Source organism: Spermophilus citellus, assembly GCF_964194105.1.
Source record: "Spermophilus citellus genome assembly, chromosome: X".
Lineage (NCBI taxonomy): Eukaryota > Metazoa > Chordata > Mammalia > Rodentia > Sciuridae > Spermophilus > Spermophilus citellus.
Window position 1 is genome coordinate 71,229,978 of NC_138190.1, and position 72,089 is coordinate 71,302,066.

General features: G+C 42.9%; 1 protein-coding gene across 1 annotated transcript; it reads right to left on the reverse strand.

Annotated features, from left to right (window-relative positions):
• Positions 1-3,414: 3,414 nt before the first annotated feature.
• Positions 3,415-30,856, reverse strand: NALF2 (NALCN channel auxiliary factor 2). Its single transcript, XM_081276776.1, has 3 exons — positions 29,995-30,856; positions 6,767-6,938; positions 3,415-6,345 (listed from the first exon to the last, which is right to left on the reverse strand). Exons 1-3 carry the CDS (start codon positions 30,853-30,855, stop codon positions 5,960-5,962), a joined length of 1,419 nt encoding a protein of 472 aa, XP_081132902.1. The 5' UTR covers position 30,856; the 3' UTR covers positions 3,415-5,959.
• Between the last annotated feature and the right edge of the window lie 41,233 nt (positions 30,857-72,089).

Consider the following 72,089-nt stretch of genomic DNA (forward strand, 5'->3'; position numbering starts at 1 on the left):
AAATGTTTGGGAGAGAAGGAAGAGCAGGAGTTATGGAGTTGCTCTTCTGTGCTAGCAATTGGGCTCAGTGCCTTCGCATATATTTACTTCATTTGAGTTAACTATTTAATCTTTATAACAACATCTAATCCTCTCCCTTTCTTTCAGAGATAAGAAGATTAAACACCCAAAAAGAAAAAAAGGGACTTTATGAAGTTGAGTAGAAAGCAAAAGTTGTCATAACATATTCACTATTTGGAGTCTCACATAAGCCCCTCCTCCCACTTTAATACCCCAATACTGTTTATCCACAATCAAGGTCTCTTTTTGTCTCCTGTTAATTGATTTGCACAATGCAAATCAATCTCAGAGTAAAACTGCAAATCTTGAAAAAGATTCAAGATTTCATGAAGTCAATGAAAGTGATGTTGGAGATCATCTCAAATGTCATATAAAGTCCTTGATAAATGGGGATTTGGCAAAGACAGACCAGTTACCACTGCAGAAGAGAAAATTGACCTGGGTAATGACAGGATCAAGACTTCAAAGAGAATGATTCAACTCTCAAAGGATTACAAGAGGTCCTTGGGATAATTGAAGAAGTGCTCTAATTTTGGAAAAACAAAACAAAAACTCTGCTTATGACTGTGCTGCAAAAAGTCAATATTATGCTCTCATGCACTTTGGTTAGGAAAATTACATTATCCTCCAATATTTGATTCACTCTTTGTTCATTCTAAGAATTAGTCCATATTTGCAATTATTTAACATTATAAATGGAAACTAAAATATTTTACATATTTCCAATTTTATTTCTCAAGATAAAGTCTTATGCAAAGCTTTTCCCTCACTCTACTGTGAAACATTTGTCCCCATTTCAAGTGGATTCGTTGTGAGTGGCCTTTTTTCTAGCATCACTTATCCTGAAATAACAAGGACTTCATGTAGCCCCAGCTTTCTCTTTACCTTGTGGTTGCCAACCTGCCTGCATACTAGAATTACTTGTGAACTTCATTAAACAATATCGAAGCTGGGACCCTCTCCCCAGACTACTTAAATCAGAGTCTGTGCTGGTAGGGCCCTGAGCTAAAACTTTCCAGGTGATACTGAGGCACTACCAGGACTGTAAGCCACTGCAGTCCTCTTCATTCATGTTGGGCTGGAAGAGACTGAGGCTGGCTGCAGGTTGACCAGTGAAAGTGCCAGGTATGGAAAGTGCCAGGGCCTAGGCCTGGTTAGAGGGGGAGCTCAGACAGGCAGCTTTGGGATGATACTAGCTCAGCTCAAGAGTCAAAGGGACTGTAAGGCTGGTGGAGCTACTTCTGTGTCACAACCACTATGCCCTTTACTCCCTTAATACTGTGGAATGTGTAGCCCCCTCTGCTTTTGTGTGTAGTAGAGAGACCTTCAATCCCTCATGTCTTTCCCATACCCAAGGTGAAGAGAGCCTGGCCCCCTCGTCATGGACATGCAGTGAAATAAAAATGTTTGACTACATTTTAATTTTTATGTATTACTTACATAAATTCTATATAATTTTATATTTTATTTTAAAATAATTATTTTAGAATTATTTTATATTTTATTTCAATGTTATTGTGAATATATTTTGGTTGTCTGACGCATAAGTTCCTGCTATCTTGTGGATCTGTAATGTGTCTGTGCCTTGCTGTATTCCAGCACTTGGCACAGTGCTTGACATATTGTAGTTGCTCAATAGGTATATTTTGAATAAATTAATAAGTTGAAATCACAAAGGATGTCAGAAGTACCATGATTAAGTACTTTCAAAGTATCAAATTAGAGGAGAGATTGTTTCCAGTTCAGGAGAAGGGAGGCTGTGGAATTCTTCAGAGCAGTGCAGGTTTTTGTGCTAGACTTTGAAAACTGGGTAAGCCAGTGATGGGCAGAGCTGAGGTGAGGGCATTTCAGTCAGAAGAAACCATTTGAGCAAAGAGCAGGAAATGAGAAGGTACAGAGCTCATTCAGTCAACAGTTGGGAAATGGCTGAGAGGTGAGTGCATGAGGGACTATGGTGGATGATCAGATTTGTAGGACAGGGTTAGTAAATAAACAGCCTTGAGTGTCATGCTTAGAAGTTCCCACATGATTCTACAGGCAATGTGGAGCCATCTGATTTGCTGTGTGTGTGTGTGTTTGGTGTTTTTGCTGAGTGCAATATGTTTGCTATAGGAAGATTGGTGTGTTCTTTAGGAAACTCAACCACAGGGGGAGTTCTTTCACAAAATATCTATGAAGTGCCTCTAAAGTGTCTGACACTTTGATAGGTGGAGGATGGATTGGAGCCAGAGTAATTGGACAAGAGATCAGTTGGACAATAGGCTATTGTCATAGTCCAGGCAAAATATACTGAAGGCCTGCAGTGGTTTAGTGGGAGTCAGGGTGGAAAGGAGGGGAAGGATTTGACACACAGTGGGAGAATGACAGAATTTGGTGACCGTTTCAGATGGGGATGAAGGAAGAAGATTGAATGACTAATGATAATAATAATTATTGGCATTTGAGTGGCTCTTTTGTGCCAGCTGTTGTGCCAAGTGCTTTATGTACATCATCTGATTCTCACAATAACCCTTTTGATAGATGAGGACACCAAGGATCAAAGAAGTAAAGGAACTTGTCCAAAGTCATACAAGTAGGAGATGATGGTGACTATGCTTTAAAGTCAGAGTCTGGCTCCAGAGACCTGCCCTAGCCTTCATGTTATGCTGCTTTTTGGGGAGCTTAGAGAACTTATGTTTTCTTGGCAAAGCATGCCCTTGCTCATGGTTTCATTTCCCCCATTTATGTGAAAGAGGAATAGCGGTGGAAGGCCCTTTCTGCTGCCCCTCCAGCAGTTCTTCCTGAGTGTCCCTCACTCATATGGTGGGATGCTGGGCCTAGTGTAGTGGTGTGGAGAGATGTGACCAGAATCAGAGGCTACAACAAAGGTGGGGAACTGGTGATCCCCAGGCTAGGCAGGGCCTGCAGGTGTTTAGCCCACATGGAGGTAGGTTGGTTTGTCAGCTGGTTTTTAGACTTGAGCCATCAACATTCAGGAATTAGGGAGCTTCACAATAAAACCCTGAGTCCTGGCTTTCCTTGAAGATTAAGATCTGGCAACACTGGGCCCACTTTTCCATGTGACAGCCCTGGGCTTGAGCTATCCCTCTGCATGTCCTGCAGCTCTTACCACTCCCAAGTCTGCACTTTTCCCAAGATCAGCCGACTTCATACTTTAAAGTTATCTGCCTGATCCCTGCAGGTGGTTGGCTTTATGACTCCTTGTCTAGAAAAGCCTACTGCAGAGTGAATGATTTTTTTCTGATATTTGAGCTGAGGGGTACCTGGCACAGGGTCAGCATCCTCTAGATCCGCCCCCTCCCCAGGTCCTGCACTATTTCCTAGGACACCATACAACAAGCCATGAAGGGAGGGTTATCATCAAGTCTTACCATTTATTTATGGGGTTAAACAAGGGCAGAGAGGCCTCTGCCCCACAATGCAACAAAACAAAAAGCAGTACACATACAGAGACTCTCACTGAAACACAGAGGCAGGGGCACGAGGAAGGGCAGAGACAACTGAATCATAGCCAGGTAAGGGAGGAAGGGAGGAGGGACTACTAGGAAACCAGCTTGGAGACTCAGTCATAGGAACTAGTGCAAGAAAGTCCTACTGATGAAGCACAGTGTAGAAAATGGCATAAGAAAGCTGCCCAGCTCTGCTGCCTGTGATAGACAGCAGGGGCAGCCCAAGAGGTGGTGGAAGATTGGGTTGGTGGGGTGAATGGGGACAGTCAAATGACTTTGAGGTGGAGCGTGGTGCCCCTTTCCCCTGCCACTGGGCAAGGCCTTGGGCTGGTCTGAGCCAGGGGTCTCCTGGGCACTTGGTGAGGGGAAAGAGAGGATGGGAGTCTCCAAGGGTCCATTCCCTGGGGCCATATGGCCCCCTTTACTGCCCAGTCCCGTTTCCCCTCCTGAGGATGCAGGTGTTAGAAGGCAGTACCTGGGGTCTCTCTGGAGCCCAAGCACCTGCCCCTTCACTTATACATAAGCACGTCTGGAAAGATGCCAGCACCTCTTCCCCTCCCCAGCTGAAAAGAGCACTGTAGGGATGGGGTATGTGGCCAGGCCCAAAGTGCTGAGGGCCAAAAAGGGGTGTATGTGGGTAGGGCATGGGGCAAGGGGGAACGGGCTGTGAGAAATGAGAAAACTGTCAGGGAAGGATTTCTCAGGCTCCCCTGAATGATTCCTTCTCTAGTAGGGAGGCCTTCCATTCATCCCTAAGCCAACAAAGTTCAACTCTCCCTCCATACCCCATCTTCTTGGCTGCAGCTTCTTCTGCTGCAGCTCCAGGGCTACCCCTCTCCTCCACTCACTAGCCTCACATCATACGATGCAGCCTTTTCTGGCACTGGAAGGCCCTGGCCTGGCCCACAGAGTTCTGGCTCTGGCTTTTGTCAGCTTTGACTGGCTTTGAGATGCCCTAGGCAATGTGGCCTCCCCTCTCAGCTGACCAATATAAGGCTAATAGCGCCCACAGGGAACCCAATATCTCTTTTCTCATTCAACCCTCTAGCCTGACTAAACATTCAAGTCTTATAGCCAAGGGAAAACAGCACATTATCTTTAGTCAAAAGGTCTTCTTCCCCTACTCTGGACTTTCTCCAGCAAGGGACAGGGGTGACTGGAGTAAGGGACCCACTATAGGGTGAGGAGGAGTTTGGTTGTTCCACAATTGGGATAATAACCCATGGGGGCAGGGATGGGAAGGGATGAATACTCTTTGGTAGGCTGGGGAAGGGGACAGGGTGGGGACAGGGAAGGCTCATCTCTGGAGAGTTCTGGGGCAAGGCCTCCAGGTTCTCCTTCATGGAGGCCTGGGCTAGGACAGGATGGGGGAGTATGAGGACCCAGGCCAGGCCTGACCCACTTGGGTTCAAGTCCCTCCTCCCTGTGGAGATCGGAAATGAAAGGTCTTTGGCCCCAAGGCCAAGATCTCCAGGGCAAGAGTGGCCCTTGGGAGTATGTGCACCTTCTGTAAGATATGGCCCTTCAGACAGCGGCAGTCCTACCACATGCCCTCAGCCTTCTGATTTTTGGCCCAACAACTCAGTTCCTATGCTCTTTCTCCAGAGGGCTCCTTCTGCAATTCTCTCTGATTTGGGGATCAGTTCTGTATCTGCCTCGTCATTAATCACTCACCTCCCCAAAGCCACATGGCAGTAGCCCATTTGGCCATCTCTCTAGGCCCTCTGTAAGTGTCTCTCCTCTCCTCTCCTCTCCTCTCCTCTCCTCTCCTGCTTCCCTATCTTCATTCTCTTTTACCACTTATTCCATACCCCATTCCTACCCCTCATTGCCTAGGGTGGTGGGGCACAGCTTAACTGGGGCCCCAACCTAGCTGCAACTGTGTGCACCTCATGTCCCAGCCTGGTATTTCACCTGTGGTGGCCCCATGTGGGGCGAGGTGCACTGTAGTGGCAGGAGGGCCAATGCACTGTCTGCCGTTGCCTGTAGGGATATGGGCAGGAGGGAATTAAGGATCTTGGCAACAAAAGGAATGTGGAGGGGGGGAAAAGAGCTTTTCCCCTCTGTGCCCCCCAACATTCCCTGCAGGGCCAAGGCTGGGTGAGCAGCCTCCTTCCCTGGGGTCAGGGCTCTCAGCAGGGGTGGCCAATTCCGGCCCCTATTCCCCCCCCCCCATTTTTTGCTAAGCCTCACAGATGGGGCTTGGGAGGGGGCACCTGCTGCTCCTATCTTTTTCTCCCGGATGAGATTTGCAGCTCCCTGGGGCCCTCTGGCCATTCTGTTGGAGCTGCTTTTGGGGTGGGGGTAGGTTGGGGGGATGTGTGGTCCCCCATTTCCCCCCCGCCCCCCACCTGGTTCTATACCTCCCATGGGAGGAGCTCCCTCCCCCTCAGTGGGGGAGCTGGAGCTGCTGTCAGTATGTGATGGAGGTCTGTCCTCCCTCCCTGCTTTCACTCTTCCCGTGTCAGGCCCTCCTCTAGGGCAGGCAGTGTCTCCAGCCCCAGTACTCCACCACCCTGATTGCTGGAGAAGGACACCATGGTATGGAGGAGCATGAGAACAAGGACACAGAGCCGGATCCTGCTGGGGCTGAGGCGGGATCCCCCAGAGACCGGCAGCAGGGAGGGCTTGTGGCTAACGCGGCCTGGGGGATCGTGGCGGGGGTGGTAGTGGTGATACTGTTGGTGGTAGTGGTGGAAATAGGAGTGGTGGAATTGCTGGTGGTGGGTTTTGGGGGCCTCAGACTCCTTGAACTTCTTCTTCTCCGACTCACAGGAGACCCACTGCACGTCACAGCACTTGATTTCCGGCCGCTTTGGTGAAGTGTCCAGCAACCCTGCCAATGGATAAGGAAGGCATGGTGGGATGCTCAGGGGGGGCTGATGTCTCTCTGCCTTACCTGGAGAGGATGTTTCCTAAGCCAGGACTTCTCAAGTAGTCCTAGCCAAGACTTCTTCCTCTTTGGCCCTCAGCACCTTCCCTTTCCAAGCCCTTCTTTCCCAGGGACCCCACCCAGTTTCTCTGAGATGAATCCTTGGCTGGATATATTCTGGGTAGAGATGGCTACTCTGGTCTCTCTTTTTTCCCCTATTCATTTGACTGTATCTCAGCCTGGGAACCTTGTTGCCCACTCCTCCAACCATTGGGGCTTTTCTAGCTTGATTCTCCTGTTGTCCATTCTGCTTCCACTCTTGACGTGCGTAGTACCTGCCTTGGGCCCCCAGCCTCCTCCCTCTTCCCCAGTGCCCTACCTTTACCTGTACAGATAAAGCCAGGGAGCCCTCCGTACACCATTTCCTCATTGTCGGGGAGGATAAAGGGGCACCGGGTCTGCACCTCCAGGCAGTATTGCTTGCAGGGCACCCAGCGCTGGCATTCCTGCTGGGTCACGCTGAAGTATTCTGAGCACAGCCAGGCCTTGTAGACAGCCTGTGGGGAGAGGAAAGAGCATCAGACCATGCACCAGCCCCTTCCCACCTCAGAGTAGAGGAATGGGGAAGGCCAACATGTGATCTCTCAAAGGAGCCTCGACAACCTAACCCCAGCACTTCAGAGATAGAGAGAAAGAAGGGTTTGGGTCATGGCCATTATATCCTACCCTAAGATCTCCCGTCTCATAGAGCCAGGGCACCCAAATTTCCCAATCTACAGTTATCCAAGACTTAGAATCTGTTTGCTGGCAGAAATAAAAATTACTCCTGTCAGAGTGGAAGGAATCTTACCAATCATCCTATCCGACCCTATCATTTTATACTTGGTTCAAATAAGTGTCTTGACTTGTACAAGGTTGCCTATATATAATGAGGCAAATTTCAGTTCTATTCCATTTGGCAAACATTTTCTTGGCTGATGGTGTCGAGTATCTAAATTCAAGAAAGGGATGGGGAAAATAATCCTTGTTCTACCTCATTAGGGTATGGTGTGAATCAAATAATATGGCATATATGAAAATGTTTTTAAGCTCCAAAGGTCAATACGAATGTGAGGTTTTTTTTTTTTTTTTTTTTTTTTTTTTTTAATAAAAACAGGAATCTGTCTTACCAAGCACCACATGTGCCTTTGAGCTCTACTCAATCCATGCTATGTCCTGTTGGCTTCAGCCTTGGTACGCAGCACAAATCACAGACAGTGCTACACTTCTTTTGAAATTTTTTTTGAAGTTTCACTTCATGGGCATACTTTCTGTCCCTCATCTAGCCCACCATTACTAGGCAGCAAGTCCTAGCTAGAAAGGTCCCCTGCTCAAAACTCTTTGGCTCTCATTAAGCCAAGGGGTCCTCAACAGCAGCACTACTGACATTTTGGGCCAGATAACTCTTTGTTGTGGAGGTTGTGCTGTGTATGCAATGTAGGATACTGAACAACATCTCTGGCCCCTCTACCCACTAGATGCTAGCAGCATTCTTCCTCCCTTCCCCTATTATGACAACCAAAAAATGTCTCCAGCCATTGGCAAATGCTCCCTGGGGAGTTCCATGGCTACAACTTTGTGCATGCCATCATCACCTCTCACCTAGGTGACAATCTGTTATCTGGCCTCCCCACCTACATTCTTGTTCTTTCCAATGCACTGTCTGCACAAGAGGAAAACAGGCCTCAAGTGGCAATGGGATTATGTTATTCCCTTGCTTTTTAGCTTATAATGCTTCACAAGAACTGCTGTACTGAAAATCACTGATCTAGACCCTTGCTGCTCAAAGTGTAGACCTGGATCATTAGCATCACTATCACCGAGGAGCTGGTAAGAAATGCAGAATCTTAGATCCTGCCCTGCTCTGCTAGGTCAGCATCTGTTTTTAACAGGATGTTCGGGGGTGCTCACACATGGAATCTGAGTCCTTCCCATACCCAGCCTGGGTATCTTCAGCAGCACTTTCTAGGTTCACTGTTGCTCCTCATAGCAATGGTTCTCAGACTTCAGTGTGCCTCAGAATCCCCAGGGGCACTTGTTAAATATGCAGATGCCTCCTCCCAATTCAGTTTCAAGAAGACTGAGGTGGGCTCAAGGATCTGAATTTTTGAACAAAGATCCAGGTCATCCTATAGCAGGAGTCCTTTCAACCATACTGAGCAACATGGTCTTGGAAACACTTGGTCACAGTTTCTTACACTTATTTTAAACATTTTCACTAAATTACAAATGACTCCACTGCAAACATGGGCTTTGGCAATAATATCTCACATTGGCCTTAACCAAAGCAGGGGCAGGGATGGCAGGGAGTTGTGATGCAAATCAGGAACAAAGCATTGCTTGGGACTTTGGTATCTCATAGGCATCTCAAATTTAAAATGCAGTACTTACTTTTTTTTAAAATCCAAGTACACAAATCTTGACCAGCTCAGCAAGTGCTATGATACCTAAGTGTCAGCTTCCATTCCTCTTTTTCCCTGCACCCCCCATCCAGTCCCTCTGAAAGCCATGTCAATTCTAGCTCCATGGCCACAGCTCTGTATAGGACACCATCATTTCTTATCTGAAAGGCAGTCTCCTATCTGGCCTCTCCATCTCCACTCTTGCTCTTTCCAATTCACTGTTCACCCAGCAATAAGAGAGGTCTTAAACTGTAATTGGATGTGTTACTCCTTTGCTTCAAACCCTTCAATACATTTAGACTAAAGCTCAAACTTCTGAACAGACTTCAAACTTCTACATACTTTGTCCCCGTCTCTCTCCAACCTCATTTTTCATTTTCTTCTCTCCCATCAAGCTCATCATACTCCACAAACAGGGGTTTTCTTTCTTTTGATTGAATGTTCCCTACTTCTTCCCAGCTTAGAGCCTTGGCAAATGCTGTTTTCTTGGACTAGAATGTTCTTTCCCCCACTTTTGGCATAGATGGGTCCTTTTCATCTGATCTTCCAGGTCTCAGTTTAAATGTCAGCTCCTCAGAAAGGGTCTTTGCAGTAGGCTGACCACTCTCAGCAGAGGATGATGTCCTCATTATTCTATCCTTTCCTTACTTGTTTCTTCACCACAATTATTGCTTTGTCTGCATTCTTGTTTTGTTTCACTATCAACCCTACTAACATGAGTTACATGAAGGAAAACATGAGTTTGTCTTATTAACCATCGTGAACTCAGCACAATATACATAAAATATCCATTGACTGAGTGAACAGGATGAGAAAATGACAACTGGTTCCTACTTTCACAGACATTCCAGTTTCACAGATAGATAAATCTAACTTGAATCTGTGGTATATGACCTAAAGTACAGGAGAAGTCAAACTATGGGATTGTTGGAGTGAAGCAAGTAGACAAGTTGAGAAAGATTCCAATAAGGGAATTTGAGTTGAGCTTGGACTTCATGGATAGGATGGGTAGAGATGAGGCAAAAGGACATTCTAGGATGAGGCAACGGCTTAAGCAAAGGCACAGGAGTGAGTGAATACAAGATGCACTAAGAGGACAGAGAAAATTTCATGTGAGTGGAATGGAATGGGTACCAGTCCCTTGCTCATGGACATTTGTTTCCACATGGTCACTAGTTACTATGCTAAATGATGCTCCATTGAATATTTTTTGTACACACATCTCTTATACATCGTCTTCAGTTTCATTTATGTAAATTCCAAAAAAAATGAAATTATGAGGATAAAAGGTATGTGCAAAGGAATGAGAAAGGAATGCAAGGAAAGTGAAAAAGAACAGGTGAAAGTAAGGGGCTAGGTAAAAAAGTGCTAGAGTGGTAAAAGAAGACAGTAAAAGAGAACTTAAAGGGTAAGAGAGGGTGGCAGCAGAGTAAGGAGTTTAAAGAGAGGACAGTGTAAGAAAGAGAGAGTAAGAAAAGTGGGGGGTTTGGAGGGTAAGCAATGGTGGTGATCATGGGGGTAAGGAAAAGCAAGGCTGGGGAGAAAGAGTAGGGGAATAAGAGGTAGAAGGTGGAAGGGGTAAGAGAATGGAGTTGGGTGAAGGTGGGAAAAGACAAGAGTAAGAAAGAGTAGGGAGATAAGAGCTATAGTTGGATCTAGAGTGTCCCACAAGGGCTCATGTGTTAAAGGTTTGGTCACCAGCCTGTGGTGCTACTGGGTAGTGGAACCTTTAGGAGGTGGGGCCTGGTGGGAGGACCTTAGGTCATTGGAGGTGTGCCCTTGAAGGGGATATTAGAAATCTGCCCACTCTTTCCTCTCTCTCTGCTTCTATGCCACCATGAGATGAACCATGCACTTCTACCACGATGAACTGTACCATCACAGGCCCAAAGCACAGGGCCTAAAGCAAGAGTGCTTTTGGTCCATGACTATGAACCAAAACCTCTGAAACTATAAGCCAAAATAAATATTTCTTCTTTATAAGTCTATTATTTCAGGCATTTTGTCACAATGATGGAAAGCTGACTAACATGGAGTGAGTGGGGAGCATAAGAGTGGAAAGATGCAGGTAAGAGAAGGCTACTGAGAGGAGGAGTAAGAGAGAGGAAGAAAGGGGAAGGAGTGAACAGGTGGTGGACAAGAAGAAATAAGGGGAAAAGAAGGGAATTTTAAGAAAGCTGGGGTAAAAAAAAGTAAGAGAGAAGAAAAAAGTAGGAGAAAGAAACAGAAGTAAGACATGAAAGAAAGTGAAATCACAAGAGGGAAGGGAAACAGAACCTTGTAGTACCCTCTCCATATTTTTGGCCCCAAGTGCCAAGATTTGTGTCTCTGTCCATAGCCTCTGTCCCATCTCTGCAATCTGGACCTAGAGTCTACCTCACCCTCACCCCAAACCATACAGAATCACCACCACTCCACTGCTGGTGGAACTGGGGCTCAGAGGCCCCTGTAAGATCTCTGTGGGGTCTTCCAGTTCAATGTTTCTGCTCCTAGGTGAGAAAGCCTGAGTGGTGATCCTTTCCTCCTCCTCCCAGTAACAGGAGATGGTAATTGGGCACTCCCCTTGTCTGCTCCTAGAAGGAGGGAGAGAATGAGGGAGGGGAAATGGAGGAGGGGAGAGGGGTGGCCTGACAGTGGGAGTGTGGCCTTTCTCCTTAATTAGACGACCCCCCTCAGTCCCTACACCCCCAACCAGAGTCACCATGGCAACAAGTGGGTGAGCAGATTGCCTGGGGAGGACACCAGGCCTGTGGGTGGTGAGGTAGGAACAGGCAAGGAGCTAATGAGGGGAATGAGGAAGAGCCACACAGGGCTCAGGGGTAATCCAATTCCTTGGCCACATAGTCAGTCAGCTGAACCACTGTTGGCCCACGTTTCAGTGGTGGCCTGGATTCTTCACAAGTGAAAAGTCTGGTTCTCAGGCTACCACCTAGGCCACAAACCTGGCTTAGACTCTGCAGTTTCATTCCTGAGGCAACTCTTGGTAGTTTTCTCTACCTCATCAGTGTGAGACCTGAGCCAGTGGGGCTGAGTTGCATGGGTAGTCTTAGGAGGTCTGAGCACTCATCCAAGAGGATAGAGAAGGGCCAGGAGGGCCAGGCTGAGGAGAATTGTGGGGTTTGCTGGAGGTGGGATGAGCAGGGGAAAAGAAAAAATGTCTCAGAACCAGATGAAAGTCAATTAGGAGAACTGTGGAGATCTTTTGCTCTCTAGTTTCTCAACTTTGCCTGCATATTAAACCACTTTGAGATCTTTTTAAAAAAGATTCCTACCTGGCCCATATCAAACCCCAGACCTACAAGTAAGAATCCTTGTTGGTGAGGCCAACACATCTGTAGTTTTACAAAACATCTCAGGCAATTTTAATATGCAGGCAGGCTTAAAAGAACTAACAGTTTAGTCTCACTTCATCATTTCATAGATGGGAAAACTGAGGTCCAGAACGAGGTAAGGACTTGTCTTCAGCCACATCAAATAGTGGTAGAGGGAAGAACTCAAAAGGCTGATTTCCAGGGTTCTTCCTACTGAACAATCAATCCTACCAGTAAACTAAGGGGAGCAGGACATTCGTAGGGGAGGAGGGCTGAGGAGAACCAAGGTCTGTCCTGGGGTTTCAGACTCTTTAAACTCCAACCTGGCAGAAAAGGCTTCTCCATCACATCCCATCATCTGAGCTGAACCATCCTAGACCCTTGAGGTAGCAGCAGGGGATGGGTGGGGCAGGAAGCCTTGACTTGGCAGTGCCCTCCTTTCCCCACCTCAGTCTGGCCACTGCTGGGCTCAATCAAGTTCAGGCTGCTACAGCCCAGTTGCTATGGGAACTGGGAGGGGAAGGAAGCAGTGAGTAACTAGAGGGAACACCAATTAACCCAAAAAGGAAGCTGAGAAGGCTGTCCCAGCCCTCCTCCCAACTGGGTGGATGCCACTCCTAAATTGGGAGGGGTATGATAAAGGGGATCCCCACCCCCCTGGGCTCTGCAGTTGCCAGCTTAGGAGGACTGGGAGGACCTGGATGGTTTGTAACCCCGTCTGGAGCATTCTAAGCCCTATAATCCTCTGGGGGAAAAATGCCTGGCTTCTCTAGAGTGCTGCATGAATGCAGATTCTCACACCTCAAAGCAGGGACTTAGGGGCAGAAGGCTTAGAAAGAGAAGGCCATCCTAAGCTCCTTGGGTTGAGGGCTGGAAAACCCTCCAAAGAGGAGAATCTCAGGGCTGGGGATGTGGCTCAAGCGGTAGCGTGCTCGCCTCGCATGCGTGCGGCCCGGGTTCGATCCTCAGCACCACATACCAACAAAGATGTTGTGCCCGCCGAGAACTAAAAAATAAATATTAAAAATTCTCTCTCTCTCCCCTCTCTCTCCTCTCTCACTCTCTCTTTAAAAAAAAAAAAAAAAGAGGAGAATCTCAGTTCTTGCCAACCAGGAAGTAAGCAGTTGCCTTCGTGAATTCTAACTTGCTTCCCTCCTTAGGGCATGTTTCCTCATCTAAATCCTCCCTATAGACCTTCTCTTCATGGCTGCTTATCTTCTTAATGTACCCCCTGGGACCCTTAGCCAGGAGCTCCAGCTGCAGAACTTGTGGAAGCAAAGCAGTAATGTGGGCTGGGTTTAGGATGAAAACTACTGCCTGCGAACATTGCAGTATATAAGTAACCACCCCACCCCAGATTTTACTCATGGGGAAACTGAAGCCTAGAAAAGGGGATTGCCTTCACCAAGTAAGAGACATGCAAGAAATCAACTACAAGCCAAGGAAGCACTCTTACTGTTAACCCAATGCCTCCTTGCACTACATCCACTGGCACACCTACAACTCTGTAAGGGACCCAGTTGGGCAAAGTCAAAAAGAGCCAAGTGTTCCTATTCTCGACTCTAGGCATTCAAAGAGTTGGGGCAGAGTAGGGTGAGGTCAAGGTCAGTCTCCCCAACCACAGGAAGGAGATCATAGCTGTAACTCTGCAGACAGCAGTAGTTCATTGGGATTGGCAGATTCAGAATGAGATTAGAGGCATTATAGGGCAAATCTGGTTAGATGATAGGACTTTACCTAAATGCTATAAAAAATAAGCAACAGCTATTCTGCGTCTCAGAATGAGCAGTCATGAATCAAAGTGGCCTCGCCTAAAGGAATAGTAGGGGAGATGGCTGGAGAGGGTGGGTGAAAACCTAAAGTCAACCCAGTTTCAGGGGGACCCTTGTACCTTCAAGTCTCTTAGGCCATCTGCTCCGAGGCAGGGGCTAGGTGGGTCCAGCCTGGTTAGGGGTGGCCTAGAGAAGTAGTGTCCCTAATACAGAGGCAGTTCTGAAGGGACCTAGATGATTCATGTCAATCAGATGAGCAGAAGAGGCAGGTTCATGACCACACCAGAATGGAAACCAGGATGGAAATGACTGTGAGAGTCATTGTTCCACTGCCCTACCTTCTGCTGGAATTTTCACTCTGACATCCCTGCCAAGTTCTGATTGTAAACTTTGTCTCAGGAAGCTCATTGTTTCCTAGGTTTGCCCCTATTTTTAGATAACTCCAGCAGTTAAAGAAGTTGGCCTTCTTTGGAGCTGAGATAATGCCTCCCTATTGCTTCCCTCATGTCTTTTACTAGCTCTTCTAGGACCATACAGAACAGTCAGTTTGGACAGTTTCTGTCCCCCATGTCAGCCTCACAATTATTTGTAGACTACCTTGAATCTGGTCTTCTCATTCATTTGCTAATGCAATGAACACATTCCCAATACCTTTTTAGTGCCTGGCCCTGTGCTGGTAGCTACAGATAATAGTAATAAGACAAGAATGTTGTCCTTAAGGGGCAGGGGAGACAACCACATGAATCTATCAGTATGAACCACTGTGATCAGTAGTATGTACTTGGTACAGTAGTAGCATAAACTGAGAAGTGATCAACCAGGTTTTGAATACTGAAGGATAGGGAAATGTGTGGGAGAAGCTTGAGTTTGAACTTGGGGGAAAAAAAGGCATTGAAGTTCAGTAGGTGAGAGGATAAGTATATTTCAAGCAAAGGAATTAGCAAATGTAAAGGCTGGGAGGTGTGAAATAGTTCTGGGTTCAGACTCTATAGGTAGTTCAGCATAGTTTAAAGGTGCAAATGGGGAATATGAAGCTGCACAGAAAAGCGATGGCCATATTAATATGCTTTGGATGCTGAGGAGGAATTGGGCCCCATTCTATAGGCAATGGAGAGCCTTTAAATAATTGCATAAAGATTATTTATCACTTCTGTGACTAACTTTTCTAACTTCTGTCTGAAAGTGTGGAGGATGGAGTGTAGGCATCAAGGCTGGAGGTAGGGAGGCCATTTAGGGAGACTATTGCAATAATCTGGAAGATGATGAGGATCTAAGTCAGTAGCAGAATTTAAAAATGGGGAGGAAGGGGTGGATATGGGAAAAATTTTACAGAGGTGAAATTAACAGGATTACTTAAAGATATGGACAATGATGGAGAAGGAAGGGTCTGAAATAACTATCAGGCTCCTAGCTTGGGTGGCTGGATGAACAGTAGTTTCACTTATTGAGGAAGGAAAAATAGAAGGAAAAGTAGGTTTAAAAGTGGAGAAACGTAGTTTTTGGTCATGTTGACTCTTATACATACGTCAGCTATGTGTAAATGTCTAGGAGGCACTTAGACATAAAAATAATCTGAACACAGACTTAGGGTCTGGATAAAGGCTTGGGAGTCATCAGGGGTCAAGGAGTTAATCTTGGGAACACAGTAGGACTATACTTTGCCACATTTTGAAGTTAGGCATGGCCATATAATTTTCACAGGCCAATGAAGTGTGAACTGAAGTGACATGGACCACTAGTGGAGAGAAGCTGTAAGAGCTGGTATATGATTTGCCACATTCTCTTCCCTCTTCTTCTTACTATAGAAGCAAATTTGAGATGGACCCTCTACTACCTTGAGTATTTTGGTGATTATTGCGAATAAATGCTTCCTGCTGACCTATTTTGGACATGTATCATGAGCAAGAAATAACCACTTGTGTTAAGTTTCGGATCTTTGGTGTTTACTTGTTACCACAGCATAACCCAGCTCACCCTAACTGATCTACACAGCAATAGTAGAAGCCAAGGGAATGGATGTTATTGCCTAGGGAGATTGGGAAAAGAGAGGGATCAACAGTGGATTTCTGGAAAACACTAACATTTTCATAGTTGGAGATGGACAGCATGCCTTTATTTTATTTGTTTATTTTTATGTGGTACTAAGAATCAAACCCAGTGCCTCACATGTGCTAGGCAAGTGCTCCTTCATTGAGCTACAGCCCCAGCCCAAAACACTAACATTCAAAGGGCAGGTGGAGGAAGGAAATCATATGAAAATGGAGGAGTGCCTTAAGAGACTGGAGAAGAAACAGAAGACAGTGGTATTCGGTAAATTAAGGGAGGAGAGAACTTCAAAGAATAGGGAATACCCAGCAGATAAGGTTTTACATATATAATTCCACCAAGCAGTGTGTTCTTTTTTTAAATACTTTTACTTTTTACTTATTTATATGTGGTGCTTAGGATAGAACCCAGGGCCTTGCACATGTTAGGCAAGTGCTACCGCTGAGCCACAACCCCAGCCCCAAGCAGTGTGTTCTGAAGAAGAGGTCTCATTATGGTCAGAACAATTTCAGTGCAGCAGTAGGGGAAGAAAACAGACTGTAGTAAATTGAAAAGGGCACAGGAGGTGAGAAAAAATGGAGATCTTGATTACTCTTCCAAGAAGGCAAACATTCCCAGGTTGTTGTTGTTGTTGTTGTTTTAACTATTTCAAGGGATATAATTTCCAGTCCTATCTTCTATTTGATTGTACACCTTCAGAAAAGTCCCTGTTTTTCTGTGTCCTTTGCAAATGAACATAATCTCTGGATAGGGCTTATCAACACAAAGTAGAAGCATCAGCCCTCCTGTCCTAGAAACAGTTTCTGTTAACGCAGCTTATAATCACATTTACTCTCGGGGGAATATATTAGACTCCACCAATAACTTATTGGAGATGGAGAAGGGGAAGCCTTCCTGGAGTGTGGGACCAAAGAAATGGCCTACTTCAAAGTCCAAGAATGGAGTCCAAGCCTTCTGGTGAGATGTCTGCATAATTAAACACCCACGAGACTTTAGGCTCCCCCAAGACAGGGACTGTATCTTACTTATAAGTGTACTGCTCTCAATATCTCAACAGGGAGTTGAGAATCTAAGTAAGTGGAGGATATATACACATGCAAGTGTTTGTCAAATACTAGAAAGCCAGGCTTCCAGTAACTATCCCAGATTGGAGGAAGGTGGAGAGATGAGAAAAAAATGAAAATAACGGGTTATGGATGTAATTTCATGGAATTTTATAGCTGATGAAGTAACTGGGAATATGTTAGCAAAAAAGCCATAGAAAAAAAGGAAAAAAAGAGAGGCACTTATTAACTCCAAGAAAACAAGTTGACCAGGGAAGGAAATGTAATCGCCATATTCTACACGACTCAGCTGTGAACAATATTATCCTAATAACATAAAGATGAATACTGTTAAAACCAGAAGCTGTGATATGCCAATATTGGGTGTATGATGGGAGGGGAAGCACGTGTTCATGCATGGTGTTGCTGGTAGTAAGAGAGCTAAATCCTCCTCTAATCAGTCAATAGTCATCTAAAACAGAAAAAGTAAGAAATAGTATATTGACATGCCGTTTAGAAATGTGCAGATACATATCAAATAAAAAACAGCTATGAGAATTGGAAGTATTTAATGCTGAAGAGTGAGATTCAGGGTGAAACAGACTACTGTTTCAATGATAATGCATATATATATATACATATATATATATATATATATATATATATATGTATATATATGTTATATATATTAAAACGTGTAATTTAAAAGACATATATAAGGATATATATATGATGTACATATGCATATATATACACAGAGAGAGATTTTTTAAACAGAAAAATAAAAAAATAGTAATATTTGATAACATTTAGAAATGTTGAGGTAAACATCAGAAGAAACACAACAGTTTCTATGGTTTAACTGAACAGTAAGGCTTAGGGGTGTATGTGCACATGTTCATGTATATATGTAGCTTCTACATGACTTTGAAAATTATGAACATATATTACTTTGATAAAATGAAAATTAAATAAAAACAAACTGATGGGCTGCCATGAACCTCAAAAACACAAAGCAAATCCCCAAGACTTGACCATCCTCATCAACATAGCTCACACTATTCTGCCCTGCTCTGGACCATCTACTCCATCACCACTCTTTGGCCCACGGATTTGGGCCAGGTGAGCCTAATAAGCCAACAGAGCTAGTGAGGGACTCCACAGCCAGAAAGGGGAACTGAGAGGAGGGCAGTTTTGGGGGCTTCTGTACGCAACTGTTGTGTAAGTCACCATATGAATGGTGTTAGTGTGACAGTGACAACCATAGCTTCCTTTGGAACTGTACACACTCCCAATCCCAGACCCAGAAAGCCATCTCCAGCCTTCTGCAGTGATCCCTCTGAAGTTGGCTTCCTGCATTTGCCTCACTTCGCATCTCAAATGCTATGCTTTGCTAGGTAGATAAGAGGCTGGGGGAGAACAGAGACCTACCTGATCAAAGGTGACATTACAGGTGGACTTGATATCTGGTTCTGAGATGAATCAAGGACTTTGGGATCCGTCTATCTCCCTGTCTCTTCCCTCTCCCATCTAAGCATACCTTCATGCACTCAACTTGCTAGAAACCCTCCAGTTGCCTTCTAGCTCCTGATCCCCCATCCCCACCCTGACACATCATCTCCTGTTCCAAAATCACTTTTCCCTTCTCCTAAGCTGCCTACCTCAATATTGTAAACTTCAGATGGGTATTAAGCAATCATTTGGATTTAACACATCTAATTAAGATAAGAACAACAGCTACCATTTATTACGTGTCTACTATAAGCCAGGCTCTGTTTTAAGCACCTGACCCTGAAACTTGTTAACTCACTGAATCCCCACAATCACCTCCTGAATTAGAGACAGATTTTTACAGAGGAGGATCAAAGAGTTTAAATAAGTTGCCCAAGGCTCACAGTCAACAATATAATAATGGTGACTAGCATTTCTTGAGCACTTCCATCTTGGAGGCAGTGTTCTCTTACAAGATTATAATGATTCATGTCCTTTAATCCTCATAATGACCCTGTTTCTTAGTTTTGAAGGTGAAGAAAGTGAGGTTCCAAGAGAGATTAAGGAATACATTCAAGGGCTCACCAACAACTCTACAGAAAAGACAGATTTCAAACTAGAATGTGAAGCCAGGTCTACCTGACCTTTGGTGCCCAAGCTCTTTATACCATACCACCTTTGGGATTGTCCCTCCAACTCACTACAACCGTTGAATCTTATTACTCAAAAAAATTCCTCTTGATGGAATTTCAGGTCAAGTTTTGGAGAGATCTCTAGGATGGAGGGGGTGATCTACCAAAATCAATCGATTCAGCCCATTTTCCTTATGTGGGAAGAATATTTCGATACTAGGAACTAAAAAAAAAAAGTCACTCCCATTCTCCTCTCAAAGCATTTATTTCCCCCTTTCTATAAGCATGCACATGCACACACATACACACACACACACACACACACACACACTGCTTTATTTTTTCCACACCCACCAGCATCCTACCCAGAGCCCAAAGGTCTAATCTTTGGCAATGGTGCAGGGGAGGCTGCCCCAGTTGAAACGTTTTCTTGCTCTAGGGCCTAAGTTCTTCTGTCCCAAGTTCTACCATATGGGGGGCTTCTGGAATAGCCTTGATCTAGAAGACACCAATGCCAGGCAGGGTCCATTTTTTTGAGAGTTTCAGGGCATCCACAACGTAATCCTTCTCCACAGCTTACCCTATGAATGTTCTTTATCAAGAAGCCTTTACTCTAACCAGATGGAGAGAGTCAGAGCCAGGTTCTGATTCTGCTTCTGCCATTAACTAGATGGGCAAACTTGAACAAGTCACCAGTAAGGAGGCAGGGACATGGCAACTAATTTGCTGTGTGACTGTGTGTCAATTACTTTCTCTCCCTGGGCCTCAACTTGGATCTAAGAAGATGTTCCCTCAGAAGGCAGTATTTGTGGTGGGAAGGCAGGGTCAAACATCTTTAAACTCAAACAGTACTGCTGTCAAGAAATCCCCCTCCCCCGCAAAAAATAAATTAATTAATTAAAAAGAAATAAATAAAAAGAAATCTCAGGTGTGCTCTTAGTGGTTATAAAACCTCTAAGTCAACTTACTTGACTTCCCTGATGCACACTTTCCTCATCTGCAAAATGGAGATAACAAAAGAAACTTCCCTTACTTTTTGTAAATTATATGTGAAGTAACTAGCACAAAGTTTTTACCTGTAGTATAATTATACCAACACATATTTGGTATTACCATTATCTGCTGGCATTCAAATCCAGGCTCAAACTAGATGGAGGACCCAGAGCTAGCCATTTGACTTCTGAGTCTATCTTCTCCACTGCAAAATGGGGACTATATTATGCACTTCACAAGCAGAAGTAATAAGAGAAAGGATACAGAATGCTTGGAATAGCTCTCTTCCTTCTCATTCTATCTTTTCAGCTCTAAGATGGAAACAGCAAAATTTTTAAATCTCACACAAATGTGATTAGAAAAAGGTTAATATCATTAATACATATAAAAGAGTGCACACAAGGCAATAAGAAAAAACACAAAACCCAAACTGACAATTCACAAACAGGCAATACAAATGGCCTATAATCTAGAAAAACAAATGTCTCACCAAAGAAATGCAAATGAAAAACTAGCACTGCTATACCATTTTTCAAGTAAATTAATCTCACACTTTTGGTGAGCATATAAACTAGAATAATTTAGTAATTTGAAAAAAATTGGTAAGGTATGTCAAAAGCATTAAAAAGGTTAATACTCTTTGATTCTGTAAGTCTAGTTTCAAAACTTCATCCTGCAGAATTAATGTTTATGTTCCCATTTATATGCAAAACAAAGAAAAGAAAAAGTCATTTTCTGTGGAGGTGTTTATGTATGTCTAGAGAGAGGGGTGGAGAAGAATACAGAAAAAATTGTTAACATCCATGACCTCAGGGCAATGGACTCAGAGGGAGTGAATAGGAAGATTATCAATGTTTTCTTTATAAACCTCTGTACTGTTAGATTTTATACAATGAGCATGCATTATTTTGTGATTTGAAAACTTGGCAGAGAAATAAGAAAAAAATGATTGAGATAGCATTTATTAGTAAAAAAATCAGATCTAATACATATTTGTGAACAAAGTTATTCATGAACAGCTTTACTTATAATAGTAAAAAGTTGAAAATAATGTAAAAATCGCATGATAGGAGATCACTTAAATAAATTACATTTATTCATGTGACATAATATTGTACATATATCATGAATGATGTTTATGAATAATTACATGGGAAGATACTCAATGTACCAGTATGTTAAAATGAGCAGGGTGAAAAAAATACATCAACCATGGAAAAATATATCCTCACATCAGGATGGCTATTATTTTAAAAGCCCTGAAAATTATATGTGTTGACAAATATGCGGAGAGACCGGAAACTTCTGCATTGCTGGTTTGTATGTAGAATGGTGCAGAACATAAAATTTTATTTATTTATTTATTTAATAATACCAAGGATTGAACCCAGGGTTGCTCAACCACTGAGACACAACCCCAATCCTTTCTATTTTATTTTTTTAAATTTTTGAGACAGGGTCTTGCTAAGTTGCTTAGGGTCTCTCTAAGTTGCTTAGGCTGGCCTTGAACTTGTGCTTATCCTGCCTCAGCCTCCAGAATTGCTGCATTACAATCCTGTGCCACTGCGCCCAGCAAATGTAATGTAATTTAAAATGATACAGCTGCCATGGAAAACACAGTGAGAGTTCCTTAAAGGTAAAGCATGCAATTATCATATGATCCAGAAATTCCATTCCTAAGTATACCCCAAAGAACTGAAAGCATGGATTCATACAGGTACTTCTACACTGAAGTTCATGGCAATATTATTCACAGTAGCCAAGTGTTAGAAATAATCCAAAAGTCTGTCAACAAATGAATGGATAAACAAAATGTAGCAGATGCACACAGTGGAATATTATTCAACCACATAAAGGAAGTACTGATACATGCTATGGCATTGGTGAAACTTGAAAACATGGTAAATGAAATAAGCCAGACCAAATTTTTTTTTAAAAAAAAGGTAAATAATGTCTGACTCCACTTATATGTGGCACATAAAATAGTCAAATTCATAGAGATAGAAAGTAGATTGATGGTTAGCAGGAACTAAAGGGAGAAAAGAATGGGAAGTTATTGTTTAATGGGTACAGAGTTTCTGTTTGGGAGGAAAAAAATGTTTCAGAAGTGGCTAGTGGTGATATTGCACAACATTACTAATGTACTGAATGCCACTTACTTGTACATTTAAAATGGTTAAAATGGTAAATACTATGTTATGTATATTTTAACATAATGAAAAGAGCCTAAGTGCCTCTGGGCCCTTTTTCCTATTATAATTCTCTTTTCTAAAATTTATCCAAGATCATTTTTTGTAATTGGGAAAAGCTATTTTCAAAAGATTCTCAGTCTATAACTATAAAGCACTAATAAAAACTTTAAAAAATAATTCCTAGTGTATAATAATCCTGAAGGATTAAGTTGGTCAGAAGATTTAGTTGGGTCCAACTCTAAACAGACATGTTTACCTTTCACAGATCAGCCAGGTAGCCATACTATCTGCATAAAGCCAAATAAGACAGGAAATATTGGTAACCCTTACACCACCAAACATCCTTGTCCAGGTAGAACTTGATGGGTTGACAGGCACTTCTTTGAACTCTTGGGTGCAAGAGAAGCCTAGGCATCTAAGGCTGTGGGCATGGGAACTGAGTATCCAAATCCCAGGCCAGGCCTCTGCAGACTATGAGGTGATGAGGTTTCTCTGCATTGTTTTCCCTTCCAGATTTACCATCACCTACTGGGTGGGGCTCAGGTCTGTACTTGGTTTGCTCAGGGCATCTTCTCCCTTCCTGCTCTGACTAATCCTTATAGCAATTTGGGGCTGAGAACATAACAGAGATACTTTTTCAAGCAAGAGGAGAACAGCTTTTTACTCCTCCCTTGCAGAGCCTGCAGAAAATGGAGGGAGCAAATATTTCCTTCATGCCCATCCTCCTCTTACTACCCCAAGAGGACACCAGTGATGGTTACTGGGTCTCAAGGACAAAGACTGGAATCCTAAATAAAGAGGATATTAGTGGGTCCTCACTGTGGATCTGAGCTACCCCAGAGGGTCCCTAAGCTTCCAATAGGACTGCTGAGCCTCAGCTCCAGTCCACCCAGCTTCTTATCCCAGCCTACCTGTAGGCAGTGAGGCATTGCCTCTAATAGCTGTAGAAAGCTATTAACATCATCTTTATACATCTGTGTTCTAGGGAAAGAACAGTCGGACCTGGGTATATATCCCAGCTCTTCTACCTTTCAACTACGTAGCTTGGGGTGGTTGTTTCCCCTTGCTGAGCCTCAGTTCTCTCGTTTGAAAAAAAAGGGGATTATAATAGTACTTGCTTGCTAGGATGATTGTCAAGAATAGATGAGTTAATGGGCATATGTAAAGCCCCTAGTATTTCTTAAGTACTCAAAAGCTTGCAGTTTTCTTTTTCCCATTCCCCTTATTATCCCTTTCTTCTTTGGCGCCAGTTGGCCTCATCTTCTGGCCTAGAAACTTGTGGCTCTGGTTCCAGCTCCCTTCCCCAGAATCTATTCAAGCAAGAGCTTTGGTCCTGGCAATCTCTGTTACTCCATGAAAACTATTTCCCTTCCTAAAGCCAACTCCCCTGGTGCCCTTGTCATCCCCTCTAAGCACCTACCCAGCTCAAGGTCTCAGAAATTCATGATTTTCTGAAACCTGCATCATGTCCAGGGCTGTGGGCCTATGCACCTGTAACCACAGGGATGTGAACATACCTATACCCCCAGAGACTTGTCAGGCCAGCACTGGAAAATGGTGCTTCTGGGGGCTCAGATTTGTCCAGACACTCAGAAGAAGAGGCTTCCTCTGGCTTTCAACTAATACCTGCATCTAGAATCTGCATGTGGTTGAGAGAGGAACTGGGGAAGGGCAGGTGAGATGTCCAGTCTGCATAGGCACACAGCAGGTAAACAGCCTTAGAGGGTGGGGAGCACAAAAGAACTGCTCAGAGGAAGAAGTTTTTCTAGGTCAAACTTCCCATCCCTGAGTCTGAGGTGTCTGGCCTACATGCCCACCCACATAAAGAAGAGTGGGTGAACTCTCTCCCTAAGTTACTGATGTCTGTGGAGGGGATCTGCACACATCCACATGGCTTGGAAGCACCTCTCATGTTTGTGAAGTGTTCAGAGATCCTTGAACCTCCCTTGATCTAGGCCCCACCCACTGTCTTCCTTTTCTTCACCCCTACCTCCACTATGTGCAGAAGACTCTTCTAGCCAGACCATTATATTGGGTGGGAGGCTGCTGGGCTCCCTTCTTTCCCTTAACTCCCCCCACCCGCACCTTCAGGAGATACCAGTATATCCTTCCTGGAGGTTCCCGTTGCTATGGTGACTATAGTAGTCAGGCACCAGCCTGCGGGAAGGATGGGAAGTAACCATGAAGACTGGGGGATGTGTGTTTGTGAGTGTGTCTGTGTGTGTATGTATGCACACATGCACATGTATACCCTGACTGGGGAGGAGAAAGAGAGCAGAGAGAGGAGGAGGGAAGGGCAAGAGGGCAGGAGAAGAGAGGACCAGAAAATGAAAGGGGGCAAGAGGAGAAATGAAGATGAGGGAGGTGAAGTGTGAGTGGAGTGTGAGGGATGTGAAAGGTAAGGGTGCATGGAGGTATTGAGGGCAAGAGGTGAAGTGCCAAGGAGGTGAGTTAGGTAAGCCAAAAGTGTGTGGGATCTAGAGTAAAGTTTGGGAAGCTTGGAATGTGATAAAAGGGGCTGACTATTAGAGGGAACAGGGTGGGAGGGCAGAGGTAAGTTTTTTGAATAGTAGAAGAACAAAAACATATAAATAAGGGTTAGAGAATGAGGTATGGGTGTGGTTTGGGAAGGGTCTAGGGTACTAAATAGAAAATTGGACAGGTTGTAGGTCCTTGGTATATGAATGAGAGCTTTGGGTATAGACTAAAATGTAGGAGGAACATTGGGGTGGGGGTGGGTCAGGATGGGGGTAAGAGGTCTGGAGAGGTGTGTTTCAACAGGAGGCCACTTTCCAATTCCCAGTCTTAATCCACTATGTCCTTGTCTAGTCTTAAACATTGCCTCTTCTCTGTCCCTGTTCCAGGATTCCTGATTCTTGCCCCTTCCCAGAACCCCATGCTCACATTCCTTGGTAATGCGATGAACTCCTGTGGATCTGGAGGCCCATCCCCCAGGGCCAGCTTGGTCATTATTCGCAGGAGGCTATTTACTGATGGCCTCCCCATTCCTCCATTCCCAAACAGGGACCAGGGAATCTTTTCTGGGTCTATGTCCTGATTCAGGTAGGATGTCTATGAGGCAATGTTCCCTGCCTGTCAGCTTGGGTGACAACAGGGATCACTGGCCAAATGGGGATCCCTGCCCTTTGCCCAGTACCCTAAGCTCTCAGCTCTAAGGACCCTTTATATTAAGCATTAGCCCAGGAGTCCTGCTTGGCAGGAAAGCTGTGGCAGGTGGGAGGAGAAAGGAAGGCAGTGAGGCAGAAACAGCTGCCAGCCGGAGTGGAGGAAGAGCAGGGCCCCAGTGGGTATGGGCAGAAGGCAATGTGGTGGCTCTAGCAGCCCCCCACCCTCTTCCCATGTGTGGGTGTAAGACCCAACCTCCTTTCCCAGCCCTCCCCTTCCAATGCTGCTGTTCAGGAAGCAGGCTCTGCTCATGGGCCTAATCACTGGGCTGAAATAGACCTCAGAGGTCATCTGGCCCAACTCTCCTTGTAATGTGATGTTAGAGTCAGCTCTAAAGCACTTGGACCCAAGGTTATACTTATATCAGGCCAGATACTTTCTGGGAGCAGTCTGTTTCTTCTTTGGAAGGAAAAAAATCTGTGAAATGAGTGACTGATGTGCCAGGCCTAGATACTGTACAGACTTCTCATTAATCACGACATCACAGAGCTTTCCTGAAGAACTAGCTCCATTTTACAAATGAGAAAAGTGAGGCTGAGAGAGTTGAAGTCCCTAGCTCAAGGTCACACAGGTAATAAAGAAGCTAGGTTCAAACCTAGGACTTTGGTTTTTGATTGTTTGTTTTGGGTTTAATTTTTTTTTTTGGTACCAGGGACTCTCCAGTCCTTTTTTAAATTTTGAGACAGGGTCTTTCTAAGTGGCTTAGGGCCTTGCTAAATTGCTGAGACTGGCTTTGAAGTTGCAATCCTCCTGCCTCAGTCTCCCAAGACACTGGGATTAAAAGCATGCACCGCCACACCCAGCAGGACTTTCTAACTATAAAGTCCCTCCGGGACCAGCAGGACATGGGTCTTCTTTTGTACTAGGACAACTTTTATAAGGTGTGAAGTCCAAGATCATTTCTCTTGATTCTCCCCTTTTCCAGGTCAAACTGTTTGTACAACTCTTTCCAGAACTTGGGTTACAGCCCCTTTCTTAACCTGGTCAAAGTGAGATCTGGCACAAAACACACAGTTGGCCAGGTAGATTTGGGCCAATTCAGAATAGAACAGAACTATCACATCCTTTCTGGGCAATAATCTGGATCATTGCAGCCCAATGGGCAATAAGAGAACTGAGAATATCCTTCCCTTTGGCCTGCGGACCTCTTAGATGAAGAGTCATGAGAGAAGAAGCCAGGGGTTTGTGCCCACCTTCACCACTCCCCTGAGTCTTAATGTTCTTAATTGAGATCAGGAAAGAGAGGGGAGAGACAAACAGAACTAGGTGGGGGCTTGGCAGAATTGGGAGGGTAGAGAGGAAGGTGGAGAGATGGGTGGAGACTGAGGTGGTTGTTCAGTAAACTTATGCAGAGTTAAGGGAAGGACAGAGCTTGGGGGTGCACAGGGAGATAAGGCAGAGTTGGACTTGGCCCCAAGAATGGGAGAGGCCAGGGTGGGGATGGGCATCAGCCTGCCTGGGTTAACATCGCCCTGCTGTGAGAGAGGAAGTCAGTCGCACATTAAGGAAATGTTGCAGCTAGTACTAAATTGGGAGGTGTCACAGGCACCAGTGAGCACAAGTATGATTTGTGGGGCTCTGTGGGGCCCAAAACAGGGGCAGACATTGCAGAGGGAAAGAACAGGGTTACTGGGGGCCATCCAGAAAAGGATCCTACTAAGGTGCTCAGAACAATGGCCTCGGGGACATGGAGTCAATTGGCCTGGGAACTAAGGCTCCAGGCTTGGTTTCCAAAAGTAGAAGAACCACCTTATTCTGGCCTCAGGCTGTAGGCTCTGCACCCAAGAGCAGCTTCCAGGGTGGGGCATCATCTTCCAGGGATCCCACAGGAGGGCTTAGAGCCCAGGAGCAAGCTTGTGATTGGCAAAGAAGGATAGCAATGGAGATGGGTGAAGGGCTGAGGAGAGAAGGGGCTGTAGGAAGGAGAGGAACAGGGCTGTCTTTCCCCTTAGTGCCCACAATACAGCTGGATTTGAGAGCCATATGGGTCCAGGCCTTAGTTGAGGGAAAGAGATTTGGAAGAGGGGTGGGAAAGACAGGAAGAGAGCTGTGGAGCTGGCACTGCCCTTCTGCCGGCACAACAGGCAGCAAGAGAGCAGGAGTTGTTCCTTAGCTTGCAGGAGAGAGACACAAGGAGACCAAGGAGACAAAGGAGAGGAGGGATGGCTGTGGGGAACCTGATGGGAGGCAATGACAAAAGCATGGGCTTTACACTTGGAACACATGGGTTGGAGTCCTGGCACTCCTGCTTATTGGCTGACTGACCTTAGGGCAAATGGCTTGATCTTGCTACACCTCAGTTTCCTCATCTGTAAAATGGGGGTAGTGATATTACCAACCTCCCTGGGCAGCTCTGATCTCATAAAATATGTTAAAGAGGTTGAAAACCCTAAGTATTAAATCAATGCCAGATATTAGATTCTTATTAAAAAATACTATCAGCTACTTCTTCCCACTTAAATCTCACAAAATGCCCAGAATGTGGGCAGGGCAAGGATTATTATTCCTATTTCACAAATGAGGAAATGAAAGCTTAGATAAATGAAGTGACTTGCCCAAGGTCATACTGCTAACAAGTTGTACAGGTAATAAGACCTTCTGAATCAGAGATCAGTTGTCTTCTGCATCAAACTGCTTGATATAAATAATCAATGCAGGGGATTATTATTTCATGCAGGATTAGATGGGGCTTGGAGCCAACTCTAAGATGGAGAAAACATCATGGGAAAGTTGTGGCATGGTTCTCATTCATCCTGCTGATTGAGAGAAGAAAAAGAAAAGAAAACAGTGGGGCTATGGGATTGGAGGGAGGAACACAAAAGACGGACATCCTTTATTCCGTCTGCTACTGAACCATGTTCCTCTGTTCCCACCGATTGTGTCTGTGGCAGACATTGAGGATATGTGTCTTTATCTCTATATGACAAAATGTGTCCTTCCTCATGTGACAGTACTTCCGCCTGCGTGTCTCTGACACCATGGGGAGATGCGCGTGTGTGTGACATGGTGTCTGCTTCCATGGCACTGTTCGTGGGTGTGACAACCTCTCCATATCCCTGTGTGTCTTTGCCCAGGGTGGTGTTGGTGGTGGTGTGTGGCCGTGTGTGTGTGTGTGTGTGTGTGTGTGTGTCTGTCTGTCTGTCTGTACACCTTTAAGAAGTGGAATATCTCATTTGGTAGTGTGAGTGAGGCAGTGAGTCAGCTGAGGCTGAGGGAGGCGGGAGGAGACTGCTAGGTTACGAGAACAGGAAAAGGGAGAAGGAGAAAGTGAAGTCAGGAACAAGGAGCTACCCCTTTCCTCTCCAACCCTCTTCCCCAAGTTCCTATGGAGCCCACCAAGAGCAAGGAAAACCTTGCAGAAGTCCACAGAAGCCAAGCTGGATGGAAAGGGGGGGCACTTTCTGCCTCTCCCCAATACCTTGGAGGGAGATGAACTAAGCTAGGAGGCAACTGTCTGCTTCTCTCCAGCTCTCTGCCCCTACCTTCAGAATGTGTGAGGCCACCACCCCACCTGGTCTCCTTGTTGCTTGACCCTTTGACCTTGCTGTTCTCTTTCCTTCAAAACACAAGCCACCTGGCCAGGTATGGAGAACTGGGCAGTAGCATCAGGTCCCATATATCTATAGCCCCCACCCACCTACTCTCCAGAACTCCCCTGATGAGGGTCAAGAAGTTTCTCAACACTCAGCTCCTCTCTAGACAGGCCTGTGCTGCAGCTGCCGTACCTCTTGAGACTCTCCTCTCTGGATGCCTGTTCCTAGCAGCCAGAAAACCAGTGTTCCCTCCACTGCCACCCTGGGGCGCTGGGAAGGCACTGGGAGTTCTATAATGCACCAATCTTCAGTGGCCCTTTCCTCCACAAGCCAGTATCACCTGTTCCCTGCTCATTCCTTTGTCAGGGGAGAGGACCCTACAGGTTCCCTCCTTGGAAGAAGGCAGGCACCCCTGGGCTCCACCTGCCTAGGCTCTGGCCAGCCACCTCAGGTCACATAAGGTCAACAGGGTGGTGTGTCCTACCACCAGGAGTGCACCTCCTTTCACCCATTGGCAAGAGCCAAGGGTAAAGCATTAGGTTGCCAAATATTCTCCTCCCTCTGTTGGCCTTCCCCCCTGCACCAGCCAGTCCCGGGACTTTCAATTCCAGCCCAGGCAAGGAGTGTGGCATAGCTGGCTGGGGATGAGGGCTGGGGGAACACAATCTCTCCTTCCACCCCTTTGCCAGCCCAAGACCCCAGGACCCCTCCCTCCTTGGGCCGGGGCGGGACGCCAGAAAGCCCCTGCCCTAAGATATTGGAACCTGGAATTAATAGAAGTTGCCCAGGTGATTACCTTGCCTGAATCCCCGAGCCCCTTCTCTAGGGAGGGGCCCGGGGTGGCACTCGCAGTGCCGCACTGGGAAGGGTGGAAGTGGTGGGGTGGGTGGAGGGAGACCTTTCTTCTCCCCGTTCTAATGTCGCTGCTGCTGCCACCCAGGCAGCCGTTGTGGCCTCAGACGCCAATCCCTACCTTGCAGCCTTTCGTGCAGGACCGGATTGAGTACTCTTCTGCCTGTAAGTATTTATGCAGCACGAGGTCGAACTCGTCATATTTTTCCTGAGCATGTCGGTCCAGTCGCTGGTATGCCTCGATACAGTTGCTACATGCCTCCCAGGCCCCGGAGCCCGGGCTGGCCATCACGGCCAGCAGGTCCCCCAGCAGGGTGTCCAGACTGCAGTCCAGGCTGTCGGGGCGGTCCATGCCCAGCAGCAAGTCCCAGACCGTGTAGGTGTCGCAAAAGGAGAGAGTGAAGTTCCGAAAGTGGCCTTTGAGCAAGTTTTTTTTGGCGGAGGGGAACTCAGCCCGGGCACGGGAAGGGGAGTCAGGGGGCCGCAGAGGGGGGGCCGGGGTAGTCGGTTCGAAAAGTCTCTGCAAAGATTCCAATTTGGTGCAAGCTGCATCCAGCCCCGTGGGCTCTGGGACGCCGCCGCAGACCTGCCCGGGGCCGGCGGCGGGGGCGGCTTTGGTCAGGTTGCTGTATCGGGGCCCGCAGGTGCCCGGGGGCGCGCTGGGCTCGCCGGGCGACGGCGGCGGCGGCAACGGCAGCACCGCACGAGGAGGCACCGGCTGCCGCTCACGGCCGGCCCCCCAGGGTGGCCGCATGGCGCTGCTCAGCTCCCTGGCCCGGGGCCGGGCCCCCGCGCACAGCCACAGATGGTCAGCGAGCAGCACGGTGAAGAAGAGCAGGGACGCCAGGGACAGTCGCCATCGCTGTGCCCGCTCGGAGTCGGCGCAAGGTTTGTCGCTCGGCCTGGGAGCCCAGCAGCAGCAGCAGCAGATAGTCAGCGCGGCGGCGTCTTTCCCGGGCCACATCCAAGCGCCCCTGAACATATTTCAGGGGGGTCCGGGCTGGAGGGAGTAGACAGGCGCGAGGCCGGACGGCCGTCTCGGGCAGGCGGGCTGCGCTCCGCTCCGCTCCGCGCTCCTCGGCGCCGTCCAGGCTCTACCTCGGGGGCTGCATGGTGAGGCAGGCCGGCCGGCCAGGGGCCCCACTCAGGCCAGAGTCGCGGGGCGCTCTCGTGCCGTCCCAGCGCCCCTCCCGCGCTCCCTCGCTCGCAGCCTCAGCGCCGCCGCCTGGCCCGCTAGGCGCTGCCCGGCGTCCCGGCGGGGGGCGGTGCGGGGCACTGGGGCGGTGGCGGCTGCGGCGGCGGTGCCGCACTCCTCATAGTGTCGGGCCCCTCAGCTGCCCTCGGCTCCGCGCCACTTCACTCTGCGCCGGCGGCTGCCCGGCTCACACTCTGTTCCGGCCGTCTCGGTTCGGCGCAGCTCTGCGCCCCTCAGCGCCGCCGTGCGGGCCCCACCGCCGCGCTCCGCTCTGCTCCCCTCGCCCCGCGCCGCTCCTCTCCCGCCCGTCCGCCCGCTGCCCGCTCAGCGCCGCTCCCTGCCTCGCTCGCGCCCTCCTAGGCCGGCCGACCGGTCCTTTGCCCAGCCCTTCGGGCTTCGCTTGTGCTCCTGCCGTTCGCGGAGCCGGTCCCGGGCCGGCTCCGCTCTGGCTCCGCACCCGCTGCTCCCGGAGTTCCGGCTCGGGCGGGCCACCTGGCTCCTGGCAGCGCCACAGGCGCCGGACGCGGACACCGGGCTTTACTTAGTGCGCTCCTCGCTTCCGCCTCTCGTTCGCACCGCTGTGGCGGCCGCCCAGCGGCACGGCCCCGTGGCTCCCGCTGGCCATGCCCCCTCAGTCTGTCGCCATCTTCCGCTGTGCGGAGAACACCTTGAGAGCCCGTGTGCGAGTGTGTTTGGGGGGGAGCGGGGCGGAGAAAGAGGCACTGAGAGGAGGAGGGAGCGGGACTGGGGCCCCGACTGCGCCTGCGCCTCAGGACTCCCCCCCCACCCCACCCCAGCCCCCGCCGGCCGCAGCCTGTGCTGTTTGGGGATGTTTCCAGTCCACCCCCCAACTCCATTCACTTCAGCGCCTCCGTTCATCCGCCGGCTCCCCGCGTGCACACGCCACACGCTGAGTCCCAGGCCCTGGCACTCCCCCTCCCCCATCAACTAGGGCACCCGCCTTCCTCCCCTGGGCCGCCCCACACTCCCCCGAGGGCTAGGAGACTTCTGAGGGTGATTCTTGGAAGCGGGAGGTATCTCCATAACGTCTCGCTGCCTCCCTGGGTCGCCTCCCCTGTCCCCGTGACTAGGAGACGCTGGAGCCGGCTGCGGATCGGACCAGTCCCGTGTCCCTAACTCCGCTGTCGCCCTTACTGTCCTGCCCGAGGCCAAGGCGGCCCGTGGTGCTGAAGGACAGCTCCCAGTTTAGCTTGAGAAGAGGACTGAGCTTGAAGAGCGTATGGGTGGGGGCAAGGCTGTGGGATAAGAAGGGTAGTAGTGGTGGGGTGTCGTTTTTTGCCCTTAGGAAGATTTCCAGCAGCCTCCCCCCAACCCCCGTCCTAGCTTTCTGGCTCCCCCTACAGGCTGCTGAGAATAGCTGAGCAAGAGTTAGGGAAGCTGTGCCGCCGGGATGGAACCATGTGCTTGGGGCCCTCATAGAGTCACATGGCTTTAGAAACTCGGACGTACAAACGTCCTGCCGCGCCACTAACCTTGTTTGGACTCCTCAAAATCTCAGATTGTTCCTGTGGACTACTTCCTTTCCTCACTCCCTCCTACTCCTTGTAACTCTCACATTCTAGTTTTTAACCAACTATTGTCAGCAAGGATTTGCTAACATGAATAATGACGACAGAGAAAATAGCCTTAATTGAACACATACTATATGCTAGATACTGCCCTAGGGACTTTACATACATTGCTCATCTGATCTCTACACCGATCTTATTAGTCTTTTACCTTCATTTGCTTATGAGGGAGCTGAAGTTTATTTAGTATGATTAAATTGCCTAAGGTAACCAACCTGTGCAGCCAAGACAGAAGCCCAGATAGCATGGTTCTAGAGTTCTCTAACACTCCAGAAAGGCTCTAGAAAGTTGAAGGAATGGAAGACACAGTCCTGTCTTAAAGGGAATTATAGTCTATAATGTATATTTTAAAAACCCAAACATTTATATTGGCTAATGGGAGGATTCATGGACCCGAGACTTCAGATCAGATTCTACCACTGAACATGCTGTGTGCCCTGAGTGAATCCTTTCCCTTTCAGAGTCTTGGTTTTTCCGTGAATAGCATGAGGAGATGCCAAGGGTTAAATGAGATGAGTGGGGATTGTTAGCACTACTCAGAGGGAGACTGGCCTGGGTGCATGAAAAGTATCTGGAAGAAAAAAGAATTGGAGCTGGTTCCTAAAGAAGTAATAGAATTTGAATGGGTGGATGGGAAACACCTTCCACATAAGAGGAAAGCAGGTGAAAAAAACTCCAGGGATGGGGAACAGTCTTATATGTTTGTGAAGCCATGAGTGTGACAGTTTGATGCACTTGATGTAAAGAGTTGTGGAGAAATAGAGGGAAATGAGACAAGGTACAAACGTATCAGGCATTTATTTGGGAAGGCTATTAATTCATTTTCAAGCACTATGCCAGGGATATAGGAGTACTGAAGTGGACCAGACATAGCCCTGCCCTTGAGATGCTCACAGTTGAATTCAGGAGGTATGCCTGTTAGAGAAGGAATTGCAAACCAGGACAAAAAGATGATATCGAGGAGAGGTCTCCCTTCCACAAAGGGAGGGACCAAACAACTCTACCAGCTTCCTTCAGAGATGATTTTGCACATAGCCACTTGACTTGGGGCATTCATACATTCATGTATTTCTCAAACATCTATTGAAGATCTATTATAGTCCACTTGCTGTAGTAGACATCAGATATAGACTTAAATAAAATATGTCTTTGGGCAGAGGGAGATGAATTGAGGTCTTAAGGTGTCAGTGGGAACTGGCTAGCCAGAAAGCAGGGAAAGTGATGTGTGAAGGATATCTCAGGCAAAGGGAAGTCATGTGTAAAGACCCAGAAGCAAAGCCAGGGAAGGCATGTTCAGAAACTTGCAAAGTGGTTCATTGTGACTAGGTGTGAAGTGGGAGCACTGCCAAGAAGGAGGATAAGGATTTGGCAAGAGCCAAATCATGCAGGGGCCTGGATGCCATGCTAAGTAGTTTGGACTTTGTCCCTAAGGGGTACTAAGAGCTGTGGAAGAGGTTGAAAGGTTTTCAGGAGGAGGTGACATGATCAGACTGGTGTTTTTGGAAGATTGATTTGTCTGCAGCGTGGAGGGACTGGGTTGGAGGGGGTGAGACTGGAGGCAGGGAGACTGTTAGGAGACTAGTTAGTGGTCCAGGTGAGAGGCATTGAGCACTGAACAAAGGCATGAGCAGTGGGTGTGGAAAAAAGAAATGCACATGGGTGGGGGAAATGAAAGATGCATAATTGAAAGGATCTAGGACTGGCCTAGATGTAAGAAATAGAGACAGGTCTGAAAAAGGAGGGTGAAACCAAAGGGTACCAGTTAGTGAAACTGGCATGACCACTCCTTCCCAGCTAGGAATTGTCTTTTCTGAGCCATTCTTTGTTTAGTCCTTGGAGGGTTCAGTATTCTGTTTAACAAAGAAGGGTAATGGCTTACAGATACCTAGTTTAGAGCTGATTGGCAGGGCCACAGTGATTGACACCCTTGAGTGCCAATGAAAGAACAGCCTGCCAGGCGTAGGCTATCAGCTCTGAGCACCTCTGGAGCTTTCTGTGAGAAGTCACTCAGGCAAGACTCCCCTCCCTCTCCCCCAGCACACACAGGGCGAAAAGTGTCTCACAAAGGTCCATTTATCACAGGAGCACAATATAACAATAACTTACCCACACAGTATCCGCTGCACACAAAGGAGAAGTGGTAGCACACCAGAAATCAAGGAGACTCTCATTCTCTCACTCTAGATGACATAAGAAATGGGGCTTGGGCAGCAAAAGGATAGGCATCTAATCAGTCCCTAGAGCAGAATAGAGAGGGACTAGAGTGGTCTGCTGCTCCCTAGAGCTGGTAGGCCCTGCTAGCCTTCTCAGTCCTTCTTATCTACCTTCCCATCCCCCCTAAGCAGAAATATCAAGGTGGGTCACTGCTGAGGTTTCCCACAGCCGGGAAAGGCACCCTCAAAACCAGGAAGTACGGAAGACAACTTGTAGTAGAGGGAGGAGGGGAAGGTTTTCCACAGTGAAACACTGACAATTTAGGAAGAAGAGAAAGTGGAAACTGTTTAGAGGCCAATGTGGATACCAGGGAACTTTCTGTTAATCTCAGATCTTTAAAGGTCATGGGCAAATGGTAGGAAGAATGGAATGTAATTAAGGGTGAATTGGAGAATCTGGAAGGAGAGTGCCAGGTGGCTAAAGCACAGCTTGAGCTGAAGCTTGTCATGGTCTCTCTGGGTCTCACTTTCTGTCCACTCCTCCCTCCAGAATTGGAGTAATTTTTCTCATATCTGCAGGCTACATCTGTCCTAAGATGTAGCCTGCAGATATGATTCAGTTACAGTCACAGAGATATAGGTGGATGTCACTGGAGAGAGTGCTCCATTGATACAAGACAGGATTGAACTAACCCCAACCTGCCTACTGGAACTCAGCAACAAGCCATCCCTTTGCTGCTTATAGGAGTCTAATCTAAAGTTTCTATTGAATCTCTACCTCATTCCCCACTGCTGATCCTTAGCCTTCTAGGCAGGGTCTCAGAATTTAAGACCCTGCCTGACCATCAGTCCCCTGTCAAAGCCTAGTCTCAGTCACACTCTTTTAGTCTACTTTCTAGGGAGAGAGTCCTGATCTTGAACCTCAACACTGTGGCCAAAGCCTGGTGGTCCACTGATTGACTCCTCCAGTCCCAACTGCCTACTTGTATTTCTAAACACCCCCTCCTTCTGATTACTAAAGTCATGTTCAGCCTCTAGTTTTCCTGTTATAACCCTATGCCAATTAGGAATTCTTTTGGCCACAAATAAGAGACAACTCTACAACTGTGACTTAAATAGACAAAGATTTATTTATCTTATTCAACAAAAAATCCTTTGATAGATGGTATAGGACTGGTATAGCAGTTCACCGATGCCATCAAGATCCTGACTTTTCATCTCTACTACTCTTAAGGTAGACTTTCATTCACTTTCCTTTTGCCTCAGGGTCACAAAATAGCTGCCACAGCAGTTCTGGGCTTCAAATCTGTACTCTAGACAGCAGGAAATGACAGAGCTGGCGAGGGGGTGGGAAGGCTAAGGTCAAAGGACCTCCAAGAAGTTTTTGTCTTTTTATTCACAATGGAGCACTCTTTCCAGTGACATCCACCTATATCTCTGTGACTGAATCATATGGACATTCCTAGCTGCAAAGGAAGCTGGTAAATCCAGTGCTTTTGGTGAGTACATTGCACTCTGAACAATGTTGGGATTCTGTAAGTAAGGACAAAGAGGGAAAATCATTATAGGCAGGTAATTAGTAGCATCTGCCATGGATCCAAACCACCAATCGCTTGCCTGGACCATCTTTCCTTTATTACTACCCCCACTACTGGGCTTGGATTGCTGGAATGGACTTTCTCCTAGCAACTGCAGCTGGGTTTGTTCCTCTAGCAAAGGATAGAAGGGACCTGCCTGGTTTAACAACAGCATATTTGAAAAAGACCTTGATTTGATTGTAAAGTCTATGTGAGCCAACAGAGTGATGATGCTGCCAAAAGAGGTAATTAGATTTTAGGCTGCATTAATAGAAGTATAGAACCAGAACAAGAGAAGCAATGGTTCTGCCCTTTTCTACACTTGTCACATCGCACCTGGAGCACTGTGAACCATTCTGGAAAACCCATTTAAACTGGGATACAATGATGAAGTTCAAGGTGAGTTACTAGGCTGATGTACCAGCCTCCACATCATCTGAGAAACAGTTGAAGGCCCTGGGCTTCTTGATCTAGAGGTAAATAGACCCAGGGAAGAACATACATAGGGGAAAGTTCTAAAATAGTTATTCAGAATAGGGTTCAAAGCCAGAGAAAATACAGCAAGGAGAGTAGTATCAAGTGATTAAGCAAAAGGATGGGAGAGAGAACCAATAAAAACGAATACAGTGCACAATATGAAGCAAATATTGTTATAAGCATTTACACATACTAAGTCACTCCATTTAATCATGTATTAAGACTATGCTAATAATTCTTTGAGGTAGGAACTATTATTATCTTTATTTTCCAGATGAGGAAACTGAGGTACAGATATGTTAAGTCACTTGACTAAAGTCACATGATTAGAAAGTGCCTGAGGCAGAATTTGAACACATGTAGTCTGGCTCCAGGATTCAAGTCACCTTACCTCCTCTCAGAAGAGGGTTAGTGGTTCTGGGTAATGCCCTAGATTCACACACCATGAAACACTTGCAGCTTCTTTATTATTTAGCAGTCGTGGGTGAGTTGGGATAGCTGGGGCTGAGATGGCGGGCCGCATTTCAAGACCTACAACCCAGGGGATTACTCCTAGATATTTTGATACTTTCTCAGTCAAAACCCAGAGAAGTAAATGTCTACATTTTAGTCCACCTTGGGCTTTCCCTCTCAGTTCCAATTTCTAATATGAGGAAGCCAGCCTCATCCCTAGGTAATTGACAGAGTGGCCTAACCCTAGGATCAATTCTCTAGGCTGCAAGGGTACAGAGATGGCCCCCTCTGGAGTCTCCACTACCCCTGAGCTTATAGTATACACAGTCTATAGCTACTTCAGCTGCCACTCCAACCCAAATGGAAAGAGCCAGCTTTCTGGCTGTTTACCCAAGGCCCAAAGCCAACTTCCTCAAAGTTACTAGGACTAAATCCACCCTGCCCCCATCTCCCATAATCATCAGTCACCTCCCTAAACTGTAAGCCTCATCTCTGCCCTCACATTGACTCTCTCGCTGCTTTGCTGTTTTCTTCACACAACCCAGCCCTTCGGTTTTTCTCTACCTCCCAAGCCTCCACTGGGCCTCTTGAGCAGCTGCTCCCTAATCAACATTGTCGATCTCTTTTACCTAATGGATGCCTAGCTCTACCTGGAGGGCTCTGTTTCCCCTGCTGCCTTCTTATTTGAAACCTGCTTGTGGTCTTTTCCAGTACCTTAGGTTCAGCAGGTTGGGTAAGTGTCTTATTTGCTTCCTATTGCTACTTCCAGACCATTTGCTTTTGTCCCTATTGAAAATACTACAGTTCTTTTCAGTCTCACATAATTCTTTTGAGCCACATGCCCAGCCCATTTTTAATTTTTTTTTTTAATTTTGAGACAGGGTCTTGCTAACTTTCTCAGGGCCTCCCTAAGTTGCTAAGGCTGGCTTTGAACTTAGGATCCTCCTGCCTCAGCTTCCCGAGCTGCTGGGATTACAGGCATAGGTCACTATGCCCGGCCTATCATTTTGATATATCAAAATGCTGTCGTGTACAGACCTCCTGGTCATATCCCTATAGTGGGTTGAATTGTGTCTTCCAAAGAGGTGCATGGAAATCTTGACCCCCAGTATCTATTGAAGATGGCCTTCTTTGGAAATAGGGTCTTTGTTTTTTTTTTTTTTTTTTTTTTTTTTTTTTTTTAAAGAGAGAGTGAGAGAGGAGAGAGGGAGAGAGAGAGAGAGAATTTTTTTAATATTTATTTTTTAGTTCTTGGCGGACACAACATCTTTGTTGGTATGTGGTGCTGAGGATCGAACCCGGGCCGCACGCACACCAGGCGAGCGCGCTATTGCTTGAGCCACATCCCCAGCCCGGAAATAGGGTCTTTGTAGGTGTGATTAAGTTGAGGTCATACTGGGTTAAAGTCCCATCACTAATAACCTTATAAAAAGAGAGAGCTGGGCAGGGCAGTTCATGCCTCTGATTCTAGCCACCTGGAAGTCTGAGGCAGGAGGATCAAAAGTTCAAGGTCATCCTCAACAATTTAGTGAGGCCCAAAGTGAGAACCTGTCTCAAAATTTTACAAACAAAATAAAAAGGGCTAGGGATGTGGTTCAGTGGTTAAATGCCCATGGGTTCAATCCCTGGTATCAAATATATATATACACATACAAAAAAGGCTGAGTATATGTTAGTGGTAGAGCACTTGCCTAGCATGTGCAAAGCCCTAGGTTCAATCCCCAATGCTGAAAAATAAATTAAAAAGAACAGGGGAATTTGGACACAGAAAGACACAAACAGAGGGAAGCTGGCAGAGATTGGATTAGTACAGCTGCAAGCCAAGTTTTGCTAGCAGCCACCAGAAGCTAGGGGAAAAGCATAGAAAAGATTTTCTCTGAGAACCCCAGAAAGAAATGATCCTGCCAACACCTTGATTTAGGACTTCTGGCCTCCAGAAATATGAAAGAATAAATTTCTGGGTTTTAAAAGCCATTCAGTTTGTAGTAATTTGTTAGAGCATCCTTAGGAAACTAACACACCCCCTTTCTCAATGAAGGCCTTGGTTTCTGACTCATGGGCCCCCACCACAAGGCCTGCCATCATCCAAGGGGATTTCAGTGCATAAATTTTATTACCCAGGCATCACCTGAATCCTAAACTTAGTCATCTCTTCCACTATATCTCAGCTTTCTACCTCCATCACCACAAATTAGGCCTGCTCCACCCTAAGTCACCAGTTTCAATCAAATGCTCCTCACTGCTTCACATGCCCTACTAGGGGCTACATTTTTTTTTAGTACATCTCACTCTCTAGCGTGGGTATCTACCTTCTCCCTCTTAGCAGATAACTTTGTTGTTAGGTCCCTAGACATTAGTAACTCCATTTTGATTCTGGGACTCAGAACTGAAACTTATAAAGTGTCAAGAAAACGAAACTTAAGATACTCTGTTTCCATACCCACCCCCCTTCCAAGGTCCCTATGTACAAAAATCTGTTGTTACCCAACCACCTGTACCCAAGGTCTTTGCAAGCTTGCTCTTTTTCCTTGTTAAAAAAAGATATAAAACCTCTATTCAAGTCACCCTGCCTGCTGTGCCTGGCAGAAGAGCAGCCTGGCAGACATTCCCTGTCAATAAACCTTTGCTTGAACTCAGAGATGTGTCTCTCCTGGATATTTGTGCCAGCTACCCTAACAGTTGTCACCTGTTTCACTGAGAAACTTCAAGTATCAAGCCTCCTCTTCCTGCCACCATATCTATGTATCAGTTCATCTGTGTCCTCTGTAGGATTTCCCTTCCATAACATTGAAGGGGGTACCCTTTCTTCTCAGGGGACTGTGACCTTCACTGGTGTTTGGCAGCCTGCCCCTTCCCCCTTCTCACACCATCAGCTATCCATTTTCTCTTTAATATTCCCTCAACTGGATGCTTCTTAGTAGCAGGTGAATTAGTCTCTCCTCTCTTGAAATAATGTCCTCCTCAGTTTTAAACCTCCACTAGTTATCCCTCTCTCTTCTCCTCTTTCAAATAAACTTCTCAAAAGTTGTCTCCCTTCATTTCTAAGCCTGCTACTTCAATTATGCTTTCATCTCATCATCACCCTGAAAGTGCTGTCACCAAAATCACCAACGATCTTCATGTCATTAATTCCAAAGGAAACTTCTAATCCTTGTTTTAATTGACTCCTCAGTGTCATTTGACATTATTGACCACTGCCTCTTTATTGGAGCATTCCTTCATTAGCCTCCCTTCTTGTGTTTCTTCTCCTCTCTAAGAACTTCTTATTGAGCTCCTTTGGGACCCATTTTTCTCTAGTTGGCTTATACATAGTGGAGTTCCTCAAGGCTGCCCTGTCTTCTCATTCTGTATGCTCTCCCTAGGAAATCATGTCCATGTTTTGTAACCTATGTTTATGTCTATGATTATGTCTATGATTGAAATACAACTCAAATTCAATATATCCAAGAAAGACCAAACCTATGATTTTCTCCCTTAGATTTGGTTCTCGCCTAGTTTCCCTCTTGAACTTAATGGCATCCCCGACTATCCATTTGTGCAATTTAGAAACCTAGGAGTCATCCTTGGCCACCACACCTTCCTCATATCCAATCTGTTGCTAAGTTATTTTACTTTTCAAAATCATTTTAATCCACCCACATCTTTACTTACACTTCCAGCCATCTTCCTCCATGTTACTACCGTTTCTCATTTTATTAATTGCAAGACTGGTCTATTATACCCACACTATTCCCCTCCAAGCACTTTTCTCCCCTCCCCTCCCCTCCCCTTCCCTTATTGTCTCCTTCTTTCCTTCCTTCTCTCTCTCTCTCTCTCTCTCTCTCTCTCTCTCTCTCTCTCTCTCTCTCACTCTCTCTCTCTCTCCCCCCTCCCTCCCTCCCTCTCTCCCTTCCCCCTCCCCTTTCTTGGTACTAGGGATTAGACTCAGGGGTACTCTCCAGACCTTATATTTTATTTTACTTTGAAACAGGGTCTCACTAAGTTGCAGAGACTGGCCTTGAACTTGGCAATCCTCCTGCCATAGTCTCCTGAATTGCTGGGATTATAGGTATGTGCCACCCCACCAGGCCCTCCAACCACTTTTCTACAAAGCAAAAAGAATATTTTCAGGGGCTAAATCTGATCATATCATCATCTTGAATAAAAAAAAAACCTCCAATAATTTCCTTTGACACTTGAAAAGAAGAATTATTGATGTGGGCTACAAGGTCCTATAAGGTCTTGCCCAAACTTATTTCTCCAGCCTTAGCACATACCACTCTGTCCCTAATGTTCTATGCTTCAACCATGTTGACCATCTTTCAGTTTCAAATATGTCATGCCTCATTGACCAAAGAGCCTTTGGACATGGTGTTTCCCTTGCCTGAAACACTGTCTCCACTTCCTATCTCTAGTACTTTGCCTATCTATTCTGTTTTTTTCCAAGGGAGTGACAGTGGTAAGATCAAGCCCTAAGGCTCTAAGGAGAAAGGAGAGACTCAAAAGGCCCAAGTTGGAGGGTGATCACAGTCTCTTCCTTCCCCCACAGAGCATCTCTCTTCAGTGCAGTGGGTTTATTCTCTCAGGGAAACAGCTTTGTTCTTTTTAAAAATACGTTTATTTTATCTATCTATCTATCTATCTATCTATCTATTTATTTATCTATTTATTTTTTATGTGGTGCTGAGGATTGAACCCAGAGCCTCACACATGCGAGGCAAGTACTCTACCACTGAGCCACAACCCTAGCCCAGCTTTGTTCTTCACTGGGTACTTCATCATGGGTCAGCAAAAGACCTGTCAAGATATAGGTAGATTTCCCAGCTGGTAGTAGGCAGTGGTAGGGGGCCTCTAACACTACTCATTGGGTTCTCTCTAGAGCCAGCCCCTAGGCAAGGCAAGCCTTGACTAAAAGATTCCTGGTCTGGGATCTGATGCAGATTACTTGTGAAGGCCAGAAAACCATTTTTTGTCAGCTCCCTGCCTCCTCATTCCCAGGGATGCTGCCTGTGAAGGTGGTGAAAGATAGGCCCAGGTAGTAAGACAAGAGCTCCTTCCTCCACAACTTAATGCAAAATCCCTCTGCCTCATCTTTTGCCACTAGCAGAGCTGGGTATAGAAGGCAACTGGTTGAAGGTCTTCAGGCAGCAGACTTGGGCTGAATACTAGAATCTGGGTCACTTTAGACGTTGACCCATTTATGAACTGGGATTTTGGGCCCAAAGAAGGCCTTGATTGTCAGAGTCTGGGGCTTCTCCATTAGCCCCTCCCACAATCATGCTTCTCCACTCCCTGCAGGGTGGGGGGGGGGGTCCGAGGGAGTTTTATACCCTGGCATGAGTTGTACTTTGGCCCTGTATCTGGCCTGCCACTAGAAAGTTGTGGTTCTCTTCCTGTAGCTTGGGCCATAGCCCTTTGATCTGGCATTTACCTTTTTCAGATGGTCTTGTGGGGACTAGTTATGTCCCAGGGGGGTCCTAGATCTCCCACTCTCTCCAGAAAACAGCACTTTGGTAGCAGACTCGTTCTTGGAGTCCTGCAGGCCTGGGTTTACATCCCAGCCTAATACTTCTAAGCACAAGCAATCAGCGCCTGTTTTCCTTCCACGAAAATGGGGAAAATAGCCACTTCATAAGGCTGTTGTGTAGATAAAATGTTATGATGGCGCTAAAGTGTCTTATACATGGCCCTCAGTACATATTAGTCCACTGTGAACTGTTTTTTGTAGGACAGGGTAAGCACTCCATTTTTCTTCCCTCCTGGTATCTTTCTATTCTGTTCTGTTGCTGAGACACATTCATAGGCAGGTTATTAAGTCTGGTTCTCTACTGGGAAGAAACTCCCAGAGGGGAAAATTTCTATGTATAGCAGAGGCTTGTGGGTTGGGTGCTTCTCTTCATCACCCAGGATGAACATCCTCAGAGATACAGATTACCCATGCAGGGAAAGAGGGGCTGCATGGCATGTGTGCTTATCTCAGGTCTGGGTTGGGAGGGATATGTGTGTGTGTGTGTGTGTGTGTGTGTGTGTGTGTGTGTGTGTGTTGGGGGGGCAGTTGGGGGAGTGTGTACCCCACCCTCAAGATAAGGAAAGTGGAGGGAAGAAGCCAAACTGAGATTTCACAGAGCCCAATTTCTAACTATTTGGGGACTTTGGATTCTGATTTTTTTTTCCATTTCTAGAGATGGAACCCAGGGGTGCTGTACCACTGAACCATATGCCCAGACTTTTTTTATTTTTTATTTTGAGACAGGGTCTCACTAAATTGCTAGGGCCTTGCTAAGTTGCTGAGGCTGGCCTCAAATTTGTAATCCTCCTGTCTCAGCCTCCTTGAGTTACTGGAAATACAGGTGTGTGTCACTGTGTCTGGCTGTCTGGGGACTTTGAATGATGACTTTGTTATTTTATGCTTATTCCACTGCAACATTTCTCCTTTGGTAGTATGCACAATGTGTCGGTTTTGTTACCTCTATTTGGTTTGCCTTGGTGGCTGTCAGTAGAGCCTTTAACTTGAGGATTGTCTGTAGATTTATTTGGGGGAAATGCTGAGAAGATTTTATCTCTCTTTAGCCCAAAAGAGAACTGAGCCCCACCCAAAGGGCACAGCAGCAAATGGCAGCTTTAAGGAGAAAAGGAAAGGAGGCTGAATCCCTAGTCCTGTAGGAAGGAAGCTGGGTGGTCTCTTGGCTTTGGTCTGAACCTGACACATGACCTGAGAGTTTAGGAGGAAAAGCAAGCGAAATCTTTCCAGGAAATTCCTCAGGGAAGCTTGGCATCTTCACTGATTGATCTAAATTTAATTCTGGGCCTATTTATTATATCAGCTGTGTGTTCTCTGGTATGGAGTGTGCCTCAGGCTCATTCACTTAGCAGGTTATCTCTTTCTGTTCTGAAGTCTGTGTTCAGTTTTGGACTCCCCCATTTCAGGAGTTCTGGCTTTCATTTCATTTGTAGAATGTGTGTGGCCAAACCCTTTTGAGGTTAATAGCTAATCAGGCTAGGGCTGGTTACCAGTCTGATACTTTTTCCCCAAGAAATCGCTGATGTCCTACCCTTCTGGTATATCCAGGGGGTGGATGAGACTTCCCAGAATCCCTGAATTGAATCCTTACAATATTGGGTACCCTAAAATCATGGTAACCCAAAATAGGGGAGGTTAGGGAGGGGAATAATAGAGATAGATTGGACCAGACAAAGGGCAATGAAAGGAAGGGAGGTGGAAGGGGAACAGGAAAGACAGTAGAATTAATTGTTCATAACTTTCCTAGCTTTGTATTTAAATATATGACCAGGGTAACTCCACATCATGTACGATCACAAGAGTGGGAACCTAAATACAATAGGTTATACTCTATGTATGTATATTCTGCCAAAATACATTCTACTATCATGTATAACTAAAAAGAAAAAGAAAAGAAAAGAAAAGAAAAAGCATGGTTCTTCCAGGTAAGAGAGATCAGCATGGTGGACATGTTAGAAAAAAAAAAAACAAACAAGCAAAAGACAAACAAACAACAACAAAAACATCACTTAGGTGATTTGCAGCAGAAATTGAGGCAGTTATTCTGAGCAAGAGCTTTAGGCTGGAAGAGCTCAGCCTAGAATATCAAAAGTGGGAGATTACATGGGCTGGGGCTGGGGCTCAGTGGTAGAGCACTTGCCTGACATGTGTGAGGCACTGGGTTCGATTCTCAGAACCACATATAAATAAATGAATAAAATAAAGGTCTATCAACAATTTAAAAAAATAAAAAATGGGAGATAGTATATTTATGTGAGAGTCAGGGAGAGAGAGGTTTTCATGCACAGATACAGAAAGGACTGGACTAAATTAGATGCAAACAATTGCCCTCCTTCCTTACCATGAACTTCTCTATTGGGGTATTTTGGTTCCCCAGGGCTGCCCTACTGTCCTGGAGTCTTTCCTCTTCTTGGACTTCTCTGGCTGTTCTTTGGATAACACCTCCTCCAACCCCATCAGGTCTCTACTGGGCTGCATGGAGCTGATGGTGGTCTGGGCTTGAGCTGACCTTGGATTTGACTCAGTGTATAGACCCAAACATTCTAACCCAGGAGTTCCTCTTCTAGGCTCAGGGTTCTGTAAATTGGCCTCTGCTGCCCCCCCATGGTAACTGAGGTTACTTTTCCTCACCTGAGGAGACTTCTGAAGAAACTGTCTGACTCCCAAATTTCTGGCACGTCTTCCCAGCTCTTTACTGCCTTCCCCGTCCCACCCGCCCCCCACAGTGTTTCCAGGACCATGGCTTTGTCTTTGGGGACCAGATGCTGTCCTGCTGTGGCCTGCATCCACACTTCCATCTTGGTACTCTTCTTGGGATGTGGGAAGGGAACAGAGAAAGTGGATGGTTTCTGAAACATGGGGAATAGGATGATTTCTCTTAGATCATGTTCATGCTCAAAATCTTCAGCCTCAAGCTCCCATCTTAAAGGGAGCATGATCTTTCCCAAGTATGCACCCAAATTAACCCATAAGCCGTGACTTGAGTTCTACTACTCTTTTCCTGGTGACCCTGACAGTAGGCCAAAGCCTAGGGGCCCACATTTCACCTTCTGGGCCCTGCACAACTTTAGGCATTAGGGCATAGGTGGAAGGGGAAGCAGGATCTTGATCAGATACAAGAGATGTGGCCCCCACAACAGACTCCATGGAGATGTCCCATTGCTCTCAGAGAGAGTGCCACTCTATTGAGCCAAGCTTGATGGCCCAGGTAGGGATAAGAAGAAAGATTGGGAAATGTAGGCCTCTCTGAGTATGAACTAGCCATGAGGATACCACTAGCATTTTCCCTCTCAGTTTGAGAATCTGGTGTGGAGATGTGTCCTAAGAGTAGATCTAGAAACTTTCAAGTTGGGCTCAAGTTCAGCCCTTAGTATGCTCGGAAACTGGTACTCATTGTCATTTCTTTCTTTGGATATCCCTTTTACCATTCCTTTCTGTATCTTAGACACTGATCCCACCCCAGAGGCAGAGAAACACCTATTTGGGGGCCAAGTTAGAAATCCAGAAGCCATAATTGCATTCCTACAGGTACTTTACACATAGGTACTTTACATATAATTCACTTTGAGACTTTATGTTCATCCAAATGCCAAATCTACAGATTCTACTTTATAAATATTTCCTAAATTTGCTCCCTCCCCACTCCTCTCTTTCCCTCTTCTGTTTCTCCTCTCTTCCTTTCTTCTGTTTCCTATATTCTCTCTTAATTGGGATAAAATTTACATACAGTGAAGTGCAGATATCCTAAGTGTACAATCCAATGAATTTTAGGGAATATAGGCATCCTATTTCTTCTAGTATAAATCAAGACACAAAGCGTTTCAATAACACTTGAAAGTTCTTTCATTTTCATTCTCAATTGGTTCTTGACTCTCATGCGTAGACATGGATATGTTTCTTGTCACTATTGATTGATTTTCTTATTCTAGAATCTTGTGTAAATGGAATAACACAATATACATTCTTTGGGGTCTATTTCTTTTAGTCATATAATGTTTTATCTTTTAGTGTTCTACATGTTTGTGTATCAGATATTTCATTCTCTTATTTTTGGTAACAGCTTTAATGAGCTATGATTTACATACTATATGATTCACCCATATAAATGTACGATTGAATGTTTTCTTAGTATTCCCACAGAGTTGTACAACAATCACCCAATTGATTTTAGAACATTTTCATTATTCCAAAAAGAAACTCCATATCCCTTAGCCATTACACTTCAGCTCTCTATGCCATGTCTCCACCTCTAAGTAACTAGAAATCTACTTTCTATTTCCATATGTTTTCTTATTATTGACATTGCATATAAATTGTATCATATAACATGTGGTCTTTTGTGATTAATTTTAACTTTTTTTGGAGTTGGGGGTCCCAGGGATTGAACTCAGAGGCACTCGAACACTGAGCCACATCCCCAGGCCTATTTTGTATTTTATTTAGAGACAGGGCCTCACTGAGTTGCTTAGTGCCTCACCTAAGTTTATCTTTGAACTCATGATCCTCCTGCCTCAGACTCCCAAGCCTCTGGTATTACAGGCATGTACCACCATACCTGGATTGTGACTGATTTCTTTCACTTAGCATAATGCTTTCAGAGTTCATCCATGTTATGCCATGTATAATTACTTCATTCATTTTTATGGCTGAAAAAATATTCGATTGTATGTTTCTGCAACATTTTATTTATCTTTTCATCAGTTGGTTTGCATTAGGTTGTTTCCATCTTTTGCTAATATGAATAGTACTAGTATGAACATTCATATATAAGTCTTTGCATGGACATAGGTTTTCATTGTTCTTGGATACACACAAACACACACCCCTGAGAGTGGAACTGCTCAGTCATATGGTGGCTTTATGTTTAACTTTCTGAGGAAGCACCAAAGCCTTTTACAGGTGGCTGCATCATTTTGTATTCCCACCAGCAGTATATAAAGTTTTGATTTTCCCCTATCTTTGCCAACATACTTGGTATTATCTGACTTGTTTATTATAGTCATTCTATTGGGTGTGAAGTGGTATTTAATTGTCATTTTGAACTTTATTTCTTTTTTTATTACTGAAAGATATTGTACGGACAGAAGCCATTAGAATTCCTACTCCATTTGTGGCATCCAAAAATGTCTATACATTGTGAACTGTCCCTAGGGAAGAAAAATCACCTTCTGTTGGAAATCACTGATTTATAGGTATCCTTTTTATATGTTTGAAATAAAAATCCTCTGTCAGATATGTTTGTTGTGAACAGTTTTATCCCAGTTTATGACATACTTTTAAATTTTCTTAATGATGTCTTTTCATGAGCAGGAATTTTATATTCAAACTAAGTATGACTTATTATTTATTTATTTATTTATTTATTTTATGTTTAAGACCTAACAGGGAACTTTGGCCAAGGCTACGCCTTGATAACAAGGCTACCAGCTGCTTGGTATGAAAAGGAATCTCTGGCTCAGTGGAGAAGAAAAGTGCCTCCTTCAAAGCACTTCTTATAGCAGGATCCCCCTGCCTTTGGGAGACCAAGAGTGCTTCCAGACCAAGACAGCTTATTGCAATGGATCTACTGGTACCCTTGTGCCACCCTGCCTAATGTCTCTGAGTGAGGCAGAAGAGTATGAGGCCCATGAGGACAAAGAGGTTTCCAACTTCAGGTTGCTTGACATGGCATTCCCTGCCTTGCTGGTACTGCATAGTCAGTCACCCATTATCACTTCCTGTGGGAGGAGAGTTTTGAGCTTGATGTAGAAGGAGAGTTTCCTGTGGCTACTTTTGTCAAAGGAGATCCCTATCGATCCCTCTCAATGCTGTCCATTTCACTTGGGGTTGTTGTTGGGGCTCCTGGTCCATCTAGGAGAAAAAATGAATCTACCTGGGCCACCTTCTGTTACTTTTTGAAGTCAATTACCGACAGGCCCAAGTCAACTTCTTCTGATGAGTGGAGAATTGTTAGATATTTTGATGATGTGTCTTTCCTCAAGTCCCTGAGTCCCTCACCAGTTCACCATCCTCTTTCCATCTTTCTAAGTTATATTTTGGTTGCCTCTTCCTTTATCTAGGATTATATAGTTGCAGCCAATAAGAAGGGCAGAGATAAATGAGTCCATAATATAAGGTCTTTACTGGAAGTCTCTCTATATATATAGTTTTAAAAGAATCAGGTAGGTTTTCCAGAAATGAAAATATAACTGTTGATTTTAAAATTTCAGTAGAGAAGTTAAATAGCAACTTAGACAAAAATAGAGAGTTATTGATCAGGATGGTAGATCTAAAGAAATCACTTAGAATGCAGGGAGGAGAGAGAAATTATACATGAGAAATTAGAAGACATGAAAGTATGAAAAAATCTATGCATTTCTGGATATCCCCAAAGGCAATTGAGAGCAGACTTCTCAAAAGCAACAAAGTCAGAAGATAGAGGAATAAAGCTTTCTAATAGTAACACTTTTTACCCTTGATGAGTGCTGGAGATTGAACCCATGGCAGCATGCATACTAAGCAAGTGCTCTACTAGTGAACTACATCCCCTAGAGGAACAACGTTTTCAAAGTGCCAAGGGAAAATGCCTGTCAAGGTAAAATGTTAGTGTGCAATTAAGTTAGAAGTCAATAGCAATCTCAAAACTTTTCCAGGGGCTAGAAAGAATTATAAAATTTCCCCAATTTATTTTATGAGACTTTAATTGCCTTGATAACAACATTGACAAGAATATCACAAGAGGGGCTGGGGTTGTGGCTCAGTGGCAGAGCGCTTGCCTTGCACATGTGAGGCACTGGGTTTGATCCTCAGCACCACATAAAAATAAATAAACAAAATAAAGATATTGCATCCATCTATAACTAAAAAATATTTTAAAAAGAATATCACAAGAAAGAAAAAAAAACATAAGCCAGTGTCTCATAAACATAGATGCAAAACTTCTGTGCAGAAAAATAGGATCAATATGGAGAAAATGTTAAAAATTTACTGAAAGATATTAAATAGATTTGCTGGGCATGATGGTGCTGCATGCCTCTAACCCCAGCAACTTGGGAGGCTGAGACAGGAGGATCACAAGTTCAAAGCCAGGCTCAGCAACTTAGTGACCCCTAAGCAACTTAGTGAAATCCTGTCTCACCAAGTTGATCTGAATGGTATTAAAAAATATAAAATAGGGCTGGAGTTGTTGCTCAGTGGTTAAGCACCCCTGAGTTCAATCCCTGGTAAAACACACACACACACACACACACACACACACACACACACACACACAGATATTAAAGAGATTAAATGAGTAAAGAGAGATGCTGTGTTCATGGATAGAAAGATCCAGATTGTAAATATGTGAATGATCCCCGAATTAATCTATAAACTCAATACAATTCCAGTCAGAGTCCCAAATGAGTTTGTGTGTGTGTGGGGGGGTGAGAGGTGTAACTTAAAAAATGATTCTAAAAGTTGTATCATCAAAATGCAAAGGGCCTGTGGATCACACTTTGGGGGGAGTCTGCCACTATGTTGTGAGATGCTTAAGTCACCATGTAGAGAGGACCATGTAGAAGGAAGCTTAGCCCTCTTGACAATAGCCAGTACTAATTTGCCATTCATGTGAATGATCTTCCATGGAAGCAAATCTTCCAGCCTTAATTAAGCCTTCGGATGACTCCAATCCTAGCCAACATATGACAGCAAGTGTAACCTCATAAGTGACCCCCTAGACAATGCTTCCCAGCCACATCACTTATTAATCCCCTTACCTCCAGTACCTGTGATAGTAAACAATTCTTGTTGCTTGAAGCCATTCAATTTTCAAATACTGTGTGATTTAGTCAGCTTTTTCACTGCTGAGACCAAAAGACCTGACAAGAACAATTAGAGGAGGAAAAGTTTACATGGGGGCTCGTGGTTTCAGAGGTCTTCGTCTACATATGACTGACTCCATGAGTATGGGCACAAAGTGAAGCAGCGAAGCAGGATGTCATGGCAGAAAAATATGGCAGAAGAAAACAGCTTAAGACATGGAAACAGGAAGGTGAGGGGGGAGAGGGAGAAGGAGAGAGTGACACACTCACACATACAGACAGACAGACACAGCTCAGATCACAAAATATATACCCTAAAGCCATGGCCCCAATAACCTACTTCCTCCAGCCACACCCCACCTGCCTATAGTTACCACTCAACTAATCTCTGTCAGGGGATTCACTCGCTGATTAGGTTAAGGCTCTCATGTCCTAATCATTTCTCCTCTAAAACATCTTGCATTGTCTCACACACGAGCTTTTGGGGGACACCTCATACCTAAATCCATAACACTATATCATATAACATATATAATAGATAATTAGTAAACTCTGTCACCAAGAAAAAAATGCAAAGGGCCTAGAATAGCAGATGATATTTATTGAACACTTTTTTTTTTAATTTTAAAAGTGTGATTTTATATTTATTTATCATATACAACATCATTTCATATAATTCTATTATTTCTTTGATTTATTGAACACTTAGTATATTTCAGGCAGTGTTCTAATCAGATGTTACATTTTTTTTTTTATTTTTTAGTTTTTAGGTGGACACAATATCCTTATTTTATTCTTATGCAGTGCTGAGGATTGAACCCAGTACCTAATTCATGCTAGGCGAGCACTCTACCACTCAACCCCAGCCCCATATGTTATGTTTTAACTTGTATTCACTCATTTAATCCTCACAACAATCCTATAAACTAGGTGCTATTTTGTGTCAATTTTGTGTATGAGAAAGCTGAGGCACTGAAAAGTTAAGTAATTGGGCCAGGCTCATATAACCAGTAAACAGCAGAACTAGAATTCAAATCTAGGAAACGTTGCTCCAGATTCCACACCTTTTTTGTTGTTGTTGTTGTTACCAGGGATTGAACTCAGAGGTAACTTAACCACTAAGCCACATCTCCAGCCCTTTTCATTTATTATATTGAGACAGAGTCTTGCTAAGTTGTGCTAAGTTGCTGAGGCTGGATTTGAACTTGCAATTCTCCTGCCTCAGCTTCCCAAATCTCTGGGATTACAGGCTTGCACAACCGTGTCCAGCCAGATTCCATCCTCTAACTCCACAATAGATACTTTTTGAAAAGTAAGTGGGGGAGTTCACTTTGCCTGACATCAGGACTTACTACAGAGCTCTAGGGATTAAGAGAAAGTGGTGGGGCTGGGGATGTGGCTCAAGCGATAGCGCGATTGCCTGGCATGTGTGCGGCCCGGGTTCGATCCTCAGCACCACATACCAACAAAGATGTTGTGTCCGCCGAAAAAACTAAAAAATAAATATTAAAAAATTCTCTCTCTCTCTCAAAAAAAAAAAAAAAAGAGAAAGTGGTATTGGCACAGGAGTAGACAAATGGACCAATGGAACAGAACAGGGAATCCAGAAATTGACCCAAGAGACCAATCCTAAAAGGGAAGCTATAATTAGAATTCATTCAACAAATGTTTATGAACTACCCACTATTTGGTAGGCATTGAAAATACATGAGCAATTGAGACAAACTCCTTCTCTCAGAGTTTACATTCTAGTGGGAAAGGACAGAAAACAAACAAGAAAAGCTATAATAGAAGCAATTCATAGTAGTTTTAAAGTCCGGCAGGGAACAGTTTGCTCAACAAAAGCCTAAGGGAACATGTGGAACTAGAAAATGTGGAACTATTCCTGCAGGTAATGCCAAGCCAGTTGGGAAGGGCAAGTAATGATTTTGGAGAATTGGAACAGGACCAGTAATGGCTTTTCTCATTTACTCTAGGATTAACTGGGGCAGGTAGGGCAGGAGGAGAGCCAAAGTGGGTTCCCTAAATTCTCAGTACCCCCTACCTTGATGAGCAATGTGTGTCAACAGATGTGTATCCTGGGAGCAGCTAGGAGCTTTCCAAAGCAATGACCAAGTAGTGATGGGTAGGACAGGGAAGTGGCAGGAATGGCACCTCTCATTATTGAGACCAAGAAAGTGTGGGTGACGTACAGGAGATCTGGGTTAGCTTTTAAATCAAGGTACAAGGGTATATGATGTATGGGCAGAGAATTCTTATGTTAGATGTGAAATCACTGGAAATCCCTACGGACCACATTCAGAATTTTTTAGTTTTTTTTTTAGTTGTAGATGGACACAATACTTTTATTTTTATTTATTTTTTATGTGGTACTGAGGATTGAACATGATACCAATACCACTTTCTCTTAATCCCTAGAGCTCTGAAATAAGTCCTGATATTTTAAAAAATTAAGTGAACTCCCCCACTTAATTTTAAAAAAGTATCTAGTGTGGAGTTAGAGGATGGATTCTGGCTGGAGACAGTTGTACAAACCTGTAATCCCAGTGATTTGGGAAGCTGAGGCAGGAGGATTGCAAGTTAAAAGCCGTGCCTCACACATGCTAGGCAAGGGCTCTACTACTGAGCCACAACCCCAGCCCTGTCTTCAGAATTTTTACTGATCACACAAATGAACTTCCAAAGCATCATGGCAGGAGTCTCAACTACATTGAGCTTTCACTTTTCATTCCTACCTTTGTACTAGATGGAATAATCTTCCATATTTTTGTGATATTTCAATTTAAATATCACCTCTGTAAGAGTCCTTTCTGACCCCACTATAAAAAGTAAGCTTCCAATTACTCTGTCACATCCCTTTGCTTAATATTCTTCTATCACTCTCTGAAGTTATATTGTTTGTTTACTTTTTAATGTTTATCTTCTTCTATGTAAATGTAATCTCTGTGGAAACAGAGACTGTTTATTTTTTAAAAAAAAGTTTTATTTGTTTTTTTAGTTATACATGATATTAGAGTGCATTTTGACATATCATACATACATGGAGTAGAACTTATTCTAATTAGGATTCCATTCTTGTGGTTGTACATTTTGTGGAGTTTCACTGGTCCTGTATTCATATATAAACATAGGAAACCACTTATTTCTTGATCATTGCTTTATTTCCAGTGCCTGATATAGTAATCCACATGTAGTAAATTCTCAATAAATATTTGTTCAGGAATAAAATAAGGAAGATAGGGAGGAAGGAATGGAGGCAGAGAGAAAGGAAGGAAGGAAGGAAGGAAGGAAGGAAGGAAGGAAGGAAGGAAGGAAGGAAGGAAGGAAGGGAGAAAGGAAGGAAGGAAGGAAAGAAGGAGGGAAAATTGAAGTGCTTTGAATTGACCTTTTGGACCTCTGGCCTGTGCCAAGTCAGGTTGTAGGTAGACTCTGGCCTATTTTGTATGTAGGATTGTTGCCATTACCTGCAACCAGAATAAGAAGGCCTCAATATTTTCTGTTCATAGAATTTCCCTGGGTAGTCCTGTACCATTATGCCATTGACAAATATGGCTTCTGAGAGAGAACATTTATGCCACCCATGTCCCTCCCTGCTAGTTATTCTGGTTGTCTGGCTGCCTAGAGAAATCAAATAGTTGAAGAAGGACATCATACATCTGGAATGCATTGAATTTCTCTTTTTGCCTTAGCTCTTTCGGATTGCCATGATTTTTTTACAACAATGTTCTATGACTCAGTGTATTAACACTTTTTAATAATTTGTCTTGATGGAATGATTGTTTAGAACATAAAAATGGGGCAGGAGGCTACTTAATTCCATTAGTCCTCTTTTTATGTTGAATACTTTGTTAGATACATTTGATTTCTTCACTTTTCTTTTTCTTCTTTTCAGTCCGAATTGTGTTTGTAGTAACAAAATGGGGAGATTATATGTAAAAAGTCTAAATGACATGCTCTGGAAACATTTTTTCCAAAGCATTTGGTTTAAAAGGGTAGATGTAGGAACACTTTTGGAATACAAAACAGCTGAAAGTTGTAAATCCATTTGTTTTTCCTTTTCATACAAGCAAGAATGTCAAATGTGCTCTACAGCCAGGTAACATTTTAGACAAAATTGACTTTTAATATAAACTGTTACAGTGCACGCTGATTGTACATAGAAACCTTATATATGGCAAATTAAAGAAAAATGATGATGTTCTGAAAGGTAAACAGTGGGGAATTAGAAGGGGGATGCTGAAGATAAATTTTTGTAATAGGTGATACTTAGTGTTCCAAGACACTGTTTTAAATGTGTTGTCTATATTAGTTCATGTAATGCTGGCAAAAATCCTATGAGGTAAGTGCTATTATTATCACCCTTATTTTACATATGGAGGAACTGTAGCTTAGAGATATCAAGTTACTTGTCCAATGACACAGTTTGGGGAAGTGGTGGAGCTTGAATTTGATCCTAGGCACTCTGACCTCAGAGCCCTTTGTCTTAACCACTGCATCTGTACTCTTGATTGTTAATAGTTCTCTTTCTATTTCAGATAATTGTCCTCAGATGGAGAAATATGCTCAGGGGAGAAAGGAACAATAACAAGAGCCTGGATCCTCTGGGGACGAAATGGGTTCCAACTCTTGAGGGTCTCTGTTCATTGGAGAGATAGTGTATATGTATTGATGCATACATATATATTTATCACTATAGTTTCATATATGCCAATAATAAAGATCATAAAATATAATGGTGAGAAAGTATTCAATTGCAAATAGCAATATCACGTGTAGATTACTTAGGCATATAAATTTAACAAAGTACAAGATTCATGTGAAGAAAAGTATAAATGCCTAGGAGTTTATTTATTTATTTATTGGCTTGGACCCAGGATCACTTAACCACTAAGCCTCATCCCCAGGCATCTTTATATATATATATAGTGTCTCACCAAGTTGCTTAGGGCCTCTCTAAGTTGCTAAGGCTGGATTTGAACTCACAATCCTCCTGCCTCATCCTCTTGAGCCACTAGGATTACAGACATGCACCACTACACCTAGCACCTAGGAATTTAAATTTAACCAAACAGTGCAAGATTCATGTAAAGAAAAGTCTAAAACTTTACTTGAGCATATAGAATAGGACTTAGTTTCTGGTGCTAGGGATGGAATTTAGGGCCTCATGAATCTAGGCAAATGTTCTACCACTGAGCAACAAACACCTCCAGTCCTAAAATAAGACATGAATAAATGGGAAATATACCTGTTCCTATATAGGAAGACTCAATATTGTGAAAGATTGACCTTTATTTTCATACTTAGCCTATAAAGACATTCTCATAAACATTCTAAAAGTTTTGATGTATTTACTTTTTGAAACTATATAAAATTATTCTTAAATTTATCTGTAAGAATAAATATTAAAGAATAGCAAGGGAATTTTGAAAACTAATAAAAGAGGATTTACCCTACTGGATATTAAAATTTATTACAAAGCTGCAATAATTAAAATACTGTAGTGTTATGCTAAGAATAGATAAATAGCTCAGCATAATCAGTAGAAAATGCAGAAATAAACCTCCATATGTGGAATTTATTGTGTTATAAAAGAGTCATTGCAACTTACTGGGGAAAAGAAATATTAATAAGCACTATTGGTACAACTAGCTGTTTGGAAAAAATACAAAGCTGTATTAATGCCTCATTCCCTATAACATGCAGATTTTGGCATAACAATATAAAACGGGAAAATGAATCAATAAATATAAAATGTGAAAAATGAATCAATAAAACCAGTAGGAGGAAATGTGAGTGAACATTTTTATAATCTCAGGGTGTCAGAGGCCTTTTTTGAACATGATATTAAATGCACAAACCATAAAGAGAAGACAGACAGATTTGACTACATTAAAAGGAAAAATTTCTATACAACAGAAATTGTCATAAACAAGATGAAAAGACAAAAAATGATGCATTGGGAAAGAACACATAGTCACACAAAGATTAATTTCTTTTATCTTACAATTTGTTAACAAAAATATAAATCCTCCAGTGGAAAAGTAGACAAGCTGGGCACGGTGGCACATACCTGTAATCCCAGCAGCTTGGGAGGCTGAGGCAGGAGGATTGCGAGTTCAAAGCCAGCCTCAGCAGAAGCTAGGCACTAAGCAACTCAATGAGACCCTGTCTCTAAATAAAATACAAAATAGGGCTGGGGGTGTGGCTCAGTGGTCAAGGGCCCCTGAGTTTAATCCCCAGTAACACCTCCCACAAAAAAAAGAAAAGTAGACAAGTGATACAGAAAGGAAAATCAATAAAAAAATATGCATAGACAGGCAGTAAACCTATGAAAAGCTGCTCAACATCACCTTTAATCAAAGAAATGCAAATAAGAACTATGATGAGATGGACATTATCACCTTTTAGATTATTAAGTATTTTAAGATAGTCTTTGTTTTTAAGATCAGTTGCAGAGTTCCAATATACCAGGTACCCCGTTTCCTTTATCATTAACATACTACACGAGTATGATGCACTTGTCAAAATTAATGAACAAAGTACAGCAATATTATTAATCAAAGTTCAAAGTTTCTTTGTTTTTACCTAATATTTCTTTTCTGTTCTAAGGGTCCCACTCAGGATACAACAAGACCTTAAGTCGTCATGCCTCCTTAGGTTCCTCTTGGCTGTGATAGTTTCTCCAACTTTTCTTACAATTTTTGTAAAGTTAGGTATTTTGCTGGATTCTCTGCTATTGGAATTTTGGCTGATCTTTTCTCAGATAAGAGGTAACATAAGGTTGATGGTATGGACTCTGGGAGGAAGATCTCAGAGTTATAGTGCCTTTTCCATGACATCATATCAAGGACACATATTATGAACATGATTTATGTCTGTTGTTGTTGACCTTGCTGAGGCAGTACTGTTACGTTTTGCTACCGTGAATTGTCTCTTTCCCTGCTTTGCATACTGTACTTTTGGGAAGGAAGTCACTATGTTTAGCCCATACCATAGTATTAGGCTCCCCCTATTTGAGGGCAGAGTAACCACAAAAACTGCTTAAAATTCTTCTGCACAGATTTATTTCTTCTCCCATATTTATTTATTTGTTCATTTATATCAGCATGAACTAATTGATATTCCTTTTATACTTTTGAGTTATAATCTGATACTACTTTTCTTTTGTTGCTCAATTTGTTCAAGCTCTTGTCATTGGGAGCTCTTTCACATGACTCCTGTGCCCCTTTGACATAACCCTGTCAGTGTGTGTGTGTGTGTGTGTGTGTGTGTGTGTATGTGTGTATGTACACACACACACCTATGCCTGTGTTGCATGCACATGTGGGTATGGCTCTGGGTATACTAGCAGTTCCTTACTTTTCTCGCAGTGCAAGATGCCAGGCTCATCTTGTTTGTTTCAGGCCTTGTCCTAGGTTCAGCCAGTTCTCTGAAGATTCCTCATTCTTTTTTTATGGAAAAATGGTATTAGAAACCAAGATCTGGATGCCAGGTGTGCTTTTTGCTCCTTGAGTGTCATTGCTTCTAGGCACTCTGAGCTGACAGAGCAAAGAAATACATCTGTGTATATTAACCCATATGTATATATACACATATCTATAAACACTTCTATACTTAACCATCTGAATGTTAAGTTAAACATGAGCTTATACTGATTTCCCCAACTCTAATCCATTTCCACATGGATCATTTTAGCGCCCTCTTGCTTATCTTCAAATTCCCACGCCAACAGAGGGAAACCTAGTTCCCACCATCTGCTATCTATTTAGTTAATTGTTCAATTTCAGTATACATGTGCAGCAGGATTGGAATTGCTAACATACCCCCAGGGGAAAAAGACTTTATCAACTAGATTAGTGTTTATGAACAGTTCTTTGTGTTAGTCCTACAGACTCCACACATTTCCAAAGTTAACATAGGTCCTTCTTCTTTCAATGAAGCTGTTTTATATATCTGTGATACAGTTAGCTTCTCTTATCATGGTCTGCATTCCTTTCTGGGATCCCTGATCTCTGACATGATTTTTTAAAAAATTTTTTAGTTGTAGATGGACACAAAACCTTTATTTTATTTATTTATCTTTATGTGATGCTGAGGATCGAACCCAGGGCCTCACACATCCTAGGCAAGTGCTATACCACTGAACCACAACCCCAGCCCTCCCACATGATGTTTCAAAAATGCATTGTGTGGGCTGGGGATGTGGCTCAAGCTGCAGTGCGCTCGCCTGGCATGCACGGCGCTGGGTTCGATCCTCAGCACCACATAAAAATAAAATAAAGAGGTTGTGTCTGCCGAAAAATAAAAAAAAAATGCATTGTGTGCAGTAAGGTATACCATAGCATAAAGTTCTATGAGTTTTGACAAATGTATATTGTCATACCCTTACATAATCATGCAGGTATGTTAATGCTCTAAAAATCCCCTGTGCTTCACCTTTTCATCTTCCCATCCTCTGAGCCACTTGCAACCAACTGATCATTTTTATCTTCACTTTTGCCTTTTCCAGAATGCAATATCATTGGAATAGTACAGTATGTAGCTCTTTCAGACTGCTTTCTTTTGCTAAGTAATATGCATTGAGTTTCCTCCATCTATTTTCATTACTTAATAGTTCATTTCTTTTTAGCACTGAATAGTATCCCATTGCATGGATGTAACAGTTTGTTATCCATTCACCTATTGAAGTATATCTTGATTGCTTCCAGTTTTGGGTGATTATAACTAATGCTACTATAAATATGTGTGTAGGTTTTTCTGTGGGTATAGGTGGTTTTTGTTTGTTTGTTTTTATGGTACTGAGGATTGAATGTAGGGGCTCAGGCATGCCAAGCAAGTATTCTGCCACTGAGCTAGAACCCCAATCTGTGAAGGAAGAGATTTTTAAGTCAATCAAGTAAATATGTAAATGCAATTATTGCATCATATAATACTATATTTAATGTTTTTAAGAAACTGCCAAACTGTCTTCTAAAGTACCATTTTACATCCCACCAAATATGAATGAAATTTCCTATAGCTCCATATGCTTGCCAGCATGGGTATTGCCAGGTTTTTTAATTTCAACCAATCTAGCAGGTGTGTAGTGGTATTTCAATGTTGTCTGAATATTTATTTAATGACATATGATATTGAGCAATTTTTCATATATATCCTTGTTTACTATGTGTGTATTCTATTAGGTAGAGAATCCATTCAGATCTTTTGTCCAATTTTAATTACTGTATTCATTTTAATATTGTTGAGCTTAAAGAGTTCTTGGTATATTTTGGATACAAGTTTTTTTTATCACGTATGTGATTTGCAAATATTTTTCTCCCAGTATGTGGTTTATATTTTAATTTTCTAAACAGTGCCTTTTACAGAGTTTTGAATTTTTTTAAACATGGGATTGAACTCAGGGGTGCTTAACCACTAAGTCACATCCTCAGCCCTTTTTATATTTTATTTAGAGACAGAGTCTTGCTAAGTCGCATAGGACCCCACTAAGTTGCTGAGGCTGGCTTTGAACTCTCAATCCACCTGCCTCAGATTCCCGAGTTCCTGGGATTACAGGCATGTGCCACAATGCCCTGTAAAGTTTTGCATTTTAATAGTCTTGCCTTGTTCCTCACCTTCTGGAAAAAGCATACAGTTTCTCACCATTCAATATAATGTTGGCTGTAGGTTTTTATAGATGTTCTTTATCAAATTAAAGGAGTGTCCCTTGACTCCTAAAATGCTAAGGGTTTTTTTTTTTTTTTATCACAAAGGGATTTTGGATTTTGTCAAAGGCTTTTTTTGGGAGGGAGTACCAGGGCTTGAACTCAGGGGCACTCGACCACTAAGCCACATCCCCAGCCCTATTTTGTATTTTATTCAGTGACAGAGTTTCACTGTCATTTAGCACCTTGCTTCTGCTGAGGCTGGCTTTGAACTCTCAATCCACCTGCCTCAGCCTCCCAAGTCACTGGGATTTCAGGCATGCACCACCATGCCTGGCATGTCAAAGGCTTTTTATACATCTTTACATATATGACCATATGATTTTTATCTTTAGGTTGTGATATGATGAATTTCATTAATTGATTTTCAAATGCTGAGCCAGTTTTGCATAGTTGGAGTTAAATCCTACTCAGTTGTATGCATAATTCTTTTTTATACATTGTTGGATTTGATCCACTACAATTTCATAGAGGATTCTTGTAAGTATGTTCGTGAAAGACATTGGCCCATAGCTCTCTTTTCTTGTAATGTATTTATTTGGTTTGTGTAAAAGAGTAATGTTGACCTTTCAGTGTGAGTTAGGAGATGTTCCCTTTATTCTACTTTCTAGAAAATATTGTGGAGGATTAGTATGATTTCTTTTTTAAATGTTTGGTATGAAATGTTCTGGACCTGGCACTTTATCTTTTGCAATATTATTAATTATTGAATAAATTTCTCTAGGAGATATAGGGCTATTTGGATTATCTATTTCTCCTTGTGGGAGTTTGTTCATTTGTGTCTTTCAAGGAAGTGGTCCATTTCATATTTTACCAAGTTGTTGGCCTATAGATGTTTATATTATTCCTTTATTAATATTTTAATGTCCACAGGATCAATAATGATAACTCCTCTTTTATTTCTCATATTGGAAATTTGTGTCTTTATTTTCTTGATTAGCCTAACTAGAGGTTTATTGATCGTATGTACCGTTTCCAAAAAACTCAGCTTTTTTCATCAAAAAATTCTATATTATTTTCCTGTTTTAAATTTCATTGATTTTCTAATTTTGTCATTTCTTTTTTTCTGTATGCTTTAATCTAAATTGCTCTACTTTCTCTAGTTTCATAAGTGGAAGCTTAGATTACTAATTTTAGATCTTTCTTTTCTAATATATGCATTTTATGCTATAAATTTCCATGCATCCTACAAACCTTGACAAGTTATATTTTCATTTTCATTTAACTGAAAGTATTTTAAATTTCTCTTGAGATTTCTTCATTGACTCATGTATTATTTATTTTTCATGTGGTTTAATCTCCAAATATTTTCAGACTTTTCCAGGTATTTTTCTCTTAAATATTTTTAGTTGTAGATGGACACAATATGTTTATTTTATTTATTTATTTTTATGTGGTGCTGAGGCTCAAACCCAGTGCCTCATACACACTAGGCAAGTGCTCTACCACTGAGCTACAACTGCACATGATTTTCCAGGTATCTTTCTATTAATAAATTTCTAGTTTAATTTCACTGTGGACTGAGAACATACTTTGTAAGATTTCTATTTTTTTTTGAATTGTTCAAGTGTTTTTGTTTTTTGAGACAGGGTCTCAGTTGCTTGCTAGGGTAGCCCTGAACTCATAATCCTTCTGCCTGTGTCTCCCAAGTAGCTGGGATTACAGGCATTCACCACTGTGCTCAGCTTGTTCAAGTATGTTTTATTGATACTTATATAAAACATTACGATGCATTTTGACATAGTCACAAAAGCATGGAATATAATTTGCTCGAGTTTAGTCCCCAGCTCTTACCCCTCTCCTTCCCTCCCCTTGCTCCCCTTCCTCTACTCTACTGAGCTTTCTGCAATTTATTTATAGTTTTTATGGTCCTTAATATGGTCTTCATTGGTGAATGATCCATATGAGCCTAAAAATGTGTATTCTGCAAATTGTTGGATGAAGTATTCTATAAATGTCAATTAGATCCAGTTGATTGATGGTACTATTCAGTTTCACTATATCTTTACTGATTTTCTGTCTGCTTGATCTATCAATTATTTGAAGAGGTCTATTGAGGTCTACAACTATAATAGTGAATTTGTCTATTTCTCCATGCAGTTCATTCAATTTTTGCTTCATGTATTTTGATACTCTATTGTTAACACATATGCATTTAAGATTGTTATGTGTTCTTGGAAAATTGACCCCATGGTCATTGCGTAGTGCCCCTCTTTATCCCTGATAACTTTCCTTGGTCTAACATTGTCTGAAGTTTATATGTGCATCCCAGCTTTCTTTGGTTAGTGCCAGCATGGTATATCTTTCTCCAACTTTTCATTTTCTTTTTAACTTAGAAATTTTGACTTCATTATTATTTTTACATTTTAATATGATAATTTACATAACATAAAATTCACTGTTTGAATGATTTTCAAATGTACAATTCAGTGTTATTAAGTATATTCACAATATTTAGCAACCATTACTACTGTCCACTACCAGAATGTTTTCATCATTCCATATAGAAAATTTGTACCCATTAAAATATAACTTCCCATTCCTCCTTCCTCCAGCTCCTGGTAGCCTTGATTCTATTTTTTTTTGTCTCTGTGAATTTGCTCATTCTAAGGATCTCTTAGAAATGGAAGTATACAGTATTTGTCTTTTTGTGCCTATCTTACTTTACTTAGCATGATGTTTTTAAGTTTCATCCACGTTGAAGCATGTATTAAAATTTCAGTCCTTTAAAAGGTTGTAAGGGGCTAGGGTTGCAGTTCAGTGGTAGAGCACTCACATAGCCACAAGTGAGGTACTAGGTTCCATCCTCAGCACCAGATAAAAAATAAATAAATAAGATAAAATTATTATGTCTATCTATGACTAAGAAAAACTTGTATAATATTTCATCATATGTATTTACAACACGGTTTTACCCATTCATCTTGATGGACACTTGGGTTGTTTGTACATTTTGGCTATTGAGAGTAGTGCTATCATGAATATTTACATAGCAAATATCTATTTGAGTCTTTGTTTTCAGTTCTGTTAGGGTATACTTGGGAATGGAATTTCTGGATTGTATGGTAATTCTGTGTTTAAAAACCATCAGTTTATTTTCTACAGTGTCTCAACCATTTTATATTCCCACAAATAATGGAGGAAGTTTTCAATTTCTCCACATCCTTGTCATCACTTGTTATTTTTTGACTTTTTCATAGTAGCCATATTAATGGATATGAAGTAGTATCTTATTGCAGTTTTGATTTGCATTTCTCTAGTGATTAGTGAAGTTGAGTATTTTTAAGTGTATTTTTAGCCATTTGTGTATATTCTTTGGAGAAATGTTTACTCAGGTCCTTTGTTCATTTTCAAATTCGATGTTTATTTCCTTTGTTGTTAAGTTGTGGAAATTCTTTATGTATTTTGGATATTAATCCCTTATCAGATGTATGATTTATAATTTTCTCTCATTCTGTCAGTTTCTTTTCATTTTGCTGTTAGTATTTTTTGATGCACAAAAGGTTTTAAATTTGATGATGTCTTATTTATTCGTTCTTTTTCTGCCTGTGCTTTTGGTATTTTATTCAAGAAATCATTGTCAAATACAATGTCATCAAGATTTCCCCCTACACGATTACATATAAGAGGAAAGGAGGGGTAAGAGAAAAATAATACAAGTGAAGAAATGATTTACAGTAGAGGGGGTAGAGAGAGAAAAGGGGAGGGGAGGGGAGGGGAGGGGAAGGGGGATAGTAGAGAATAGGATAAACAGCAGAATACATCAGTCACTAGAATGGCAATATGTAAATCAATGGAAGTGTAACTGATGTGATACAGCAATCGGTATATGGGGTAAAAATGGGAGTTCATAACCCACTTGAATCAAATTGTGAAATATGATATATTAAGAACTATGTAATGTTTTGAACAACCAACAATAAATAAAAAAAGAAGAAGAAGAAAAAAAAAAGATTTCCCCCTACGCCTTTTTCTAAGAGTTAAAGTTTTAGATTTTATATTTAGATCTTAGGTCCATTTGATTTAATACTTTTATATGGTGTTAAGTATGGATCCAAGTTCATTATTTTTAACATGATATCCAATTTTTCTAGTACCATTTGTTGGAAAGACTATATGTACCCACTGAATAAAAGTTTTGCTCCCCACTGTATTGCTATGCCTAGCACATAAACACACATTGATATACCTGGAAGAATTCATGGCCTACAACATGTGTGTGATAAATATTAGTTTCTTCTGCCAACCCATCTCATTTCCCCAACATGATAAAGGTCATATTGGAAAAATTTATAGCTAACATCATACTCAGTGGTGAAAGACTGAAAGCCTCACCCTGGTCAAAATGTTTATCATATATGTGAAAGTTTATTTCTGGGCTCTCTATTCCTTTGGTCTGTATGCTAATACCAAACTATTTTGATTGCTTTATACTTGTAGTAAATCTTGAGACCAAGAATGTGAAGTCCTCTAAATTTGTTCTTTTACAAGAGTGTTTTGGCTATTTGGGTTCCCTTGAAATTTCATATGAATTTTAGAATGAGTTTTTCTTTTCTTTTTTAAAAAATATTTTTTAAGTTGTTGATGGACCTTTATTTTATGTATTTGTATGTGGTGCTGAGAATCGAACCCAGTACCTCACATATGCTAGGCAAGCATGCTACCACTGAGCCACAACCCCAGCCCAGAATGAGTTTTTCTATTTATACAAAGAAAACAAAAACTATTGGGATTTTGACAGGGATTGCACTGAATTTATAGATAACTTTGAGTCTGGTTGTCATCTTAATATTAAGTCTTCCAATCCATGAACACAGGATGTAATTCAATTTATTTATATTTTCTTTCATTTCTTTCAGCAGGATTTTGTAATTTTCAGTGTTTTAGTCTTTTGGTTCCTTGGTTAAATTTATTCCTAAGTGTTTTATTCTTTTTGATGCGATTGTAAATAGAACTGTTTCTTAATTTCACTTTTGGACTATTCATTACTAGGATTGTTTATTGCTATGAAATGCAACTGATTTTTGTGCTGACTTTGTATCCTGAAACTTTGCTGAGTTTATTTATTAGTGCTGACAGTTTTTTTTCTGGAATCTTTAGTGTTTTCTACAGTCAAGAGCATGTCATCTATGAAGAGAGATAATTTTATTCCTTCCTTTCCAATTTACATGCCTTTTATATCTTTTTATTGCTGATTGATCTGACTAGAACTTTTAATATTGTGCTGATTAGAAGTGGTGAAAGGAAACATTCTACCCTTGTTCCTGATCTTAGGGCAAAAGCTTTTAGTCTTTCACCACTGAGTATGATATTAGCTATGAGTTTTTCATATATGGCCTTTATCATGTTGAGGAAATGAAATAGGTGTTGGCAGGAGACACCAATATTTATAGCACATATGTTATATTCCATGCACTCTTCTAGGTATGTTAATGAATCATTAAGTCATTCAACAAATATTTATTGATTGCCTGCTATATGCAATACAATGGGGAGAAAAAGATTTATGATCTCTCTATCATGGGGACTAGTTAGCTGAGTGAAGCAGACAATATGTGTAAGCAAATAATAAGACAAGGGCTGTGAAGGAAAGAAATAGGGTATGTAGGGATAGTAGAAATAAATGAGTAATCAGAGGAGTACATGTTTTATAATGGTTAAGAAGACTTCTCTGAGGGAGTAGCATTTAAGCTGAGGCTTGAAAAGTAACAAGCCAGTGAGTTGATTATTATTGGGCAAAGATGCCAAACCAGAAACTACAATAAAGGCCTAGAGATGGGAAATGACTTGACAGGTTCTATGAACACTAAAGAGGCCAGTATGGTTAAAACACAGTGTGTAATAGAGAGGCCATATAATATGAGGTAGCAAGATTCAGAATACAAAGGGCATCGAAAGGACATTAAGGATTTAGATTTAATTTCCTGAGGGATGGGAAGCCATTGCAGGGCATGAAATACAGGAGTAGCATAGTATGAGTTACAGGTTCAGAAAGTCACACTAGCTGTGAATCTGGGAGTGTAGAGAGCCCTGGCCAGTAAGGAGGCATGAGGAATCTTTTTAAGGGATAATGGAAGTGTTCTGTATCTTGACTGCAGTGATGTTTTTATAGTTGCATGCATCTGCAAAAACTCATCAAACCATCTTGTCAAATCATAACATCAAATCACCAAATTGTACTATTTAATTGAATTGCTTGTTGTCCATAAATTATACCTCACTAAGATTAATATTATACCATCTGGCTGCTACGTGGGGAATGGGGAGTAGGGGTCAAGAGTATCAGTGGTATTCATTAGAAAGCTACTGCAGTCCCCTTGACCATAGGCATTGATATCTTATTTGTATGTCACAGACAACTTTGCAGGACACATTCTTCATTTTATAGTTGGAGAAACTGAGTCATCAATAGCTTCCTAAGGTGAAATTTGAAAGGAGTTTTAGTGTTACATCCAGGACTCTTTCTTAGTCACAAGTGACAGAAGTGTAACCTAAAATGGCATAAGACAAAAGGGGAAACAAAGGAGTACAACTGGCTACAAATAGAGCTGGATATGGGTCTCAAACTCTATCACCAAGGATCTGTATCTATCAATCTTTATTTATTTGTTTTTTTTTAGTTGTTGGGGGACACAATATCTTTGTTTTATTTTTATGTGGTGCTGAGGATCGAACCCAGTGCGTCACACATGGTAGGTGAGCGCTCTACCTCTTAGCCACTATCCCAGCCTTCTATCAATCTTTTAACTCTATTTCTTTCTGTACTGGATTTCATCCTTGGGTTTTGTTGTAATAAAGATGACCTCTCTTACCTTCAGGATTATTAATTTCTTTGATCTCAGAAATAAATATTTTCCAATAGATTCAGAAACATCACCAAGGAGGAGTTTCATTGGCCAGACTAATTACTGTAGCCAAGAGAAGGAAAGACTCTAGTTAGTAAGGCCTTGCTTGGCATTTTACAACCCTGTGAGAGTGGTGAACGGTATGGTTTCCCCATCTAAATCATATGAACTAATGTGGGAGGTATGATCCCCAAAGAGATTCTGTGTCAAAAACCATGGCCATTGTAGCCAGAGATGAATTCCCTCTTTCCATAGATGCACCCCTACCAGTTATGATTCCACTTTTAGAACTTGACAAAAACCTAGTAGAGCATCATTCATAGGACCATGAGGTAAGGTGGCCAAGTAGCCTGTCAGGCAGCCTGCACCAAAAGGGTAAGGTTAGAAGTTACCTTCATCAATAAAGACACCATAACCAGAGGAACAGTCTAGATTGTGACCAATGAGGACATGAAAATGTTGAAGCTAGAGAAATCAAGGGTATAGCCAAATAAAGGTTATAAGGAGATCAGTGTTGAGTGTTTCAATCAGGAGGATAGGAAAGGGATCAAGAAGTATGTGGTAAGGAAAGTGGTTCAAAACTAAGGCCTTCAGAGCTGGGCGCACTGGTGCTCTCCTGTAATCCCAGCAGCTTGGGAGGCTGAGGCAGGAGGATCACTATTTCAAAGCCAGCCTCAGCAATGGCGAAGCGCTAAGCAACTCAGTGAGACCCTGTCTCTAAATAAAATACAAAATAGGGCTGGGGATGTGGCTCAGTGGTTGAGTGCCCCTGGATATAATCCCCAGTACCAAAAAAAAATAAAATAAAATAAAAAATAAAACTAAGGCCTTGAATAGTGAGGTAAGGCCTGCTTTTCTGTGGGACATGGAGGCAAATGTGATGATTTGAATTTGTCCAGGAGTACAATGTAATATTACCCCCACCCCCTTCAGAATCTCAAAATAGCCAGCGATGCCTCTTATGTCAAGAACTCTTCCAGTTTTATAAGTCTCACAATATTCCCCTTAACAGACCTCCAGAAAAGGAGCCATCTCTTCTAAAAACTGCCTTAGAGAGGCCATCCTGGTATTTCAATAGGTTTTGAAGCTGATAACTAAACAACACCATCTGTGTTAACTTGTCCTGGGAATATTTTTGATCCTTAAGGCATACTCCTTATTAAAGTGAAACTGAAGCTGCATTAATCCATGGGAGGAGGAGTTCCTGGCCCAAATAATGCAATCAAAGTCTGATTTGATTTTTTAAAATTTTTTAGATGTTTATGAACCTTTATTTTATTCATTTATTTTTATGTGGTGCTGAGAATTGAACCCAGTGCCTCACACATGCTAGGCAAGTGCTCTGCCACTGAGCCACAACTAAAACCCTGATATGATTTTTTGGAAAGGGTGCAATACCAGTTACAGTCAAGCCACTGTAGGCACTGGTATGAATCAGAGAAAACATCAACTACTCTGGATGTTTGAAACAAAGGTTATATAATATAGGGAATTGGGAATAGAGCTTATAAAAGAGCTGAGAAGCCAGACAGGAAAGATATCACAGGACAGTGATCGGCCTCAGCAGGAAGCCTGTGCCATCCTTGGTGCTGGAAAAACTCAAGGAAAGAGGGGAAACCAAAGCAAGATGGTGGAATGTGAGATTGTGGTGCAGATGTCCACCAGGGAGTTGGAGTTATAGACGAAGATGCAGCCATTGCCAGAAAATTCCCTCTGAAGGAGAGAGGGGAGAAATACCTTAATAGATACTTTCTTTCCTATTCCATCTTCTACCAGTATTTCCTATTAGCAAAGCCAAATTAGCAAGGACACCTGAGTAACATCATTTACTGGAGAAGAACTTGGAATGAATCTGGAACAAAAGATTAATGCTTAGCACATCATTCATTATCACCAGTATGCTCACCCTATATTCCTCTATACTTTCTCTTAACTGACCAGATCTTGAACTCCTCCCTCTCTTTATCCAGGCTAACCTTTTCACTATGCCCTCTGTAATGTGATTAGCTAAATCCCCTCAGCTTCCTGATTAAACATTCCACCAAACTCCTGACAGAGCTATGCTATAGATGGTTATTTAGCATACTACTTCTCCTATGGGTGTGTTTTCTTTCATATCACACATATCAGGAATGTGAGACAGGTACCTTTTTCACTCTCCATTTTCCCTATCAGCTATTACTGTTAGTCTCTGTGTAAAAATCCTGCTCATGTCATCAACAATATCACCCCACCCCTCTCTGCACTGCTCTTGTCTACCATCATTCCAGTCATCCTGTTCATACTCTCTTCTACCCTCCCCATACCTATTCTTAAAGACTTTGGAATCTGCCTCACTCTAAATTGGGTTGTCTTTGGCAACATATTACAGAAAAATCCAAATTGACTGACTTAAAAAAATAAAGAGCATGTATTTTCTCATCCATAACAAGAGCTAGTGATAGGAGGTTCTAAATTGCTTAATTCAATGGCTCTGTAATATCATGTAGGACCCAGGATATGCCCATTTTCTTTTTCTGCCATCCTAGCCATGTTGTCATTCTCAGCATGTTTGCCTAGACTGATTCCTTCCATGGTTGCAAGGCACACATGTAAACCCTACCTGTGCATTCTCTTATATGCAGGCAAGGAGTAAAAATGTCAAAATTATAATGAGAAACTTGCTTTAATAAGCAATAAATAAAAGTGAAAGGAGTCAATTGCATGTTTAAATGTATAAAAACATGCTGAAGAAAATTGGAACACCCCCCCCTTTTCTGCAATATATATGCTAGTTATCAGGGTTAGATCCTTATGTCAGGATTCCAAATTCTTTAGAAAGTATCTGGAGGTAGCTGCTCATTTTTGTCTCTGTGTTTCTTTCTGTGTATGCATCCATAGTTGGCCAGCTGCCCTTCTGTTTGACACATTATTTCTTTAGATATGCCAATGACTTCCATCAGGTAATAGTCAAGCTTTGCTGGCAAGGGAGCTATTCTGCTTTATTAAGGTGTCATCACATATTTTTGTTACTATCCATCTTATATTAGTTCAACAGTCTAATTCTCAAGGGCAATCTTAGTTCTTTCATTTTGAAGTCATGTACATACATTTTGCTTGAGTGAGAGACAATAAAGCATAGCCTGATTCTAGAAGAGTCCTGCTCTGACACTTAACATCACTGAACCACCATTTTGTCATCTGTAATGTGAGGATTATAAAGACAAGTTTGTTGTGAAGACTAAATGAGAAAATAATTTGAATGCTCCTACCACAGCCCCTGCTACATATAATGCACTCCATGAATGTTATCTATGATCATCATAATCATAGACATGAGGGAAGACAGAGTTTAGAGTTTGGATTCTGCCAAGTAAAAGGGGCACAATACCTCTTGATAAACATTTCAAGCTTCTCATTGAATCCCAGAAGGCTCTTGACTTTGAGCAACGACTATGTTCAAGGATGAAAAGGATAACCTAAGACTACGGGCAAATTATTGAAAAAGATCCACCCTAAAGAAGTATAAAATCAAGCCCTTCTGAGTTCAGTGTTAACAACCAGTGATTTATCTGCTCACTCTAACAAAAGTCAACAATATTCGGAGGATAAGACAAAACCTACAGTCTCTACACTGTATAACCCATAAGTTTTTAAAATCAGTAGAGGGCTGGGGTTGTGGCTCAGTGGAAGAGTGCTAGCCTAGCATGCATGAGGCACTGGGGTCAAACCCCAGCACCACATAAAAAAACCTAAATAAACAAAATTAAGGTATTGTATTCATCTACAAATATATTTTTTATTCATCTACTAAAAATATTTTTTTAAAAAATCAGTAGACAAGTGATGAAAACAAGAAATCATGTCTCAATGTCAAGAGGAACAGCAGTTACTATAAACCAACCTGAGATAAGCTGTATGTTGGACCCGAGAAAGATGGTTTAGACTCAGTAGTAAGATAAGCCTAGGGGCTGAGGTTGTGGCTTAGTGGAAGAGTGGAAGAGTGCTTTTCTAGCATGCATGAGGCCCTCAGTTCAATCCCCAGCACCACTAGGGGAAGGAAGGAAGGAAAAAAGGGAAGGAGGAAGGGAGGGAGGGAGGGAGGGAAAGAAGATGTGAACCCATGAAATAATGCAAGAAATGACCAAAATAGATCTTGGAAAGGTAGAAAGAGGACCCTGGACTGGTTAGGGATTCTAGGATTGGAGGAAACTTAGCAGGACATTTCATGACCCCACCAAAAGAGGGCTACAAAGGTCTAGTCTCTACTTATCTCCTATCAGGAACAGAAGGTAGCCCAGATAGACTAAATTTTCTCCTGGATGAAATAGGAATTCTGATGATAACCCCAGGAGAAACTGGCAGTATCAGTAGGAGGGATCAATCGAAACATCCATTGCCAATAGGGACCAAGAGAAAGGTTTTTCTTTCCCATCAGGTCTAATACTCTCAATCCCCACCAAGAGAAAACATGTGGTTGAGTGGAACCAGCAAGGGAGATCCTACCACAAGTGCATAGCTCAGGAGATAATCTTCATTCTCATGGTATTGCCTGGGGAACTCCCATCTACCCACTCATAATCACCATCAGAAAAAAATGGGAGCCCCAGCATCAGACAAATCAAGCTGATAAAAATAGCACTTTAAAGGCTCTAAAATTTCATTGTCATTGGAATCAGAATCCATAAAAGTAGGCCCGCACCTGTAGGCTACACCTAAACAGGATGACTACCTGCTAACACAAAATAGCCTTCTAAAATAATAAGTAAAATGTCTAGGAAATAATTTAAAAATCTTCTATCATAACAAGAACTGGGAAAATCAGAACTTAGTTGAGAAATAATCACCAGATGCCAACAATTATAGTTGGGAAAATTAACACCACCCTCTTGGCAACTGATAGAACTTCCACTCAAAAAATCATCAAGTATATAGAAGAACTAAACAATATCTTAAACCAACA

Bases quoted from the DNA above. Each gene is read 5' to 3' on its own strand.
- NALF2 (XM_081276776.1), bottom strand. From the start codon at position 30,855: ATGTTCAGGGGCGCTTGGATGTGGCCCGGGAAAGACGCCGCCGCGCTG. The intron at 6,939-29,994 runs GTAGGGATTGGC...CTCTCCCCACAG, and splicing joins CCTGCACGAAAGGCTGCAAG to GCTGTCTACAAGGCCTGGCT. The intron at 6,346-6,766 runs GTAAAGGTAGGG...ATCCATTGGCAG, and splicing joins CCCTGGCTTTATCTGTACAG to GGTTGCTGGACACTTCACCA.